Raw genomic sequence first — 70794 nt, 5'->3', positions numbered from 1 at the left:
AGCCTTTTTGTGTATATTTTCCCTCATCGAGTCTTTGTCCTTGACAGCCCGACCAATTCAGGTCTCATATTAGGTAAGAGGACCCGGATTGGATGTCTTGAAATTGGATCCAATTGGCGCTTCGAGTCAGGCTCACCCGTCATTAAATTGGTCCTTTCCCTTCCTGCTGACTCCCGTTATTGGAATCGAACGGAGCATTTCAGTATCTCCCGGTTGACTGTTACGGGGTGACTAAACCTGGCCTCCCAGTATTTGTACTGGAATTGGTCGTTGCTCCCAATATTCGAGGTAACTGAACATTAATAAAAGTCCCCTTTCTTTATATTTTCACGGTATACTCGTGTTACAACACGACAGCGTCCATAATCTTTCCTTCTTTAGGCAATTCAACAAATCCAAAAGGTTAAATTAGAGGATGGTAATCGACAATTTCTAATAAAAATTTTTATAAAGAGGGGTAATCCACTCTCTTTAAGAAAAGATCAGTATTAAAAAATAATATATTTTTATTTTAAAAGGTGGGTAGTTCACAACCTTCAAAACACAGTAATAGAAGTAGAAAATCTAATCACTTTTAAAATAAGACAAAAAATAGTATGTTAGCACTTTTATCAAAAATTTTTGAGACATGAATCTCAAAGAAAGAGAATCTTTGATACACTCTCTTGTCACTGAAAAGAACTAGAAAGTCACTCAAAAGATAATGTAATATTAATTAGAATGGTTGTTGCCAAAAACAAGAAAACTAGAAAGTCTTGAAATAAGACTAAGGACTAGAATGGCATTGATAAGAGTGAAGAAGGCTTTACTCTTGCCTCTATATATATGCTCAATTAAGAGCTACATAGTGACATCCTATAGGACCTCTAAAATATGTTGACTTTGCTAGCAACATGTCTTAACTTGTAATGCAAGTTATCAATGTATGCACCACATGGTTAGCTTGTTCCACAAGCTATTATATGGAGTTAACTTGTTCTACAAGCTATCAACATGTGGTTAACTTATTGGCCAAGTTTTTCACCTACAAACACATCTAAAGTCAAAACCATGTATATGAAGCTTTTAGAAAGCTTTATTAAAAGACTTTAAGAAATTTATCTATATTTATTTATTTCTACCTAATGATATAAGTGATTATTGAAGTAAATGTATATATCCATGACACATACCGCCTCAAGCTTCTCCGACATATTTGGATCCATCTAATCTTCTATGCTTTACAACTAAAGGAATTTAATTCCAAGCTGAAGCACTTTTTGGATCAACACCTATGACTACTACTACCAGTTGTAATTGATGACCAATAAGAATATGAAGTGGACAACATTATGGAGCATCACAAATTTTTTTGTGGTAGTGGTTATCGACAACTTCAGTACAAAGTTCTTTAGAAAGGTTATCATATTAACAATGCAATTTGGAAACCTGTACAAAACCTCATCCAATGACAAGAGATAATTTAAATTTATTCTAAAAAGAATTTAAGCCATTTATTTGAATGAGGCCCACTATAGATGTTCATGCAAAAGTCATAGATGGCCATCTATTGTCTTTTAGATACATTATTCATCAAATATTTCTTTTATAAATAGTAATTAATGGTCATAGCAGCTTTATGGTATTTCATATCATTATATTTTATTCTAATTCAATTATTTTAAGTTTATTATGGTTAAAAAAGTAGAATCCTTGAATAAATTGGATTTCACATAGTCTTGACTTATTTGAAAGTATAACTAAGAATATAATTAATCAAGTAAAAAATCATAAGTCTAGTATAAGAAAATCTATATTTGTAGATGTAAGTACTTTCTTGCATATTGTAAAAAAAATGTTACCTTATACTATTTATGCGAGATTTGTTTCTAATAGTAAAAAGACTTCAAATGGCATTTCTTGTCAATATCAAGATTTTTAAGATGTATTTGAAAAGAAAAATAGAGATACTCTTTTGGAACATCATTTCCATGATTTCTCAATTAACCTTTAAGAAGAAGCTCAATTGCTATTTTGATCAATCTATAATTTATTACTGAATAAATTTATTGAATTCAAAGAATATATTCATGAAAATCTTGTTAAGGACTTCATATGCTATTCCAAATCTTCAGTAATAGCTTCAATTTTATTTGTGAAGAGAAAAAATGGATCATTGTGGATGTATGTTGATTAATCAAAGAATCAATAAGATTACTACCAAGAAAAATACTTGCTACTTTTGATATGTGGATTTTTTTATCAATTGAATCAAATTAAGATCTATAGCAAAATAGATGTATAAGATGCATACAATTTGGTATGCATTAAAAAAAGAAATGAATAGAAGACTATATTTCAAACTACCTACAAATATTTTGAATATAATATCATGCTTTTTGGACCTATAAATGCACCAGCAGCTTTTCAACATTTAATAAATGTTGTTTTTTAAGAGTTTTCGGTTAATTTTATTATCTATTATTTAGATGATATCTAACTCTATTCTAAAAATATATAAGAATATAAATTTTATCTTTGTTATATATTACAAAAATTAAGATATGCAAGACTCTATGCCAAGATAAAAAAAAAAGTGTGTATTTTACACTATTCAAGTTGACTTCTTAGAATACATCATTTCAAGTGATAGACTTATGATGGATTTTAAGAAAATTTAAATTATTATACATTAGAAAATCTCAAAAATACTAAGAGATGTCTAATCTTTTTTGACATTTGCCAACTATTATTGAATCTTCATCAAAAACTTCTCTCAAATTGTGGCTCTATTTACATGTTTGACTTGTAAAGACAAACTTCAATAGAGTCAAAAAGTACAAGCAACATTTGTGGCTTTTAAAAAAATCTTTATTTTTGTATCAATCTTGTATTGTGTTGACTTTTTTAAGCTATTTTTTATGAAAAAAGATGCATCAAAATTTTCTTTATACGCCACATTTTTACAAATACAACAAATGACAAACTTCACCCAATAGCTTTTGATTCCAAATTTTTTTCAGCAACTGGTATCAAGTATGAAATCAGTAATGATATCAACGATAAGAACTCGATGAAAAATCAACTCAGACAAGTGAGCCTTTACTAAAAGAAAGTTAACAAAATATAAATAAATAAGTATGTATATTGAAAGGGAAATTAGAATGGCTATTGCCAAAAGACAAGAAAACTAGAGATCCTTGAAACTAGACTGGAAGCAAGAAAAGAGTTGACAAGAATAAAGAAGGCTTCACTCTTATCTCTATATATACTATCTAACTAGGGGCTAAGTAGCGACGTTCTATACGACCTCGAATATGCATTGACCTTGTAGGACACATGCCTTGACTTACAAGGCAAGTTTTTCTACGTGTGGACTACATAGTTAGCTTGATCTTCAAGCTAACAACATGTGTGGCACATGGCCAACTTGTTGACCACGTTTCTAATCCAAAAAGTCAATTAAAGATACCTATGAAGTCAAAGCAACATCTATGAAGCTTCTAGGAAGCTTCCATATTAAATACTATAGAATTAACTTACTTTTATCTACTTTTATTTACTTCTATCTATTTGTATAAGTAATTACTAGCTTACATGAGTATGTCCGTGACATTACCCCCCTGTTAGGGACGAGTTCTACGAAGAGCGGTCATCATATGTTGAGAAAATCTATGATGCGACGAATTATATTCGCCACATACTTTGATCTTTGTTCTCTTCGAAGATGATTGATAGGGCCTCTCAACCATCGATAGTGTCCCGTACCAGGCCGGAAAGACCACCCAGTTATTTGATCATTGTTGAGGCCTTCATAACTTCCTTCGAATAGAATATTTGGAACACCATCAGGAGTTGTTCCTACCTCTAGCAGAATCACCAAACATTGGGAGTCCCTTCTCAAATCATGATATCAAACGCATTGTATCTCGCCATCTATTCGAGGAAGAACATGTCGTTCTTGAAGATCTTCATCTTGATTGCGTCGTCTTGAAGGTTATGATAATCGTAATGTCTCGTCCGGTAGGTCAGAAAATGAAGGCTCTTGAGTCAAATCCACTCGTTGCTAGTTTTCCATCTCCTGAACGTCATAACTACAAAGAAGCTATGAACAAGAATTGAAAGTAGAATGCTATCTTGCCTAGATGTTGTTTCTCTTATAAAGAAGATTTTCATCTTGATTTTGATGGATGTCGTCGATGAAAAGCCTCCATTGCCTTTGCTGCATTGACAAGATTCTTTATTGGCTCCCATGTGCGTTCACTAATACCATATCCACACTAATAGACAAGATATTCTAATTTATTTTGGCGCCGTCTTGAATCTAAGACTTCTTCTACTTCAAACTCTTCATTATTGTCCACTTCTATAGGAGGAGGTGGAGCTTGTCGTCTTCTTGGTATGTCCACTATCTTGTATGGTTCAAGAAGAGACACGTGGAATACTGGATGGATTTTCATTGACTCCGATAGATGTAAACGATATGCAACTAGATTGATTTGTGCAGAAATAGAAAATGGTTTAAGCCTTCTATAGTCCAACTTGTAACAAGGACGAGTGGTCTTGATATTGCGACAAAGTAGCCATACCTTATCACCCAAGAAGAATGGTGGTTGTTCCTTTTGATAAACATCCGCATTGACCTTTTGTTGTTCTTGAGCCTCTTTTAACTATGCCTTTATCGTTGCATGTAGCTCTGATAAATGAATCGCCAAATCTTTCGTAGCAGGATTATCAACTTTTGAAAAGTCAAAAGTATCAAGTCGTGGATGATAACCATAATTAGTAAAGAAAGGTGTTTGTTTTGTAGAAGAATGTACCTTATTATTGTGAGCAAACTCTGCCAATGGCAAAAGAGTTGTCCAATCATCTTGTTGGTAGTTAATGATACATCTTAAATATTGCTCCAAAACTTGATTAACACCCTCTGTTTGTCTATCAGTTTGAGGATGGAATGCCAAAGATAGTTTTATATCCATTTTTAGAATCTTGAAAAGAGTCCACCAAAATCTTGATAAAAATTGAGTTCCCCTATCTGATATAATATCCTTGGGTAATCTATGATAGCGATAGATATTGTCAAGAAAGAGCTTAGCTATTTCTTCACCTGTGATAGATTTTGTACATGGTATAAAATGTGCCATCTTGATAAAATGATCTACTATCACGAATATAAAATCATAAGAACCTGAGATTGGAAGATCCGTGATGAAGTCCATAGAAATAGAAGACCATGGTTGTTCTGGAATGGATAATGGCTGAAGAAGTCCAAAAGGTCGATGACGAGGAGTTTTTGATCTTGAGCAAACATCACATGATTGTACAAAATCTTTGACTGCCTTCCATATTTGAGGCCACCAAAAATTCCTAGATATCAGGTCCAAAGTCTTATTATATCCAAAGTGTCTTGCTGCAAGGAAGTCAAGACGAGCTTGAAGAACACGTTGTCGTGTTGTAACACGATTATACAGTGAAAATAAAAAGAAAGGGGAATTTTATTAATATTCAGTTACCTCGAATATTGGGAGCATCGACCAACTCCAGTACAAATACTGAGTGGTCAGGTTCAGTCACTCCGTTACAGTCAGCCGGGGCATACTGAAATGCTCCATTCGATTCCAATAACGGGAGTCAGCAGGAAGAGAAGGACCAATTCACAAGACGGGTTCGAGGAGCCAATTGGATCCAATTTCGATAATCCAATCCGGGTCCTCTTATCCAATATGAGACCTGAATTGGCCGGTCAACCTAGTGCAGTCTAATTACGGGAAATCCAGGTCTTACTACGGGTCTTAGCCAATCTGATGCGAGGACCAATTTGACCCAATTACGGGAACATCCAGGTTACTACGGGCATCTTTCCCAATATAGGACCTGAATTGGTCGGGCGACTCAATGTTGTCCCGATTACGGGGTTCAATTTTGTTTCAGGCTGTCCTGTTCTCTGTGCCGTTTCAGGGAACGTTGTTTTCGGTAAATGGATTTCTTAAAGGTAAAAACGGAGGAGAAAGCTTGATGACGTGAGCCAATTTCGGATCTAAGCTTGAGGTGGGAGCCAATTCCGGATCTAAGACGGAAGATTGAAGAAATTCAGAGGATAAGGTTAGGTGGGATATAGTTTTGGGGGGTGGTTTTTTTTTGAGGGAAATCGGGGGGGGAAGGATTTTTCAAGCTTCTGCAAGGTTACCAGTTCGGTTTTTTTTTATTGGAGGTTTTTGAAGATCAAGGGAATTAGAGAGAGGAGCTTCATGCTTCGAGTCGGGGAAGGAAAGACATAGAATTTGGATTTTTCTTCTTCGTAGAGTTTTGGGGAAGACTAAGGCAATCGCTGCTGAAGTCAGTATTGTAATGGTGAATCGGGATTTTTAAATGAAGTGGGTTTGAATACTCTTGACTGTTTTGTGAAATCGAGTTACGTCTGTGATTGAAGGATTAAAAGGGTGTCTATAGGATTGAGTATGCGGAGTGAATGAAATTTATTGGGTTAATCTAACAAGACAGTCAGTGGATACAAGATCGTAAGTACAAAGCAGTATTGAAGGTTAACAGTTTGGGTTGTACGGGGTTCTCTGTAACGTCTAGAGACCTACCGGCTGGGGCAAAAAGGACTTCGACAAGCAGTCGAAGAGCACCCATATAGATTTACGGTACATTGTTGCAGTCGTTTATATTCCAGCAGTCAAAAACTGATAGACTGCTTGACTATCGACAAATCTCCATACTACCTTCTACAGCCAGACGCCCGGCGCATTCTCGAGCAGGAAAGCACGTAATACGACAACGTAAATGTGCTTCTCCTTCTGGAACATATAGGCGTCCTTCGAAATAAAGTAGGTTGTTCTTGAATTCAAATTTAGAGAGACTATGAGGTTTAGAAGAATTATTCTTAATATCATGAACAAGAGGGTCTGAAGACATACTTAACAGAACTTGCTTAAGAAAAGTTAAATCAATAGTCAATGTTGATTTTATTGCTCGAAGATGAAATTACTTCGGCTTCAAGAGAGCCGTTCTTTGTTGCTCAAAAGTTGCATCTCCTTCTTTTGGTGCAAGATAAGAACGTCTAGACAAGGCATCAGACAAACCTTGTTGTTTTTCTGGCCAATAAGTGATGACGAACTCGAATCTTGATAAAGACATGCTCCAACGAGCTTGATGACGATTTAATATGCGTGCTGATATAAAATATTTGAGGTTCTTGTGATACGTATACATGGTGACTGGACTGGAAGTGCCTTCTAGGTAATGATGCCATTCTTGAAAAGAATCCATAATTGCAAGAAGTTCTTTGTCGTGGATCTCATAATTGATTTTTGCTGCTGAGCATTTTCTTGAATGAAAGGCTACTGGATGAAGTTTGTCATCTGTTCCCATTTGTGATAAAACCACATCTAGAGCAAAGTCTGATGCATGTATTTCCATAAAGAATGCTTTGGAAAAATCAACACGATACAAGATTGATGCAGAAACAAACGCTGTCTTCAAAGATTCAAAAGTAACTTCCACTTCTTGATTCCATTAGAGTTTGTCTTACAAGTCAAACGTGTAAGTGGAGCTGCAACTCGAGATAAATCTTTGATAAAGATCCGATAGTAGTTAGCAAATCCCAAAAAACATTGGACATCTCTTACCGTTTTTGACATCTTCAAATCTATAATAGTTTGAACTTTCTTAGGATCCATCATAAGTCCATCATTTGAAATGATGTAACCTAAGAAATCGACTTGAGTAGTGTCGAATACACACTTTTCTATCTTGGCATAGAGTCCTGCATCTTTTAATTTTTGTAACACACAATGAACATAAAGTTCATGTTCTTCTAGATTCTTAGAATAGATCAAGAAGTCGTCTAGATAACAGACCACAAAATCATCCAAAAACTCTCAAAAAACATCATTCATTAGATGTTGAAAAGCTGTTGGTGCATTTGTAAGTCCAAAAGGCATGACGTTGTATTCAAAATGTCCATACCTAGTTCGAAATGTAGTCTTCCATTCATCTCCTTCTTTGATGTGTACTAGATTGTATGCTCCCCGAAGATCTATTTTTGTATAGATCTTAGCTTGATTCAGTTGATCAAGAATTCCAGATATTAAAGGTAGTGGATACCTATTCTTGATGGTAATCTTGTTGAATCTTCGATAATCAACACACATCTGCATGATCTATCTTTTTTCTTCACAAATAGAATTGGAGCTCTTGCCGGAGATTTAGAATGGCGTATGAAATTCTTGGCTAGATTTTCTTCAATATACTCCTTGAGTTCAGTCAACTCATTTTGTGATAAACTATAGATTGGTCCGAATGGCGGTTGTGCTCCTTCTTGAAGGTCAATTGAGCAATCATAGAAACGATGTTCCGGGAGTGTATCTGCATTCTTTTTTTCAAATACATCTTGAAATTCTTGATATTGGCTTGGAATGCCACTTAAAGTCTTTTCACCAGTAAGAACAGATGTGGCATTAATAATATATGGTGATATTTTTATAGCAACATGCAAGAAAGCTTTTGTACCTATAAATATGGATTTAATTGAACTGGACTTATGACTCTCTACTTGATTAATTACACTGTTAGTTATACTTTTAGAAAAAGTAAGAGTTCGGGAAATCCAATCTATTTGAAGGTTGTATTTTTCTAACCACGATAAACCTAAAATGACTGGATTAGAGGGAGATCTAATGATATTAAATACTACAAAACTATTATGACCATTGATTATTACTTCTATAGGAAGTGTTTTGTGAGTTATATCTCCAGAAGACAATGGACGACCATCTATGACTTCTACATGAACAGATTTAGTTTTCTTTACTAAAGATATGCCATGTCTTTTAGTAAATTCTTCATCTAAAAAATATCCTGAGGCTCGTGAATCTAACAAGGCAGATACTTTGTAATGTTTAGGTCCTAACATAATATTTAATGTAAAACAAGGAGAGGGCTCTGAGGAGAGAATAGGACCTTTACTAGATGTTGTGCAAGGTTCCAGCCGCACGGTCCCTATTGTAGCTGGACAAACTCGTTTTCCGATGTTGTATTATAAATGCTTACAATATGTAAAAATTAGTTAAAACATATTATATGTTAATAAATCTAAATGTGTGTTAAAGTGATTAATAGATTAAATTAAAAACAGTTGGTAAAAAAAAAAAACTTTATTTTGTTTTCCTTACTTAGTTTGATTATAGTATATAAAAGTTATAGAACCTTAATGTTAAGTATGAAGCCTTAAGAGGAGATAGGGGCCTAAAGATGAAGATTTAAACTAATAGGAGGTTAATTGGGAGGAATGAAACCAAGGCATGGTTGGATGAAGGTAGAAATAAGGATCTTCATCCCCATTGGTCGAAATCCATGCCCATTGGGCTTTTAGGAGGCTGCCCGCGACCTTGATAAGGGTTTCGGCGACTTCAAAGAGGCTATTAGGAAATCAGAGGCAAGGATTGTAAATTTTAGGGTTTTGGCTACAATTTTTGTGCAAATTTTATAGGGTTTGGAGTTAGGATGAATAAGTTATAGCCGTTTGAAGTTAAGGTATCAATTTGAGACCTACTATTACTCTTTTGAGTTTATGAGGAGTCTTACGGAAGCTTTTGGAGATCGAAAGGTGCGGCTGAAAGGGCAACTTCAAGACATACATCTTCTGCAAAGGAAATTTTGCATTTGGAGTTTATGTAAAGGAGTTATAGGGAGTTAAAGACAGCGCATTCAAATCAAAGGCAGTAAGTGAGCAGTTTTGTTCAAAGTAGTGTTAGGAGCCATAACTTGAGTTTTCAAAAGAAATTTTGGCTCAAACTTTGAGAGAATGTAAAAATTTGTGTTAAGAAGCTATCTATATAAGTTTCGTGGCATTTGGACTCATGGTTTGTGAGATATGAAGAAAATTGCGCGTGGGTATATAAAGATTAGGGTTTCAAGCGACTATTAGGGTTTTGAAGATATCTCAAGATCCGCCTCGAATTTGCTGTTGAAATTTGTTGTACAAATTAACAACAACATATCGGTACTTCATGTAAATTTTGATCTTGTTTGGACGGTTGGATCAAGAGTTATGAGGTGTTGAGGTTTGAGAGAATTTCCACACAAGGATATACAAGGTTTTAGAGTACTTCTATCATATTTTGGGTGTTGTTGGTTATTTAAGACTTAAGTATTTGGTGTCATTGTCCCAAAAGGAGAACTTATATATATAAAATTAGGATTTCCTTATTTTAAGCTTGATTGAGCAATTAAAGATAGCCAAAAGCCCAGTGCTTTCTTGAGACAAAACCTCTCTACCCCGACACCGACATATTGTCTTCTTTCACAGCCATACTCCTCATTTTGTGATTACGTCATTTCTTTGGACAATGTTGAGCAGTGTGCTTTGGTTCTCCACAATATAAACATAATCCTTCTTGACGACGATGAGTCTTTTCTTGCCCAGTAAGAGGTTTGAAACGTAGTGCATCAATTTGCATATCGTCTACTTCCGAATGTATGTATTGAAGAGGTATTGGTGTTGCCATTGAATTATAATAACGTTGAGGTCGGTTCTCAGATCGGAATTCAAAAAGTTGATTGTCGCACTTCACAGCAAAGTCATTTGCTTGACTCAATGTTTGAGGATCAGGTAAGTTGAGCATCAATTTTTTTACCTCATATTGTAATCCGTAGAGAAATTGGCTAATAAGTACACCATCATCCCACTTGATATCAGTTGCAAGTTGTCAAAATTGTAAAGCGTACAACATTAATGATCGATTGACTTATCATAAAATACGGATCTTATTGGATGCAACATGAATTGCATCATGTTCTCCATACATGGATCAAAACTTTGCTAGAAAAGCCTCTAGATTATCTAATATTGGATCTCTTCATTCAAAAAAAGATGAAAACCACAATAGTACTGAATCTGAAAGAAGCGTACCAATGAATCTAACTTGCGATCCTGGAGTTGGATAGCTTTGGGATTGAAGTTCAATCACAAGTTGCACTTGATTGATAAATCCTCGAAACTTGGATCTGGTGCCATCAAACTTCTCGGGTAGGGCAATTCTTGGTTCTCTAATACTGGAAGGGCGTTCCACCATAGGAGAAAAGACATGGTTTGGTACAGATATTGAAGTAGCTCCAACTATTTCTATATCTTCACTTCTTGTCAATCTTGTTGCTTCTTGTGGTGGTAAATTGAGTTGATGCATCGCAAGCATTAACTCCCTCAATTGCTCTTGTATTTGTGCCATTGAACTCTTCATTTCAACAAGTTCTGCCATGATAACACTTAGAAGAGAGAAAATATCTAATATCACTCAAGACAAACAAAAGAGAGGACTTGGAAACAAAAAAAATACTAAGAACAATATCAGTTTAGAAGAGGGTAATCCGCAACTTCTAATATGCTTATATCTTATCAAGAAAAAGAAGTAATCCATTCTTAATCAAGATTAGACAAAGCTCTGATATTGTAGGTGTACTCTTGTCAAATTGTCAAGGACAAGAACTCGATGAAAAATCAATTCAGACAAGTGAGCCTTTACTAAAAGAAAGTTAACAAAATATAAATAAATAAGTATGTATATTGAAAGAGAAATTAGAATGACTATTGCCAAAAGACAAGAAAACTAGAGATCCTTGAAACTAGATTGGAAGCAAGAAAGGAGTTGACAAGAGTGAAGAAGGCTTCACTCTTATCTCTATATATACTATCTAACTAGGGGCTACGTGGCGACGTTCTATAAGACCTCCAATATGTGTTGACTTTGTAGTACACATGCCTTGACTTACAAGGCAAGTTTTTCTACGTGTGGGCCACATAGTTAGCTTGATCTTCAAGCTAACAACATGTGTGGCACATGGCCAACTTGTTGACCACGTTTCTAATCCAAAAAGTCAATTAAAGACACCTATGAAGTCAAAGCAGCATCTATGAAGCTTCTAGGAAGCTTTTATATTAAATACTATAGAATTAACTTACTTTTACCTACTTTTACTTACTTCTATCTATTTTTATAAGTAATTACTAGCTTACATGAGTATTTCCATGATAAATGAAGAACTTCTTGCAATTGTGAATTTAATTCGAGAATGGTACCATTATCTAAAAAGCACTCTCAATGTGGTCATTGTATATATAAGTCACAAAAACCTTGAGTATTTTATATCAACATACGTTTTTAATCATTGCTAAGCCTATTAGAGTATGTTCTTATTAAGTTTTGAATTCAACATTACTTAAAGATTAGAAAAACAACAAGCTTTGTTAAATTCACTCTTTACATGATTTTATCTTATATCAAAGGAAGAAGATGCCCCTTTTGATCAATAATAAATAATATTTTTAAAGCTAGAGCATCTTCATTTTTTAACAATGAAATCAATACTAATTATTAATTAAAATTTTATTAAGTAAGTTTAATGAAGTATATTTATTGATCTTCTTATTTGTGATATTAAAGAAAATTCTTTAAGGTCTCATGATACTTTCAAGTTTGAATTCAAGAATAATCTATTATATTTCCAAGAATGCTTATATATTATAGAAGGTGAAGCTTAATTACATGTTCTTCAAGTTCGTCACAACTTTTTTGCAATAAGTTATTTTGAATACAATAAGTCTTTAGAACTAATATCTAAGGATTTTTGGTGGTGTCAAATGTAGAAGGTGGTCAAAGATTTTGTACAATCTTATGTTATTTTCTTAAAATCAAAAACTCCTTGTCATCAATCTTATCAATTTTTTTAGCCATTTTCTATTTTAGAGCAATAATGGTCTTCTATTTCTATAGATTTTATCATGGATCCTTCAATCTTAAATTCTTATGATTTTATATTTATGATAGTAGATTATTTCATTAAGATGGCACATTTTGTACCATATACAAAATCTATCATAAGTGAAGAAACAATTAAGCTTTTTCTTGATAATATCTATTGCTATCATAGATTAACTAAGGATATTATATCAAATAAAAAAACTCAATTTGTATCAAAATTTTGGAGAATGATGTCATGCTGTAATATGACTATATAATAAAATTATAATTAAAACTAAATTTTTAATTAATATCTAATTATCTTGATTCAATAATAATTCAAGGCATCTAAACATGGCTTTTATAAAAGCCTCTTAGGTTATTTTCTTATCTTAATAGTTAATAGGTTGAAGGTTGATTAGAACTATTATCTTCTAGGCTATAAAGACTCTTTTATTACCTTAAAAAGACCACAAATTGATAAAAATCAGATTAAAAGAGCTAAATAATTAATATGGTTGATACTAGGATTAAGTTGAAGGTAGGATTGGACTAAAAAATCCTTAGGATAGATTAGATTGAAACTCGAGGATCGACCATTTGTTAGAAAAGGTCAAAATCAGACCTTCGGCCACTAAAATGACCACCAAGGGCAAAATACGGTTTTATTCAAAGATTGGAGATTAGAATTTGAGAGCTAGGTTGGAGCTTGTTTTAGAAATATAAGGTCGATTTTAGTAGGAATTTTTTGGACTTTGTAATTATTATTGGAAGTTAAGATTTGTATTGGCAACTTGGAATTTATGTAATGAAATTAGGGCTAACACTCTTAACTAGTTCGTAAAATTGATGTAACATCTATAGTTCAAAGTTTGATAATTCTTCGTTAATTAGGTTTTATAAGTGTATATAAAATTTTATAATAATTCAATAGTGCAATTGAGAGATATCTGGGTTTTGGTACAAGAATATATCAAAAATTGGATGTTTGAAATTGGACAGGGTTTTTATGATATCTAGAGATCTATTTATTAGATCAAGATGAAATTTGGCGTAGTATTGGAAGACTTATAGATCAAGCTATACTTAAATTTTGAATTGAAGTTAATAGTTGGAGAAGGAAAAATCACTATTGGAACTTCTATATCACCTTTCAAGTTGGTGGCCAAGTGATATCAGTGCAGTTTTTGGAGGTTTTCTCACAATTTTTAAATTAAATTCGGCTGAAATTTCTTGAGTATATAGAAGACTTACATTTACAATTGCAAGCAAAATTTCACATCAAGTAGAGGATCAAATTAGAAGTTACAACTTATCAAAGCACATTGATTAGGTTTAGAATTTATAAAAAAAATCTAAATTACTTAAATATGAAAGTAACAAGGTAATTGGAGTTTATATATGATTGAGGCTACTAAAAAGAATGTTTTTTAGCACTTTTAAATTAAATTTTGGATTATATTCTTCTCATATGGATGAAATCTATTTCTTAGATACTTGTAAAACATAATTCCACCTTCTACAACTAGATGCTTGATGCATTCCTAAATAAGACGACATGTAATATAACAAAAAATTTTAAGATTCTATAGATAGATATAAAATTATCTTTAACTTCTCTACCTCAAATTGATAAGAAAATAAAGCATATAAATTGAATTTTGAAGTAATATTTGAAGTATATTATTAACTATCAACAAGATGATTGGATAATTACTTTGTCATTGGCAAAGTTTTCTTATAACAATATGGCACATTTTTCTATGCAACAAATACCTTTCTTTGTTAATTATAGTTATCATCCACAACTTCATGCTTTTGACTTTTTAAAAATTGATAATTATACAACAAAAGATTTGGCAAATAATTTATTTGAACTACATACAATAATAAAGGAATGACTAAAAGGGGCTCAAGAACAACAAAAAAATAATAAAAATACCTATCACAAGTAATAACTTCATTTCTACGTTAATAATAAAATATTATTACTTCATCATAATATTAAAATTATTTGTCTTTGTTATAAGTTAGATTACCATAGACTTTAATCATTTCTTTTTTATAAACAAGTCAATCCAATTGCTTATCAATTACATCTATCAAGTTCTATAAAAATCCATCATATATTTTACGTATTTTTTTTGGAGTCATATAAGACAATGAATATTCTAAAAAGAAGATAAATACCACTATCTCTTATAAAAATAGATAATAATTAAGAATTCAAAGTGGAAGAAGTCTTAGACTTAAGGTGACATTGACTTAGATTAGAATATCTTATTCATTAGTGGAGGTATGAAATTAGCAAATGCACATAAGAGCCAATAAAAAATCTTACAAATGCAGCATAAAAGGTCAAAAATTTTCATCAACAACATTCATCTAAATCAAGATAAAGAATAGCAAATAATTTCTATTAAAGAAATATAATTTAAAAAAGATTACATTCTGCTTTCTATCTTTGTTTGCAATTTTTGTAGAATTGTAGCATTAAGGAAATAAAGAACGAATACCTAGCAAATTCAACTTAAGAACTATCATTTGCTGACTTATTGGACAACATATTATAATTATCATAGCTTTTAAGATGACATAATAAGAATGAAGATCTTCAAGAGATACATGTTCTTCCTTGAATAGATGATAAAATACAAAGCATTTGGTATCACGACCTAGGAATAGAGTCTTGATATTTGGTGATTTTATTGGAAGTAGAAACAATTCTTGATGGTGTTATAAGTATTTTATTTGAAAGAAATTATGAAAGTCTCAACAATGAACAAATAAAAAGGTGGTCTTTTTGTCCTAAAATGGAACATTACCAATGACTGAAAGGACCTATGAACTATCTTTAAAGAAAAAAAAGATCAAAATACATGGCAAATATAATTTGCCACATCTTAGACTTCTTCAACATATGATCATTGCTCTTCATCAAACTTATTTTTAAAAAAGGAGATAATGTCATGAACATATATTTATTGTAATTGTTATCTAAATAATATGAATAAATAGAGGTAAATAAAAATAGATTAATTTTATAATAACTTCTAAGAAATCTTTTGAGAAGCTTCATATATGTTGCTTTGACTTTATATGTATTTGTAGTTGATTAATAGGTTAAAAACTTGGTCAACAAATTAACCATGTGTCAAGGACAAGAACTTGACAAAAATAAATAAACAAGTGAGATTTTTTTCAAAGAAAGATGAAAAAATAAAAAAAACACAATATGTATATTAAGAAAGAAACTGAAATGGCTATTGTCAAAAGACAAGAAAACTAGAGACCCTTGAAACTAGATTAGAAGCAAGAAAGGAGTTGACAAGAGTGAAGAAGGCTTCACACTTGTCTCTATATATACTATCTAACTAGGGGCTATGTGGAAATGTTCTATAGGACCTCTAATATGTATTGACTTTGTAGGACACATGCTTTGACTTACAAGGCAAGTTTTTCTACGTGTAGGCCACATAGTTAGCTTGGTCTTCAAACTAACAACATGTGTGGCACATGGCCAACTTATTGACCACGTTTCTAATCTAAAAAGTCAATTAAAGACACTTATAAAGTCAAAGCAGTGTCTATAAAGCTTCTAGGAAGCTTTCATATCAAATATTATAGAATTAATTTACTTTAATCTATTTTTACTTACTTCTACCTATTTATAAATATAATTATTGGCTTACATGTGTATGTCCATTACATTATCCTACCTTCTAGAGACAAGTTCTATGAGAAGCGGTCATTACATGTTGAAGAAATCTATGATGCGAGGAAATGAATTCACCACATATTTTACTCTTTTTTTTCTTCAAAGATGATTGATAGGGCCTCTCAACCATCAATAGTGTCTTATACAAGGACGAGAAGACCACCTAGTTATTTGATCGTTGTTGAGGCTTTCGTAACTTCCTTTGAATAAAACATTTGAAATACCGTCAGGAATTGTTCCTACCTCTAGTAAAATCACCAAACATTGGAAGTCCCTTTCAAGGTCGTGATACCAAACACATTGTCTCTCGCCATGTATTCAAGAAAGAACATGTCGTTCTTGAAGATCTTCATTTCAATTGCATCGTCTTGAAGGTTGTAACAATCTTAATGTCTTGTGTGATAGGTCAACAAACAAAGACTCTTAAGTCGAATCCGCTTTTTGTTAGTTTTCCATCTCCTCAACGTCACAACTATAAAGAAGCTACAAATAAGGATTGAAAGTAAAATGTTATCTTACCTAGATCTTGTTTCTTTTATAAGGAAGGATTTCATCTTGATTTTGATGGATGTCATCGATGAAAAGCCTCCATTGCCTTCACTACATTTGTAAGATTCTTTATTGGCTCCCATGTGCGTTCACTAGTATCATATTCACACCAATGGACAAGAAAGAGCTTATTTGTTTCTTCACCTGTGATGGATTTTGTACATGGTACAAAATGTGCCATCTTGATAAAACGATCTACTATCACGAATATAGAGTCAGAAGAACCTGAGATTAGAAGATCCGTGATGAAATCTATAGAAATAGAAGACCATGGTTGTTTTGGAATGGGTAATGGCTGAAGAAGTCCATAAGATTGATGACAAGGAATTTTTGATTTGAGCAAACATCACAAGATTGTATAAAAACTTTGACTACCTTCCACATTTGGGGCCACCAAAAATCCTTCGATATTAGTTCCAAAGTTTTATTATATCCAAAATGTCCTATTGTTGGAAAGTTATAACGAGCTTGAAGAACACATAATCGAGCTTCACCTTCTGGAACATATAAGTGTTCTTCAAAATATAATAGATTGTTCTTGAATTCAAACTTAGGAGTATCATGAGACTTTAAAGTATTTTCCTTAATATCATGAATAAGAGGATCAGAAGACATACTTGACTAAACTTGCTTAATGAAAGTTGAATCAACAGTTAGTATTGATTTCATTGCTTGAAAATGAAGATACTCTAGCTTCAAGAGAATTTTCCGTTGTTGATCGAAAGTAGCATCTTTTCCCTTTGGTGCAAGGTAAGATTGTCTAGAGAGTGCATCTGACAAACCAAATGCTACTTCCGCTTCTTAATTCCATTGAAGTTTGTCTTTACAAGTCAAACGTATAAGTAGAGCTACAACTTGAGAGAAGTCTTTGATGAAGATCCAATAGTAGTTGGCGAATCTCAAAAAGCATTTGACATCTCTTACCATTTTTGAGATCTTCCAATCCATAATAGTTTGAACTTTCTTAGGATCAATCATAAGTCCATCATTTGAAATGATATATCCTAAGAAGTCAACTTGAGTAGTGTGAAATACATACTTTTCTATCTTGGCATAAAGTCCCACATTTCTTAATTTTGGTAATACATGACAAAGATGAAGTCCATGTTCTTCTAAGTACTTAAAATAGATTAAGATGTCATCTAGGTAACAAACAACAAAATCATCTAAAAACTCCCGAAAGACATCATTCATCAGATGTTGGAATGCAGTTGGTGTATTTGTAAGTCCAAAAGGCATGACGTTGTATTTGAAATATCTACACTTTGTTCAAAATACAGACTTTTATTCATCTCTTTCTTTGATGTGTACTAGATTGTATGTTCCTTGTAGATCTATTTTTGTATAGATCTTAGCTTCATTTAACTGATCAAAGAATATAGTTAGCAAAAGTAGTGGGTACCAATTCTTGATGGTGATTTTATTGAGTCTTTGATAATCGACATACATTCGCAATGATCCATTTTTTTTCTTCACAAATAGAATTGGAGCTCTTGCTGGAGATTTGGAATGGCATATGAAGTTCTTCGCTAGATCCTTCTCAATATACTCCTTGAGTTCAACCAACTCAATTTGTAATAAATTATAAATTGGTCCAAATGACAGTTGTGCTCCTTCTTGAAGGTCAATTGAGCAGTCATAGGAATGATGTTCCGAAAGAGTATCCATATTTTTCTTCTCAAATACATCTTGAAAATCTTGATATTGGCTTGGAATGCTACTTGAAGTCTTTTCACTAGTAGAAATAGATGTGGCATAAATAACACAAGATAGTTCTTCTTTTACAGTATGCAAGAAAGCTCTTACACCTACAAATATAAGTTTAATTGTACTAAACTTATGACTTTCTACTTGATTAACTACGTTCTTAGTTATACTTTTAAAAAAGTTAAGACTACAAGAAGTCCAATCTATTTTAGGGTTATATTTTTTTAGCCATGATAAACCTAAAATAAATAGATTAGAGGGAGATCTAATGATATTAAATATTACAAAGCTACTATGACCATTAGTTGCTACTTTTATAGGAAGTGTTTCATGGATAACATCTCTTAAAGATAATGGACGACCATCTATGACTTCTACATGAACATGTTTAGTTTTCTTTATTAAAAGTATGCTATGTCTTTTAGCAAATTCTTCATGTAAGAAACATGTAGAGGCTCCTGAATCTAGCAAGGCAGAGGCTTTGTGATATTTAGATCCTAGAATAACATTTATTGTAAAACATAGAGAGGGTTCTGAAGAGAGAATAGGACCTTCATTGGGTGTTGTACAAGGTTCTAGCCGCGCGGTCCCTATTGTAGCTGGACAAATTCGTTTTTTGACATGCTATCTTCTTTGATTGCCGTACTCCTCATTTTATGGTTGTGTCACTTTTTTGAGTAATGTTGAGCAGTGTACTTAGGTTCTCCAAAATATAAGCACAATCCTTCATGATGACGACGACTCTTTTCTTACTGAATAAGAGGTTTGAAACGTACCGTATCAATTTACATATCCTCTACTTTTGAATGTATGTGTTGAAGAGATATTGGTGTTGCCATTGAATTATAGTAATGTTGAGGTCTACTTGTACGGTTCTCGGATCAAAATTCAAAAAGATAATTTTCACACTTCACAGCAAAGTCAATTATTTGACTCAATGTTTGAGGATCATGTAAATTGAACATTAATTTTTTTATCTCATTGTAATCCATAGACAAATTGGATATCCAACAAGTGCAGTATTATCCCACTTGATATCAGTTACAAGTTAACAAAACTATGAAGTGTACAACATTACTAATCGATTGCCTTGTTGCAAATTTCAGATCATTTTGGTTGTAACATGAATTGCATCATGTTTTCTATACATGGATCAAAATTCTACAAAAAAAGCCTCTAGATTATCCAATATTAGATCTTATCATTGAAGAAAGGTGAAAGCTATGATAATGCTGAATCTGAAAGAAGCGTACTAATGAATCTAACTTGCGATCTTGGAGTTGGATAACTTTGGGGTTGAAGTTCAATCATTATTTGTACTTGATTGATAAATCCTCTAAACTTTGATTTGGTGCCATCAAACTTCTTGTGTAGGACAATTCTAAGTTCTCTTATACTAGAAGGACATTCTACCATAAGAGAAGGGACATGATTTGGTGAAGATGTTGAAGCAGCTCCAATAATTTTTATATCTTCACTTCCTACTAATCTTGTTGATCTTTGTCATGGTAAATTGAGTTGATACATTGCAAGCATTAACTCTCTCAATTGCTCTTGCATTTGTACCATTGTACTCTTCATTTTAGAAAGTTTTGCCTTGATAATACTTAGAAAAAAAAGATGTCTAATTTCACTTAAGACAAATAGAAGAGAGGACTTGAAAACAAATAAAATTCTAAATAAAAGATGAGTTTAGAAGAGAGTAATCTCCAACTTCTAATACGCTTATATATTATCAAGAAAAAGGGATAATCCACTCTTAATCAAGATTCAACAAAGCTCTGATATTATACGTGTACTCTTCTCATTCTGTCAACGACAAGAATTTTATAAATAAAAATAAACAAGTGACACTTTTCTCAAAGAAAGATGACAAAATAGAAAAAATACAATATGTATATTAAGAAAGAAACTGGAATGGCTATTGCCAAAAGATAAGAAAACTAGAGACCCTTGAAACTATATAAGAAGCAAAAAAGGAGTTGACAAGAGTGAAGAAGGCTTCACTCTTGTCTCTATATATACTATCTAACTAGGGACTATGTGACGATGTTCTATAGGACCTCTAATATGTGTTGACTTTGTAACACACATGCCTTGACTTACAAGGCAAGTTTTTTTACATATGGGCTACATAGTTAGCTTGGTCTTCAAGCTAACAACATGTGTGGCACATGGCCAACTTATTGACTATGTTTCTAATCCAAAAAGTCAATTAAAGACACCTATAAAGTCAAAACAGTATCTATAAAGCTTCTACGAAGCTTCTATAGAAAATATTATAGAATTAACTTACTTTTATCTACTTTAACTTACTTCTATCTGTTTATAAATATAATTATTTACTTAGATGCATATGTTCGTAACACCATGTCCTATACATGTTGGCAGCTTATGGAACAAGCTAATTATGTCGTGTCTATATAGAAAACTTGCCTTGTAAGTTAAGATATGTATTGTGTAAAGTCAATATGTTTTGGAGGTCCTATAGAACATCTCCATGTAGCTTCAAGGTAAATAGTATATATAGAGGCAAGAGTGAAGCCTTTTTTATTCTTATCAATTTTTTTCTTGTTTTTAGACTAACTTCAAGAAGTCTCTAATTTTCTTGTCTTTTGGCAATAGCCATTCTAATTTCTTTTTAATATACATACTTCCTTATTTCTATTTTGTTATACTTTTTTAAAAAAATCTTACTTGTATATTTATTTTCTTTGAGTTTTTATCCTTGATAAGATGTCTATTTTTTAGGAAGTCCATTCTTTGTAGTATTATGAGATCCAACCTTTTGGATGTCATATCATAAATGTCAAGTGCAATATGAATATTTTCACACTTACTTGAATAATCAACTTCTATGTCAAAAATGCCACAAATCCTTCATTACAAAGGACATCAATGTAACACTTGTAAATGAGGCCTCTTTAATAAGTAATGTACTTTTGAATATGATTTCAATACAATCTCATAATTGATCTTTTTTAAGTATTAATATCTAATTTTTTTAGATAATTTTTTACTAAAAGCTAATATTTACTTTTAATTAATGATGCTTATAAGGCTATTTTGATTAATTTACTTTATTTTATCTTTTCTATGGTCCTACAAAGTAATTAGATGTCAAATGCATATAAAAAAGTAATATTAATACTATTTTTTTATTGTCTTTTTATTTTTTATCAATATTTTTCTATTATATTTTAAAATTAAAATATTTTACAATATAATATATATTTTTTTCTTTCAATCAATAGTCATGTTACAATAAAATATTAAAGTATATAAATATCCATCATATATTGTATGTGTCTCTTTATAAAATATACAAGTCAACGGATATATCAAAAAGATAACAAATGCTACATCTTATTACAAAAGTCAACAATAATAAAGAATTTGAGATAGAAGAAGTCTTGGATTTAAGGCAATGCTAAAAAGGTTGAAATATCTTATACATTATTTTAGATATGATATTAATAAATGCACATAAGAACTATCGAAGGATCTTAAAAATATGCCAAAAAAAATTGATACTTTTCAATGACAAGAAACTTAGAGAATTAAAAGATTAATATACTCTTATATCACTCAAAAAGCTTGGATAATCATTCAAATATAGTATAATATTGAATTAAAATAGCTATTTCTAAAGACAAGACTAAAAAATCTTGATACAAAATTAAGTACTAAAAAGGTATTAACAAGAGTGAAGAAGATTTTACCTTTACTTCTACATATACTATCTAACTAGGAACTATATAGCGACGTTCAATAATATATTATTACATGGCAAATTTATAAGACATGTGTCTTAACTTACAAGATAAGTTTCTTACATGTATGCCACATTGTTAGCTTGTACCATAAGCTATCTATACATGCAATACATGGCTAACTTGTTGGCTAAGTTTCTAACTAATCAATCAACTATAAACAAGTATAAAGTCAAAATAACAACTAAGATAATATCAAATTTATCTACATTTAACTTCTACTTAATACTTCTTATCTAGACAAATATATATATTTGTGATATTATCTCTCCTTTTAGAGATGAATTTTACAAGGAATAATCATTATATGTTAAAAAAATTCAAGATGCGACAAATAGTATTTGCCACTTACTTTGAACTTTATTCCTTTTGAAGGTAGTTGATATGTCCTCTCAACAATTCATAGTATCACATAATAGGGCTAAAAGACTACCTTGTTATTTGATCATTATTGTGGCTTTTGTAACTCTCTTCAAATAAAACATTTGAAATATCATCAAGAATTGTTCCTGCCTCCAATAAAATCACCAAACATTAGAAGTCTCTTCTAAAGTCATGATATCAAATTCATTATATCTTGCCATCTATTTAAAAAAGAACATGTTTTCTAGAAGTTCTTCATCTCTATTACATCAATTTGAAGTTTGCAACAATTACAATGTCTATTCTAATAAGTCAACAAAGAATAGCTCTTGAGTTGAATCTGTTGGTTATTGATTCTCCATCTTCTTAGCACTATAAATATATAAAAATTACAAATAAGAATATAAAGTAAAATGTAATCTTTATTAAATCTTATTTTTTTATAGCAAAGATTTTTTATTCTTCATCTTAATTTTGATAGATGTCATCAATGAAGAGTATCAACCTTCTTTGCTCTATTTATATGATTCTTGGCAAGCTCTCATATATGTTCATTAATATCATATCTATAATAATGAACAAGATATTTCAACCTATTTTGGTGCTACCTTAAGTTCAAGAATTCTTTAACCTCACACTCTTAATTATTGTCCACTTCTACATGATGATGTGGTATTTATCTTCTTTTTGAAATGTTTACTATCTTATAGGATTTAAAAAAAAGATATATAAAATATAAAACATAATTGATAAGTAATAGGATTGATTATATTTATATATAAAAAATGATCTAAGCCTACAATAATTTAACATGTCACAAAGATGATTAGTCTTGATATTACAATAAATTAATCATACCTTGTCACTAATATGGAATTGAGGTTGTTCATTATAATATGCATCAGTGTTGATTTTTGTCATTCTTGAGCTTCTTTTAAATGTGTCTTCATTATTATATGTAGCTTACATAAACAATTTATCAAATCTTGTGTTATAAGATTATTATCTTTTGAAAAGTCAGAAATATTAAATTATGGATGATAATTAAAATTAGAAAATAAAGATATTTTTATGTAAAAAAATATATTATGTTATTATAAAAAAACTCTCTCAATGATAAAAAGAATTAACCAATCATCTTATTAATAGTTGATGGCACACCTCAAATATTGCTCCAAAACTTAGTTTACATACTCCATTTGTCCATTGATTTAAGGATGAAAAGTTAAGGTAGATTTATATCTATCTTTAAAATCTTAAAAAGAATTCTCTAAAATCCTAATACACATTGAATGTCTCTATCAAATATAATATCTTTGTACAATTCATGATAGTAATAGATATTGTAAAAAAAAACTTTGTTATTTTTTTTACATTTGATAGATTTTTTACATAATAAAATATGTGTCATCTTGGTAAAATAATCTACTATCATAAGAACCGAAGACTAAAAGATTCATGATAAAATCCATAAAAACAAAGAACCATGGTTGTTTTGGATTAGGTAATCACTAAAAAAGTCCATAAGGTTAATGATGAAGAGTTTTTGATCTTAAACAAATGTCATATAATTGTACAAAGGCTTTGATTACCCTCTATATTTAAAACCACTAAAAATTTGTAAATATTAACTCTAAAGTCTTCTTATATCCAAAATGTCTGACTACCAAAAAATCATGAGAAGCTTAAAGAACATATAATCATGTTTCACTATCTTAAATATATAATCATCCCTTGAAATAGAATAAATTATTCTTAAAATAAAACTTATAAGTATCATGAGATTTAGAAGAATTATTTTTAATGTCATGAACAAGAAAATCAGAGGACATACTTTATTGAATTTGCTTGAAAAAAGTTGAATCAATAGTCAATGTTGATTTTATTATTCAAAGTTAAAAATGCTCCAACTTCAAGAGAATCATTTTTTATTGATCAAAAGTTATATTTCTTTTTTTAGATAGAAGATAAAAATATCTATAAAGGATATTTGACAAATCTTATTATTTTCCAAATCAATAAGTAATTTTGAAATTAAATCTTCATAAAGACATATTCCAATTAATTTGGAAACAATTTAAAATAAATTTTGATATGAAATATTTGAAGTTCTTGTGATTCATATATACAATGACTAGACTTAAAGTGCCTTCTAGATAATGATATTATTCTTAAAATGAATCCTTAGTTACAAAAAGTTCTTTCTTCTAGATTTTATAGTTGATCTTAGCTATTGAAAATTTCTTGGAGTAAAAAGCTATTGGATGGAATTTATCATCTACTTCTATATGTAACAACACCAAATTCATAACAAAATCTAATGCATCTATTTCTATAAAGAATGCCTTGAAAAATTCAAAAAAATACAAGATTGGTGTAATTTTTTTTTTTTAATCTTAGTAGAAATCCATCTTTATTTTTTACAAATAAGATAAGAGCTCTTTCTAGAGATTTAAAAGTTCTTAGCCAAGTTCTTGTCAATTTATTCCTTGAGTACAACCAACTTGTTATGTGATAAGCTTTAAATTGGTTCAAATAATAGTTGAGCTCTTTATTGAAGATTTATTGAATAGTCATAGGAATGATGTTTTAGAAGAATAACAATATTTTTTTTCTAAAAAAATATTTTAATAATATATTTTTTTATAAAATATCTTAATAAAAAAATTTATTAAAAAAAATATCTTAAAATATTTTTTCTATTGAAAATAAGTGTAGCATATATAGAAAAAATTGACTCTTCTTTTGTAGCATATATGAAAGTTCTTGGTCTTATCAATAAAGATTTGGTTATATTATAATTATGGATTTTTACTTGACTAGCAAAATCTTAGACTAAATTACAAAAAAAATCAAGGTTACAAGAAATCTAGTCTATTTGAAGGTTATATTTTTTTAACCATGATAATCTTAAAATAACTAGATTGAAAGAAGATCTAATGATATTAAATGTTATTAAGCTATTATAAACTTTATGTCAAAGACATGAATTTCAAACAACTAAAAGATCAATACACTCTTGCGTCATTCAAAAAGGCTAAGAAATCACTCAAAGATGGTATAATATTAAATTAAAATAGCTATTGTCAAAGATAAGAAACTTAAAAAGTCTTGAAACAAGACTAAAGAGTAGAAAGGCATTGATAAGAACAAAGAAGGCTTCACTCTTGCCTCCAAATATACTATCTAATTAAAAGCTACATAGCAATGTTCAATAAGACATGTAATACATATTTAAATTGTGAGACATATGTCTTAACTTACAAGGCAAGTTTGTTATATGTATGCTACATGATTAGCTTATTCCTAAAGCTATGAATATGTGCAATATGTGGCTAACTTGTTGAATAAGTTTCTAACCTACGAATATAAATAAAGTCAAAGTTAAATCTATGAAACTTTTAGGAAGCTTTTTCATAAGATATTATTGAACTAATTTACTTTTATTTACTTCTACTTAATCTTATAAATAATTATTGAAATAATTATGTATGTCAGTGATACTTTATTTGTTACCTCTAAAAAATTTATTTCATGGATAGTGTCTCAAAAGAAAAACAAATGACCATCTATGACTTCTATATGTAAAAATTTGATTTTCTTGATTAAGAATATTTCTTATTTTTTGACAAAATATTTATTTATAAAATAAACTAAGGCTCTTAAATCAAATAAAATAAAGATTTTATAATTCTTTGATATTAAATAAACTTTTATTATAAAATAAGGTAAGGAATATTGACATATATATATATATATATATATATATATATATATATATAAACTTTATTAGGTGTTGCATAAGATTCCAACTCTATAGTTCCTATTATAGCTGAAAAAACTTATTTTTTGACACAATGTCATCTTTGGCAACCACATTTTTCATTTTGTGGTTATGTTGCTTCTTTGGATAATACTAAGCAATGTATTTGGATTTTCTATAATATAGGCATAAACCTCCTTTACAATGTCGATTCTTTTCTTATTCAATAAGAGATTTAAAACATATTTTGTTAATTTGCATAGGCTTTGGTTTAGATGAATAAGCTTCCAAAAACTTAAAAGCTATCGTCATGACTTGACTTGTATCTCTCCAATCAAATCATTCTTTTTAACAATCTTAAATTGAGCTTTACTTGTTTTAGAAATCCTTAAAACTTTCTTCTTGTTCAATCAAACTTCTTCAACATACTTCTCCATGCTTCTTTTATACTTATAGTAATAAGGCTTTTTGAATTTGATTATAAACTTAATCTACTTGATTTTCTTAATTATATAATTTTTGGCATAGTCTTAAAATTTTATTATTGATTACTTTCATAGAAGTAAAAATAGTATCTTTATAATTTACATTAAAAATACATAAAATTTCTACCTTAAGAATATTGATGAGAACATGAAGATTTGCAATAATTATAAATATATTTTCACTGCCATCAAAAATAGTATCTATAATTTTTTCTTCTATAGATAACTCAAAAAAATTCATAAGTCAAATTAGAGGAAGCTAATCTATAATTTCTAATATCAAATAAAAATTTCTACAAAGAAAGATAATCTTCTCTCTTTAAAGAAAAAAAATTTGTAATAGAAAAATAAATATTTATTCAAATGTGGATAATTTACAACCTTCAAAATATAACAATAGAAGTGGCATAATCTACTCATTTCTAAAAACAAAACAAAAACAATGAGTTAGTGCTCTTATTAAACTATCAAGGACATGAATCTCAAAGAAAAGAAAAGAAAAGAAAAAGAAAAAGAAAAAAAAAAAAAAAAAAAAAAAAAAAAAAAAACTCAATATATTCTTATATCACTTAGAAAGAATATGCATTTATTCAAAACTAATATTGTAATGAAATTGGAATAGCTATTGCTTAGAAACAATAAGACTGAAAAGACTTAATATAAGATCAAGGACTAAAAAGATATTGATAAGAGTAAAGAAAGCTTTATTCTTACTTCCATATATACTATCTAACTAGGAGCTATGTGGCAATATTCTATATGACCTTCAACATGTGTTTTAACTATAAAGAAAGTTTTTTATATGAGTGCCATCTTGCTAGCTTATACCACAAGTTATTCACATGTGCAATACATAACAAACTTATTGGCAAAGTCTATAACCTATCAATATCACAAAAATATATATGTAAACCAATAATTATCTATATAATTAGATAAAAGTAAATAAAAATAGATTAATTTTCTAATATCTTCTATAGAAGCTTCTTAGAAGCTTTATAGATATTTCTTTGATTTTATAGGTATCTATAATTGATTTTTTAGATTAAAAACATGGTCAACAAGTTGGCCATGTACCACACATATTGATAGCTTGGAAAATAAGCTAATTATGTGGCCCACATATAGAAAACTTTCCTTATAAGCTAAAGCATGTATCTTGCAAAGTCAACACTTATTAGAGGTCCTATAGAACATTGCCATATAGCTCCTAGTTAGATAGTATATATAAAAGCAATAGTGAAACCCTCTTCACTCTTGTCAACTCTTTTCTTGCTTCTAGTCTAGTTTTAAGAATCTCTAGTTTTTTTATCTTTTGGCAATAGCATTCCAATTTTTTTTTAATATACATACTACTTTATTACTATTTTGTCACTTTTCTTTTAACACAAACTTTTCAGGTTTATGCATCTTCTTCTAGTTCTTGTCTTTGAAAATCAATCAATTATTAATATTCTAGCTTTTGTTTAAGAATCTCTAAATTCTTTATAATTAAAAATATCTATTTTAATTTTAATTTATCTTACATCTATTATATATGAATATATATATATATATATATATATATATATATTTTGAGTGATATAATTTTACTTTATTTTATTTTTTACTTTTTATTCATGTCTTTGGAATTTAATAATTATAATATAAGAAAAAAATTCAAAATAATTAAAAAAAATAATGGTTTTACTTTTATATATACAACTTTTTAGAAAGAGTATATAGAAACTTCATAAGATTTTCAAAGTTTGTAGAACATATATCTAAGTTGTAAAATATTTCTATAATAACTTCTTAGATTTTAGAATTATTACAAAAAGATTTTATAATACATAGTATATATAATAGTATTTTTAAATTTAATTTTTATTTATAAAAATTAATTGTTATATTAACAAAGAAGATATTATCATAGATATACTATATAAGAGATTACAAGAGAAGTTAAATTGAGGACTTTTAATAAGAAAGCTAATAATAACTTGATTAAACTAAATAAGTACAAAATTAATACCAAGAAAGGTGAACTAGAGTTCCAAAAGATATATTATCAAGATTGAGGATCCCATCAACCTCAATTCCAATATATACTAGATATTAGAAAGCTTCTCAAGAAGTTTCTATATTGCTTAAAGATGAAGCGACTTTAGGAAGCTCCTCAAGAAATTTCTATATTACTTGAAGATGAAGCAATCTTAAGAAGCTTCCCAAACAACTTCCTTAATCCTTTTAGAACTTTTTAGAATTTACTAAAATATTCTAAGAACCTTCTAAGAATATTTTGATAATATTTTGGAATCTTTTAGAATCTAAAAGAATATTCTAAAGCTATTTCTAAAATCTTCTTGTTAGATGTCTATAATAAATATAACCATCTTTATTTATTTTTATTTACATTTAATTTTTAAAATAATATAAATATATATAATACAAAATTTAAATATAATTAGTACTAATTTATATTTTGACTTTATAATGTTAATCAAAAGCTTAAAAATATAATGTTGATTATGAACATGATGCTTATTTTTTTATTACTTGAATACAAAATTTAAATATAATTAAATAAACTTAGAATTAAATTAACTTTAAATTATAAAACTGATGGTTTGTTTATTATATATATTTTAAAATTATAATAATATATTATCATTGCAAATATTAATAAATTTTAATGATTATGTTTTAAGTGCATTTTAAAAGGATACAAAATTTTTCATAAAATAATGTTTAGTTTCAATAATTTCTTTCAAAAATAATTAAATTGCTTATTAAGATATTGCAATTTATTGAAAATTTATTAGATTTAATAGAATACTTCACTAACAGTTTTAATTATTATTTTAAAACGACTTTTTCTTCAACTAAACACAGTTTTGAAAAATAAAGTGTCATAACTTTTGATATTGTATCAAAAAATTTGTAGACAAACCTAAAATATTAATCGATAGTCTTTTTCAAGAAATTTGCACACCCTCTTGTTAAACATGACAACCCATTAAGTAATCCATCTGGAGTTACTTAGATCAGTGGAAAATGTGATTCAATTTGTAAAGTATAAATTATAAAAATAGAATATATTTGAAGACAATCATGAAATTCGGGATACCAAACTGTGTCAAACAAAATTGAGTTTTCCTTTAGAAAACAATTCTCAGAACTTTACAGCATGTATGGACTACTGTGTGATACAGACCCAATATTGTTGAGAATACTTGTTTGGAGGCAAATCTAACTGCAGGCATTCAAAAGTAGGCTCAAGTTGCACAAGACTAAATGGAACATTCTCAAACGACCATGCGCACACAGGAACGAAGACTTCCCTGAAAAAGTTAGGTTTTTAAACAATTAATGATACTATCCAAGTCATGCACTGGAATAGAACAGAATGAAAATCAAATTTCAAATTGAGTAAGTCGTGGATGCCAGGAAGTTCCTCGAGTTATCCCAGCCATACTAAAATTATACTACATTAATTGAATGTGAACATTTATTTGGGATGCCATTGGCAGAACTGAATCTGATTCACAAGCTATTCAATGGGACAAAAAAGCCCCACTTCCCCATGGAATTCATTAACTGTGGGCCGGTGCGGCTAATCCATTGATCGAAAACAGAACCACCGAGAAGAGGAATGTGGGTGACAAAATCCATGGTGGACAAGAGCTCGATGAAAAGCAGAACGGCGTCACCGAGGCAGCAGCACCACATCGCCGAGACGTTCAGATCTAGACACAGATTGACCAAACTCGGACTGTAACTTGCAACCTTGAAAAAAGGTTAACATATCCGTCCAGTCACTTACGATGCTAGATTCGTCTGAATTACGATCGATTAGTCTGCATTTGGTTTTGGCTGTCAATGCAGGTTGAAACTGGACCCGTCCTGAGCTCGGCACCCACACCGTAGGATGGGGCCCAGATCCCAACTTAGAACCCGGATCTGGTGTCTCGCCCAGATCCGTCGCCCGATATTGATATCTCCCGAGTGAAACCCAAGCCATGCCATTTCATCGCCAAGAGGACCATTTAAGATGCGTGTTGTGGCAAGTTCCTGAATATTTTACCAAATTGTCCCGTCGTTCAGATTCGCATTGAGCCTTTAATAGAGGGGATTCGTTGCACATCTTCCACCACGTTGACTCTTTACAGCTGGTATTTAGCGCGATTGATGAACTCAAGCCTGACCGCCACTGCGTAGTCAGGCGGTGTGACGAGGAGCTAGGCGTTTACTTGGGTGCGCAGATGCAGAGAATGAGTAATCACCTATTCTAGTCCGTCCGCTTGGTACCAGTAATTGGAGAAGGGCGGGGAACAGAGGCTGGGCTCTAGGGGTGGTTCAATTGTGATGTGATGAACAGCCCGACTTCAGTTACTCTTCTTGTGTGTGTCGTGTGGTGAACCAGACGAGCTCTCCTTACCAGCAAGTCCTCGGCCTGGGACGTTGAGACTTGGCTTGGCGAAGGTGGTTGCCGCCTCCAGGTGAGTGAGACATGGTTCTAGATCTGGCTTCATGTTTTTGAATCGCATTTCTTTGTTCTGAGATAGAAATCGCATTCGATCGCGAAATAGTACGTAATGTGGGAAGCAGCTGATAGTAGTTGCTACGTAAGATCCGAAACCTCCTGAGTTGAGACGGGAAACGGGCATGATGTTCGCGGGTTATGGAGTCAGTAACATGCCTGTTTCTGAAACATTGGCTCCTAGCGAAGAAGAGGTGTTGGCCAGAGTACTAGCTACTACGCTCCCCTAGAACTAGGAAAAGGCTTGGATGAAGGTTTATTACTTGAGTCGATATTGTTCTAGGTCCAAACTTCTCTGGAACTGGCATTTGATAGCCGCGTTCTGCACCTCTTGATTGGTTATGATTTGGAATCAATGCACCTCCATCTCAGTTCGAGAATGGGAGACAGAGAAATGCACTCCTTCTCATACTAAAACCGTTAGTATCTGATTTGGAATTTCGCAGGGATTCTAAAGTAGTTTCTGGAAATGATCATTGCGGCAGCTGACATTCGGGAAGTTTGAACTCAAATTTGGGCATTGAGCTATACCCTGGAAATTCGGATCCAGGCCCTCATCTATGTTTGACAAGTGATCGAAGTGCGAAGATTTGCAGCCATGGCTTCGCCAAGGTCTGCTGCAACAGGAGGACTAGGATTTCGAAACGCTGGACAATCACGCGGCGCCCAAATGGGTGGTCGATCCAATCCGGATAGCCATAGTTCAAACAGCGGGCCCTCACTCCACCATGCGAGGAGAACATCCAGCGGGAGATTCAACAATCTTTCGCGTGACATGAGTGAGATGGGAGGCGTTACAGACAGTGAATTGGGATCTGACTACCTGTACACTGTCCAGATCCCCGCCACACCGGATCATCCTATGGCGGGGGATCGTGTTATTCCCGGAAAGGCTCAGCAGCAGTTTGTGTCTAGCACGATTTTCACCGGTGGTTTTTCGAATCAGACGCGGGGACACACCATGGAAAAGATGATGGAAGATCAGGGGAACCATCCGCAGCTAGGGGCCGTACGCGGTCCGACTTGCTCAGTCATCAACTGTGACGGCAAGGCAATGCGCGACGAGCGGGGGGAAGACATGACTCCTTGTGATTGCCACTTCAAGATCTGTCGGGACTGTTACATTGATGCCCTGAACGGATCTGGCAAGTGTCCCGGTTGCAAGGACGACTACACCGTGTCTGACGAGCCGTTCTCTCAGAACACATCTGAGAATGACATGCGTGCGTTACCACCACCCAGTGACGACAGTTCTAGATTGGAACGTCGTCTCTCACTTCTCAAGACAAAGCCCGGCATGATGAGCAATGGCTCATCTGCAGATTTCGACCATGCTCGCTGGCTCTATCAGACAAAAGGAACTTACGGTTACGGCAATGCCGTGTGGCCAGGTGAGGATGGCTACGATGGTGGCGGCGGTCAAGGACCACCGAATCTGGGCACCTTGCCAGAATTTAATGACAAAGTGCGGCGCCCGCTCACTCGGAAAGTCAGCATTTCAACAGGCATTCTCAGTCCCTACAGGTTTGTGCTCTGCTTCATTGTCTGCGTGCACCGTAGCACAGACATTGTTTCCGATCAGATCGTTGTAACATGATCATTCAGATTCAAGGAATGAAGCTGTGGGGGAGCTTGGATCTCTAACGCAATATGTCTATGCAGATTGATCGTCGCAATTCGCATGGTCGTCCTGGCTCTGTTCCTCATGTGGCGTGTGCAGCATCCAAATCCTGATGCCCTGTGGCTATGGGGAATGTCTGTGGTATGCGAGATTTGGTTCGCTTTCTCCTGGATTCTAGATCAGTTGCCGAAACTGTGCCCAATCAATCGATTAACAGATTTATCGGTTTTGAAGGAGAAATTTGATATGCCGTCGCCTGATAACCCCAGCGGTAGGTCTGACCTACCCGGCGTGGACATCTTCGTCTCCACAGCTGACCCCGAAAAGGAACCTCCTCTTACAACCGCAAACACGATTCTGTCGATTTTGGCATCCGAGTATCCTTTAGAGAAGCTCGCGTGTTATCTTTCCGACGATGGTGGTGCGCTCTTGTCGTTTGAAGCTCTAGCTGAGGCTGCAAGTTTTGCACGCGTATGGATTCCTTTCTGTCGGAAGCACAAGATCGAGCCTCGAAATCCGGAAACCTATTTTCTCTTGAAAGGAGACCCTACAAAGAACAAAGTCCGTTCCGATTTCGTTAAGGATCGCCGCAAGGTCAAGCGAGAGTACGACGAGTTCAAGGTCCGTGTGAATGGATTGCCTGACTCCATCCGTCGTCGTTCCGATGCGTACAATGCTCACGAAGAAATCCGTGCCAAGCGTCACCAGATGGAGTCTGGAGGTGATCCTTCAGAGCCCCTCAACATTCCCAAGGCTACTTGGATGGCCGATGGTACACACTGGCCTGGAACTTGGACGCACTCCGGGAAGGAACATGGACGAGGTGATCACGCTGGCATCATCCAGGTGATGCTTGCCCCTCCTACAGCTGAGCCCCTGATGGGCAGCAGTGACGAGGAAAATATTATCGATACCACGGACGTCGACATTCGTTTACCTATGCTCGTGTACATGTCTCGTGAGAAGCGTCCGGGTTATGATCACAATAAGAAGGCAGGAGCCATGAACGCACTCGTCCGCACAAGTGCCGTCATGTCCAACGGTCCCTTTATTCTCAATCTGGATTGTGACCACTACATTTTCAATTCTCTCGCCATTCGAGAAGCTATGTGTTTCTTCATGGACAAGGGCGGGGATCGTCTCGCTTACGTTCAATTTCCCCAACGTTTCGAAGGTGTTGACCCCAACGATCGATATGCCAATCACAACACTGTGTTTTTTGACGTCAACATGAGAGCCCTGGATGGTTTGCAGGGACCAGTGTACGTCGGAACCGGATGTGTATTCAGGAGAATCGCGCTCTATGGTTTCGATCCCCCAAGGATCAGAGACCACGGGTGCTGCTTTCAAATCTGTTGCTTCTGCTGCGCGCCGAAGAAGCCGAAGATGAAGAAGACGAAGACCAAGCAACGAGAGTCCGAGGTCGCAGGGCTTACTGATCACACTACGAGCGATGATGACGACGAGATTGAGGCCTCTATGCTACCCAAGCGTTATGGTAGTTCAGCCGTGTTCGCCGCCTCGATTCCGGTTGCAGAGTTTCAAGGGCGACCTCTGGCAGACAAGGGCGTACACAATGGTCGTCCTGCGGGGGCGCTTACAATCCCCCGTGAGCCACTGGATGCTTCCACAGTCGCTGAGGCTATCAACGTGGTGTCGTGCTTTTATGAGGATAAAACCGAATGGGGAGGGCGTGTGGGATGGATTTATGGGTCCGTGACAGAGGATGTAGTTACTGGTTTCCGTATGCACAATCGTGGTTGGCGTTCCATTTACTGTGTCACCAAGCGCGATGCTTTTCGAGGAACTGCTCCAATCAATCTTACAGATCGTCTTCATCAAGTAAGTAGCATGCCCACGTCGGAATTATATGCTGTAGAAAGATAACGACTGTGTGACAGCAAGCTGTTCTATATCTTCTTGCCGAATTTTGAAGCCAGATCTAACGCGTTTGAATTTTTCAGGTGCTTCGGTGGGCTACCGGATCCGTTGAAATTTTCTTCTCCCGGAACAATGCCCTTCTTGCTAGCTCCCGCCTCAAGTTCTTGCAGCGTATTGCATACCTTAATGTCGGCATTTATCCGTTTACCTCCATCTTCCTTCTGGTTTACTGCTTCCTTCCCGCTCTCTCTCTCTACACTGGCCAATTCATTGTGCAGAACTTGAATCTCGCTTTCTTGATCTACCTACTTACCATCACCATCAGTCTGTGCTCGCTCGCTGTGCTCGAAGTGAAATGGTCTGGAATCAGTCTGGAGGAGTGGTGGAGAAATGAGCAGTTCTGGGTTATTGGAGGTACCAGTGCGCATTTGGCTGCCGTCTTTCAGGGTATTCTCAAGGTCATGGCTGGAGTCGAGATTTCTTTCACTCTCACATCGAAATCAGCTGGAGATGATGAAGACGATATTTATGCCGATCTGTACATCGTGAAGTGGACTTCTCTCTTCATTCCCCCAATCACCATTGGCATAACCAACATTGTTGCCATCGCCGTCGGAGTCTCCCGCACCATCTATTCTACCAACCCTGAATGGAGCAAGCTCTTGGGAGGAGTCTTCTTTTCCCTCTGGGTGCTCATGCATTTGTACCCCTTCTTCAAGGGTCTTATGGGTAAGGGTGGGAAGACGCCGACCATCATCTACGTCTGGGCGGGTCTGCTGTCTGTCATTATCTCTCTCCTTTGGGTGTACATCTCTCCCCAAGATGGTGGAGCGGCAGTGGGCGGTGGTGGCTTCACGTTTCCATAGACTTTTGGTTAGGGGCGCTATCATTTCTACCCTGCCAGTATCTAACGGACCAAATCCTGTTTCTACGATTCGTGATGCATTTCACTGCTGCCATTCTCCAGCATTTTCTTACTCGTCGGCGTTTATCACCATGGAGTATTAATCTATTAACACTGACGTTATCGTTTACGTACCTCCGGTAATCAGAAAGGAATATGCAATTGCTGAACTTGTACATTAGCCTTGACATCCTTATTTACTCATTCGATATGAGTCTACTGGAGCAAGTGGAGCTGTGAGGGAGGTGGAAGGAACTTTGGCGGCAGTCTTCACATATATGACATGAACAATTCTCAACGCTGATGATGTGTCCGACGCATTACAATAACATCGTTGTTGTGCAGTTGCTTATTAGTAAGTATCTTAGGTATAATTATTTCAGAGGATAGTGATGCTCGTCTTCCTGCAATTAAGTGAGAATTTTAGACGGACGCTAGTGATGGTGGCAAGGGCACCCGAAGCAATTTTTGTAAGCTCTTGCTTATAAGTACTCTACCCAATTGGCCATTAATGCAATTTTTTTAGCAGCTCCTGGATTAGCCCTTTGAAATCGGATTGGAAAACACTTCTTTCTGTTGGCCTACCACTCCAAAGTCTCAACTGTGTGTGTCCTACTTTTGAAATTGTTTACAGGTTACCACTTCCATTTCTATAAACTGCAAACCAGGCCTATTTGGGTACTCTTTGCTAGATATTGTAATGAAACTAACTCATCGACACACTAAATCGCCGTGCCAGTTGTGGACACTTCCCACTGCCAAGTCTCCGAACTCCACAGCATTATTCACTTACATCATCTCAGCAACCCATTTCTTCACACTGGACAGATCCATCGACCGGGAACCTGTTGAAAAACTAGTTAAGTCAACCCTTACATGTATCAAACACCGAGAGGCAAGAAGCAATTGTACTTTATTCTCTGATAAATTCGCTGAAACTGGCTAGATTGAATGACATCCACCGCGACATGTCGAAGCGCAACAGTGGCCCTGGTCGTGAGAGGCACGCCCGCCAAGTTCGAGGCGCATTGGGAACTCATCGTGGGCCAGGGGAACCACCGGGAACTCGAAAGGTAGCTCTGATTGTGGATCCGGAAACCGCGGATGCAGAGGAAGCTGTGTCTCGCGGGAATGTGAGCGGCACTCGACAAACCTAAAAAAGTTGCAGACCGTTGCAACATCGTATGTGGGTAGTTTTGTTATCCAGTCCAAGCCCCACATGCTGGTGTCCCGCAGAGTTCTCAATCGAGCGATTTTCCTGCGGTGTGTTGTGCTCTGGACCAGGATTTGTGGGTACCTTCTAGTATTGCTGCGATTTGCGTCAGCAGATTTCGCAGTGTTACTGCTCGCGTCTTCGGAGATTGTGCGTCGGTACTTTGTTCAGGGAGACGTTCGTGGTTTCGGGGTGTTGTAAGGGAAGGGAAGTCAAGATGAACGACATTGAGGTTTCGAAGCAGGTCCAGCAGATGGTGCAGTTCATCCGCCAGGAAGCAGAGGAGAAGGCCAACGAGATCTCTGTATCTGCTGAAGAGGTGAAGTTCTTTACAATGTCCCTTGTGGTTTCAGGCGATTCTGTTGAGGGGTTTCTCTATTGTGAAGAATCTGAATGTCGAGTTAAAAATCTTATAGGTTTTGTCTGTAAACGATATCTGTAACTTGATATTGTCAATCTGTTTGGAGTTGAACTAGTGCAGCGCATAGGTCTACCAGAATCGCGTGCACATGGCAGTTCGCAACTAGAGGAAAGTGCACTTTCTTATTTCATTGTCTTAATGAAATCATGGGTCAGCATCGATTCAATGGTGAAAAATGAGTGATTTCGCACTTGAAGTTGTATTTCTATTAGTTGTCACTTTGACTCTGTTTCTCAGTTTGTTTCGATAGTCAAAGTCGACAAGGTGTGAAGGTGAGCAGTAGAGGATTTGAATGTGACAGTTTTATTTCTGATGTCAAATGATCGGCTTAGAGTATCTTCATCTCTGTTTTCTCGCTTCTTCTTCAGCAGTAGGGAACATGGATTTGAATTGACCGTTTTATTCGATCTCCTGCTTGATCGTGTCTTGAATTCAGATGCTTAAATTATATTTGATCTCCTCCCTCTAGGTATTAAAACCTATTAGAATCGAGAACAAGATTATTCCTTACATCTTTGTAGAAAGTTGCAATGACCTTAGATTGTGAGTCGACTGCTAGGGCAACCGGAATGCCAGCTGTTGTAGGGCAAGCAAATTCTATTAGAGCTAATCCTTGTTTACCGACGATTTATTTTTTATTTTTTATTTTTTTTGTAGGAGTTCAACATTGAGAAGCTACAGATCGTGGAAACTGAAAAGAAGAAAATTCGACAGGAGTTCGAGCGGAAGGAGAAGCAAGTGGAAGTCCGCCGTAAAATGTAATACTCTTGTACCGCAATTGCAAGTTTGTTCAGAATTTGGTCGATTTTTGAATATATCAGAGTTACCACAGGATCTCCGAAGTGTCCAGGCAATTGGAAGTTTCTCTTTGAAATTTTAATATTACTATTTCCGTCCCTTGAAGAACTGACTCATTCATCAAGAAGGTTATTCGCTGCTCATGAAATGCTACGAAACTTAGTTCGAAGAAGTAGCTCCTCATTTAGGGCTTAATTATAACATAGTGGTTTCTGAGTATACATCTGACTTATGGTTTTCAATTTTTGGGGCAGTGAGTACTCGACGCAATTGAATGCTTCTCGGCTAAAGTTGCTTCAAGCTCAGGATGACTTGGTTCGCAAGATGAAAGAAGCGGCCGAGAAGCAGCTGCAGAAGGTTGGGTCCAGTGACAATGAGGAATACCCCAAACTTCTGGAAGCGCTCATTATCCAGGTATGTAATCTCCTCGGCTTGGCGGTTCGGTGGAGTTCAACTCAATAAACTTATAAGAACAGTCCATAGTGTTTCTGTTCTATATGATGGCCGTTGTGCGCAATTTTTCTGGAGTATTCCTGTGCTAAAAGATGTCATGAGTGAGTGTCCAGGGATTGTTGAGGCTGAAGGAGCAGTCAACACAGCTACGATGCCGTGAGCAAGACCTCGAGATAGTGCAGTCAGTGATTGAATCAGCGAAACAGGCGTATGCAGAGAAACTAAATGTTGATGTGCCAGAGGTGTTTGTGGACGACGAGCATTTTCTTCCCGGGCCACCAGGATCATCGAACCATGGTTCATCTTGGTATTTATTCTCTCTTTCAAGTGCACTTATTGTTATGCTGTCTTTGAACTCTAAGTTTAACTTTCCCTGGAAGTGTCGGAGGACGATATTTCAGAGTTAAAAATTCGAGTAGTGGAAGTATATTATGCAATGGAGTGTTTTTGATCAGAGCTTGTACTGTGATAACCCTGGCGTCTCTCACCTGTAATCAATTGAAACACTCTAAATACCATCTTCAACATAATTACGATGGTTCTTTCCCTTGCTGAGCCAGGAGATGGAAACGAATGAAGTTTTGTTGTTGAAAGTATTTGTTTAGACAAAATTAGGAGGTCATTAGTTTACCGTTGACATGGTTTTCTATGTTCCGTGACTACAGTACAGGAGGAGTGGTGTTGGCTACCAAGGATGGGCGCATTGTATTGGAGAACACTCTAGATGCACGCTTGGAAGTTGTATTCAAGCAGCAGCTGCCTGAGGTAGGCCCACTTTTACGCTATGATTTTCAACTTTTTTTCTGCAACTCTAACCAAGATCAATTGACATATTAGTGACTGGGTACTGATATTAGGTTTTGAGCTTCATACAGTGTTTGTCACAATTTTAAAAAATTTCACTTCGTATTACTCATTACTGAAATGAGGATGAGTAGGTTGAATTTATGTATCATCTCAATCCAAGGCTGGAAGTCTGAAGCGCATGTACCAATGATGCCATGTGTATCTTCATGTTCAGATCCGAAAGCGACTCTTCCCTTCAGGCGGACAAGCTGGTGCTTAGGCATGTCTGTTTTTCTATAAATGCTCGAGTTTGTTCTCTCCAGCTAGCCGGTGGTTGGCTTTCGCCATTCCTGCAGCAGAATAATCTTGTAATCTTATATATTTTATATCATTTCTGCCCCGTCAATGTGTTTGTAACCTCAATGTATGTATGTAAAGTTTTTTAGATAACTCTAAAATGCCATGTGTATACGTAATATACACCTTGTTACACTACAATCTACACCGTTATCCTTTGGTGTATATTACGTTTCATCATTTGTGGAAATCTAATTGAATACTCTACAGATTGTCATATTTTCTGGTGCAAACTAATGACTGATTTTTTTTAATTTTCAAATTATTATAATGCACGTACGAATTCAATCTTTTTATTCTATATTTGTTGTTCCCTATGATTTTACAAGCAATAAATTCATATTTTTTTGAGTATCAGTTCAGGTAGTTGAGAATCAAGATCAGCATTGAAACGAAAGAAAGGAGAAAGTGTGTATGTGTGTGTGCTTTTTTATTCTTCTTTTTTCTTCGTCGAAAATCTACCGAGAAAAAAAGTTCAGTTTAAACAATCCATGGAATAACTGTCAATAAATTATTGAAGAGTTAGTCTTTATCCTCTTTGTATAACTTGTACTAGGTTCATTAGAATACAGAAATGTCATTTATCAATCCTCCAGAAGAACAAATCAAACAAACAAAATCAATTATATCGTAAGTGAGTAACAACTTTTCATGAAATAAAATGAAACGTGTAAATATGAACACACACACACACACACACATATATATATATATATATATATATATATGTATATATCTATATCTATATTCCCCCATCCATCCATCCATCCATCTATCCATCATGAGAGTATTATGTAATGTATTATTACTGGTGGGCAAAGCGCATAAAGAAAGAACGGAGAAGTATTCACTAATTATCACATTTGGCACGATTTTTATTAAATGAAGACATTGGAATAATGTCTCAATTATGACACAACAAATGTGAAAACTCTGCCCTCCTCTTTGCCCTCCTCAAACCAACATGGCTACTAAATTCTCCGACTCTAGCTGAAAGAGAGATTGTGCTCATACCACTTAGTATGTGATCATTGACACAATTATTGTCCACGACTCGAATTCCTCTCCATGATTACATGCGTGAAGTTTCAACTTTACTTGTAAAAGCTAGAAGCATAGATAAGTGTCCACCTGCTGCAGTCTAGAAAAAACTTCGAACTCCCTACTCACTCATTGCTTGCGAATACCACCCAGAGCCGGGTACATACGCACGCTGTAAGAAGACCCATGGCGCGCGGAGCTTGGCAATCGATGGGATCACCGCTACAACAGAACCGATCGCAAGGAGATGGCAGCGTCTACTTCCACGCAGCGTGAACGTCCCGTGGGTTCACCCCAAGCTGATACCCCAGTGATGCAGTTAGGAACGGCATCACACCACGCGTGAGATTTTGCACTCACAATGCCCGGCCTCGCGAAGAGTCGGAAGAGGGGGACTATATTAGTGACTGTATGAGCAGGGAGCTGACTGCGAGGCAGCGACGATTCTTGGACTCCCCCACGCCGCCGCGGTGACATGGTGAAGAGTGGCGGTGCGGCCGCGACTCAGCATGCATGGGTGGATGGGTTCACCACTCTGGCAGCTTCGCTGTCCAGCCCTGCACAGGTCCCATGCGCGCGGGGCCAGAACCACCCATGCGCGCGTGGGTCCTATAACCACTGCTCAGTGATGCACAAAAGCACCGAAAGAAACACGAAGCCTTCGTTGTCAGTGATAAACTGGAACTGGGTGACCTAGATAGTCACAAATTGTGAGAAATTTGCACCCTGAGGTGTGCGTTCCCTAGATTCCGTCCAGTGTACAACTCGATCGCGATCTCTTGGTGTTCCGATCTAGACTTTTGCTGCTGTTTTTTGTCCCCGGACTAGGATTTGGTGGCCGAAGTTCTGGGAGAAGGCGTCGACATTGCTTGACGAACCCTCCGTGCGCACCATTGCGACTTTGGGGTACGGTTTGGAGCTTAGTTTGGGGATTCAGTAGGGTTGAGCAAGATGAATGACATGGAGGTCTCGAAGCAGGTCTTTAAGACCCTTGGATCTGAATTGGATCGTGGCTTGTGCCCTTGTTGAATTTAACCAAAGCCTATTTATTGGAATTCTTGTGCTGCATGCTCATTATCTCTGTCTTTTGCCACTTCGCCATACTTGTTGCATCCTCCTGCATTGTTCGTGAAATTCACCCTTTTACTTCATGTCCGTGAAATTCACTTTCTGGCTCTACCAGGCTGTGTGTTTGATCTGACAAATGCTGGATGAAAATCTTCGATCTCCTCTCTCCTCTCTACATTACATGATCTTGTTAGCACAACGGTTTTAAGCATGTCGATGGGGTCAATCGCAGGAATTCAACATTGAGAAGCTACAGATTGTGGAAGCTGAAAAGAAAAAGATTCGACAGGAGTTCGAGCGCAAGGAGAAGCAAGTGGAAGTTCGCCGTAAAATGTAATCGTCTACTACTGCAGTTTGCGATATGACCGACTTCTGGGTGCATCAGAGTAATTGCGCATGACCTAAAATGAGGAGGCAGTTATATTCCAGGATAGTTGGACTTGCTAGTGCTGTGAATGCGGAGACTCAGAAACTATTGACATCTATCATCATAGTTACGAAATTTTAGGAAATCATGTGTAGTAGTTTGCTGTCATGAATGACTTCTTGTTAGTAACAATATTTTTAAGCAAGAACCAACCATTAACCAGATGCTCAGTCAAGCTCAGTAGTAGCAATTAATGATTCCTCATTTATCTTTGCCTTTCAATTTTTTCGTAGTGAGTACTCTAGCCAATTGAATGCTTCCCGGCTGAAGTTGCTGCAAGCTCAAGATGACTTGGTTCGCAAGATGAAAGAAGCGGCTGAGAAGCAGCTGCAGAAGGTTGGGTCGAACGGCAATGAGGACTATCCCTAACTCCTGGAAGCGCTCATCATCCAGGTATTCAGATCTTGGGGCTCGAAGATTCAGCTAGTTTCGGCACAAAGACAGCCAATAGTATTTCTTTTTAAGATGTCTTTTATGTGCATTCTATGAGTGGTATTTAGGATGCAGCCTTTTCAGCGTGATATATGCTGAAGAAGGTGGTACGTTGTTGTTCAGGGATTGTTGAGGCTGAAGGAGCAGTCAACCCAGCTACGATGCCGTGAGCAAGATCTCGAAATAGTGCAGTCGGTGATTGAATCAGGGAAGCAGGCGTACGCAGAGAAACTGAATGTTGCTGTGCCGGAGGTGTTTGTGGACGACGAGCATTTTCTTCCAGGGCCACCAGGATCGTCGAACCATGGTTCATCATGGTATTTACACCCTTTCTTTCGTCCTACTTTCAGCTTCGTGGTGTGGTACAAATTCAAGCTGCAATTACTTGGCTTAGTACTTGGGAGTGCGGTATTTTTTCAACTATCTATACACCAGAACATTGTTTCAGAAACGTATGCTTCAGAAGGTAACTGTAGTCATGGGTATTAGAGGCTTTCAGGAGGTTGCATGTCGGCGCAATGTGAATGGTTGTGGTTCAAAATTTTGGAGGTGATATGTCACTACATTTGCAAAGCAGGAATCATGCAGTTGTCGTGTATGATTTTTTGTGCACAACATTTCTTTTTCAGGGATGAGCTTTGTATTTGAGGACAGGTTATGGATGGTTTAGTTCTACTTCCTGTTTAGGTTGCTCGAATCGAGCTCTTTTTTGTTGGAAATTTATTGTTCCCATTTGCTTCTCTCTGTATGGCTTATATTCTTTGTTATCTACAGATGGCAATGCATTCTCCTTGTATTTTAGGCAACGTAATGTGAGGTGTGCTATCTCATGGCTGGTTTCTAATAAGATTCTGTGACTACAGCACTGGGGGAGTGGTATTGGCTACAAAGGACGGGCGCATTGTTTTGGAGAACACTTTAGACGCCCGCTTGGAAGTTGTGTTCAAGCAACAATTGCCTGAGGTAAAAGTCTGAACGGCTCTGGAGGGGTCGATATGCTTCTGGAACGCTTGCTTGCTTTTTACATGCGTTGATGTGTAGCGACCATGTGTTGTGCTACTTGGCAATTGGGAGCAATGGTCAGCCGTATGCATGCCACAATATTTAACAAGTCTGAATAGTTTTGCTACCGACTACACAAAAAATAGGTGCCTGTAACCTAGTACTATGCGAATAAATCAACGCATCACTTATTCTTAGTGTAAGTTGGTATGAAGTAGCTTTTAAAAATATAATGAACCCTCTAACCAATATCAACAGGCATATGTTTACTTTTGTTGTAGATCTTTTTCTTCTTGTCAGTAGTTTTGCATTATTGAGCAGAACGTATTGACTTGAATTTTTTTGATATCATTTAAACTACCTGTATTTCAAGTTGGAATCTGTTTTCGAGATTTACTCATTGATTTGTTCATCGATTTATTCATTATCCACTTAATTTGTTTTGATGTGGGGTTTGAGAAATTGTATCTTAATTATCGAGTGCCATATCGGTTGCTGTTATGCTCAGATCCGGGAGCGGCTTTTCCCGTCAGGTGGTCAAGCAGGTGCTTAGGATTTAGACGACCCATTAAACATTTTCCTCCGCTTTTACCAAGACGCTGCAAATGTTCCAGTTGAGTGTCTCCATGTGACCATTTCATAGAGACCTTGGTATTTGAAATAATAGAATGGTGAGTGAAATCGATACTGGTTTCTTGAGCATCAACCTGTGTCGCAGTTTCTTATCACCTGTGATTTTCTGAAAATAGGCAAACATTTAACTGGGGTATCTGAGGCACTAGCCCTCCCTTGTTGGGGTTGAATCGTGTACTTGGGATGATCGATACTGGACATGTCTTTGTTCAAATTGTTTTAAAAACATGGTGTGTGGGCTGTTTGCACTGTATTTACGCTTCAAAATACCTGCTTGTACGAGTCAATCGTGTTTTTAAGTCTATTTTAGTGGTTCAGACGTCGCATCTGTTTGGGAGTTCTGTAGATGGATAGCTTCTTTCTCTGGTTTTAAAACTTATTTTGCGCAGAAAAGAGAATTGCAACCCACGCACTGACACAAAAACACACACACACACATATCTATATATATATATATATGTATATATGCGAGAGAGATACACACAGAGAGATTTGGGACTTCTTTGAGTTCTGCACTAGTTTTGGAACACCTGCTAGAAAATCAAACAATTCGAGAAATACATCACCTACAAAGAGCTTATTTATGTGCTACACACCACATGATTGTTTGGTGTTAAACATTAAACAGAGAAAATACTGTCACCTGGTGTACAGTGTGTAGGCCCTTCTTTCTTCCTTTTTTTTTTATTTCCTTTTTTTCCACTTTAAGCTGACATGGTACAATGCTTGATTGTGAGGTTTCTCAAGGACACCATGGAATGTTTCAGAACATTACTGAGTCAGTTATATAGAACTCACCCACCTTTGAAGATAGTATGGGTAACTTACGATATACAAATCGAAAAATGGAAGAACGTCTGTAATTTGTAAGAGAAAGACCAATACTGGTGCTTTCTGCGGTATTACAAGATAGTTTTTAGTTAAGAAATAGAGTCCAAAATAACTCTTTACACGTAAAAATTGCCTCCTGATTGCAGTTATGGTCAATCCCTGTGTCACTTCCACAATTTCATGTGTGTTAACTTTTTGAGTTGTATTTCTGCATTTTTGAATATATGAGGAATATAACAAACATGAGGTTTAAAACATTTTAATCTACATTTCAATCTGTTTCAAGTGTTAGTTATATAGATTTCACATCCAATTAACTTTCCTATGATAAACAGCAACTCAGGTTTGTTACTTAAATGATATATAAACATTTTGAATCAGCACACTTAAGTTACTCAAGAATGTATACTCAGTCTTATTCAAGTTGTTTAGTTAATTGTTTACAGGTTTAAGAAAAACATGTGATACATGTATAGCAAGCAACGATATTTTAGACTGAAACAAATGTATTTCGGTAAAGCATCTTACCTTCTTTGTCTGCTTTCCCTAAAGACGATTCTTTCAAAAAACAATTGGGTGAACTGTCATAACCAGAGAGCCCTGTCGTGGACGGGCATCGTGAAGCTTGCTTGAGAAGAGCTTTTAGCAACGCCGTACTTCGGTGGTGTAGTGAACAGAGCCTTGTGCCAGGTGGTCTCCATCACAATAGGAGGACGATGGTCTTAACCTTACGTGAACCACCCAAAAAACTCACTGTGATGAGATGGTAGGGTACACGAAGAGAATGATTCAGTCTATAAAAAAAATCTAAAAATAAAAAATGTAAAGAGTAAAACCATTTGTGTTGTCAAAGTCACACATGAGATATTAAAAGCAATTTCATCGCCACCTCGGGCTGACAACTATTTGTTTAGTTGATCGACCTGATTCTCCACAGTATCCTCAGGTATTCTTTAAATAGATAAATGCATAACTTTTTGTAAAGAAGTAGAAGGAGAGAGAAAGAGAAGGTGATTTAGTTAGCTTTAATTGTTCTGCTGCATTCGCTGTGCGTGGATACATAATAGGAGATTTCTAGGATTGATTTTCTAGACTGCGACGCTTGTCACACATGCAGAAACTAGTAGGTGGCAAAGTTTTCCAACAGTAGTATGGTTGTACTTTTGTATTTGTGGCCTTCTGCTGGGTCAACAATTTCTCCTTTCTTATAAATTTTTCTCCCGAAATTGCAAAAGCTGAATGAAGAAACTTGGACCCTCGGCAATCCATCAAAAAGAACAGAACACACAACAACCTCTCATGACATGTTGACTACGCACTTGAGACTGTAATATTGGCTTACTAGATGGTTATAAACTTGGCAGTTTCAACGCCACTTGACTTTATCTAGAAGACAATTGATTTTAAACGACAACTAGGAAATCTCGCTTCAAGAATATCCCCAATTCTTGCTTCTGCTCGATGAGCACTCAGAGTGGTGATTTAGTCCTTGCCATTTTAACAGTTATTCCTGAATTTTGATGGGTGTTAAGCATTGGATCTTAGCATCAACTAGGTTTCATCTTGCATGATAAAGATGCTGTCAATCCGAATTATGGAGCCACTGGGACACGAAAAGCAAGATCTACTAGGAGGCTGGAACTTTGAGACAGCTCCTTCGATTTCCGTGTCAAAGTGGCGCACGTTGAGTGCAAGAGATGGTGATAGTTGGACGAAGGACCTACCCGAATGAGCGGGTGTTAGTCTTGCGCATCAATCCTTGACCTCAGTTGCATCGCATGCACTGTTAGGGAGGGAACTTTACCCTGATTGTGACGTACTATCGAACCGAGCGCACCTCGAACTGTAGCACAACAATGATGGACGAGCTACGTCTAGAAGTTGGTGCAAATTGATGAGAGGTGACTTAACACCAGCTTAGCGATGGTGAGACTAGTTGAAGAACGAGTTACAGGAGTTGGGTTGTGATTGAGTTCAGATTGACGAGAAATCGTCTTTGAGGAAACAATGAGGTTCAGAAAGACCGTGTCGGTGGTGGCTGTGGTTGCCACACTCTTGGTCCTGCCTTACCTCTTCATGTCCTTCACGAACCCGGTGGACCAGCTTCTTTGCAGAGCTTTTCCTTCTGTCAAATTTCCCAACAATTCAGATGCATCTAAATCGGTGCCGGAGCAGGCAAGATTACTAGCCCTTTTAATCCGCCATGTTCAGCTTGCTGATTTGACTTGTGCGCAGATAGTATTGATCATGTTCTTGTCCCCACACACCTCACGATGTTTGACATGCTTTTTTGCTGCATGTACCAGAGAATTTCGTCAGCTGAGACAACCATTAACAATCTGACAGCGGTACTCAACTCCACTCTCTCGAAATCTCACCCTGACAAAGCCCTGTCAAATGTTCTGAATAAGTCGACCGTTCCCGAATCGGCAAGTTCCTCTTTCGATGGCTTGGAAGCTATGCTATCGAGCGTTGCAACTGCAGACAAGACAGTGATTGTAACCACATTGAATCAGGCGTGGGCTGCGAAAGACGCCATGATCGACACCTTTTTGGAGAGTTTCCACAAGGGGGAGAACACCCAGTTCCTCCTGAACCACTTGGTGATCGTTGCCCTTGACCATCGATCCCTGGAGCGGTGCCGAGAGTTACACCACCACTGCTTCATGCTGCGTACAGAGGGGGTGGACTTTACCAGCAGGAAGCGTTACATGACGGAAGATTTTCTCAAGATGATGTGGCGCCGCATGAGTTTGCTGCGCACCATCTTGGAGATGGGCTACAACTTCGTCTTCACTGTAAGTCACTGCTGCACGTCCATCTGTACATTTGTATTCCGGATGGTTTGGTAACTATGCAAACATCGTGGTCATGACCAGATTCTAATTACCCCAAGAGTCTCATCATTTGGGCTGCTCAGATACTGTTTATCTAGTTCGTAGCAGCCATATGCAACACTATGATGAAGATGAGAGCCTTGAATTCTAAACAAAGTTCTTTTTTTCACGTAACCTGAAAGTTTAGATTGAATCTGTGATTAGCTCAAAGATTTTTTTTACTCTTCATTCAGGATGCAGACATATTATGGTTTAGGAATCCATTCGACCATTTTGCGAACAACACAGATTTTCAAATCTCCTCTGACAAGTACAGGGGCAATCCGTATTCGTTTTACAATAGGCCCAACTGTGGGTACCAGTACACCCGATCCAACAACCGTACCATTGCGATGTACAGGCATTGGTGCCAAGGAGGAGAGGAGAATCCATCCATTGATGAACAGTCGGTCCTCAAAGTGATGCTCAAACGTAATGAAATTGCTACATACAACGTTAAGATTCGGTTCTTAGAAACGGAAAGGTTCTCAGGTTTTTGTGAGGTACTTTCAATTAACTCATTTTTATTCATCTTGATTAAACAGTGCTAAATTATCTCTTTGGAAAACATAGCATTCCCGAGCGCCCAATTGCAGTACCTTTTGAATGGTACTAGGATTCACTTCGATTGGCTTGATCAGTTTTCAGATTGACGAACTTGAGGTAAATTGGCTCGGCAGATTTGAGTAGGTATACTGATTAGCTAGGTGCAGCATTTGAAGTTACTCTGTTGTACAGACCCATTAAAACTCCTTCATCTCGTCATTGCCGAGTGATATAAATTCAGCATCAGATGGTTATAATACTAGATAAAATACCTTTTGTAACAGATAAGCAAGAACATGTCAAAAGTTGTCACTATGCATGCAAATTGCTGCGTGGGCATGGACAACAAAATTGAGGACCTGCGCCAGGCGTTAATGGATTGGGAGGGCAGACGCCCTCTTGCTTCCATAAACACACCAGGGACTAAGATATGGAATGTTCCAGCTGCTTGCCGGTATTCCATGAGATCACCTCCAAGACGGAAGAGGAATAGTCCACCCTGGAGAGAAACGAAAGGTCAAGGATCGAATAATCAACTCGCGGGAAAAAGGTGAAAAATCTCAGAAGGGTAAATCTTCAGCCATCTTGTAATTTTATTATCTGATGTTGGGTGAGGTTGTTAGCAACTAAGATTATTGTAAAACGTTGGAGATAACCACTACCAATCGTCGATTAGAAACGTCAGCAAACCAAAGGAGACAGAATGTGCAAAGCTGTTTATTCTTTGTTTGTTCGACGTTGTGGGTGCTCTCAATTGACCGCCACTTTTGTACATAGTGATTATCATATTTGTTGAGGTTAAGGTTCATCAGTTAGTTACCCTAATGCTCCAAATCTTGACCCTGTCCCTTTACTGTGAAGATTGTTGCTTTACTTCTATCTCCGATCAGGCAGTGTTCGCAGCCTCTTTGGTAGTTTTTATCGAAAGTGCGGACATGATTATTTGAAGGCACAAGCCCTTCGGTAGGGCAGCCATACGATAGCCTCTGTTATTAAATGTGTGCAATCCCTAATTCCCATCAGGACCTGTCTGTGTACTTAGGTATGGAAATGTAACGGGTCATTCAACTCTCTCCAAACATCTGCACATGTACTTTCAGTTCGTAATTATGCAGAGTCAGCAGCTGTGGCATATTTCAATCATCTTACCACACAGGGGACTATACATGTTCTCCATGCTGGGTACTTGAAACTGACAAAAAAAAATCTAAAACCTCTGTCTCGGTTCTGCAGCGAATGCAAGAACTAGGATTTTAATGGCACTTTTATGCAATCCAGTGACTGATAGTGCAAAGTTTCGTAATCATTCGATTTCAAACTTCAAAGTTTTAGGTCATTACAGGAACAGGATCTAATGTGAACCGACCAAGTCGTCCAGTTCTAAACAATTTAAGAAGTTGCTTGGAGACCCTTATCCAACCGTCGTCTCCGACCTCAGAAGGAACTTTGAAGATTCTGCGAATCGTAATCATTTGTTCGTCGACCAAACTCTCCATGTCATCTTTATCCTCCAGATTTCCATCAAACTTCAAGCAAGTTTGTGCGATGACATTTCGCACATTTGCACCAATCTCAGATGTATCACATTCAGCCTGGCAAATGAATCATAGCCCAGAAAAAAACTGCGTTAGATGAGCAGAATCAGGTCGAACTAGGTTACAAAAATTATTATTGTCGCAAACCTCTTACCACTGGAGTAACTTCCACCTCATACAAAATGATACAAAAATTATCTTTTTCATCTGCGGGGTGTATTGTACTCCAGATTTGCGTATATATATATATATATATATATATATATATACACACACACATACACACACACACATCAGAATGATTGCAGGAGGCAAATACCTGAGACAATTCAGGTGTCCATCGCAAGTGACTAGAGCGAGCATTCAAGACCGACAGTAGGTATCGGGCCACCCGCTCCTCCCCTACCACTGAGTCTTTCACAGCTCCTGATACGACGACAATAAAAGAAATTCGTGCTAAGTAACCTTTATTTCCAAAAGCATACTGCTATTGAAATAATTCACCGTGAGATGCAACTTGTAGACTCCTATATTGCTGGGTTATAACTCCACATTTGACAAAAGAATCACAAGAAAAGTTACCTGTTAGGGCAAGTTTTAATCCCGTATCAATGTTATCAATATTTGGAACAAGAACACCAGGAGTGTCCAAGACATAGACGCTTGGCTTTTCTCCGATCTGTGAAAAACCACATAAAACCCTGAGCATCATGAGGTTACTCTTTAATCGTATGTGCACACACGATGTCACCAAAGAGTAGAACTCGGCGGGTACCTTAAACCCAGAAATATGCTGGGTAACACCTGGTAGAGGTCCAACTTTGGCTTTCTTCAAGTGCTCCTGCTCTAAATGAAAATAGTAGTGAGTACTAAACCACAAATGAAATAAGTAAGAACGTATGTATAACATAAAGATGAATGATCCAAGCTGGAAAGATAGAGGGTGTGAAGGGAAAGCGAAAACACCAACAGGAACTTTCAGAACATGCTGGCTATGGTACCTGATTTGGCTATCGCATGCGCATGCCGAAATAAGGTGTTTATGAGAGCAGATTTTCCCACATTTGGAATGCCCACAATCATCAAAAGCAAAGTTGGCTCCTTTGCTAACTTCTCCCTCAGTAAGTCCCACGCGACTTCCAGCATCTGTTCAAAAACAAAAACACGACCTATATGCATAAAGTTCATACGACGTTTACACTAATTACTGCTATACTGATGAAGCCATAGCTCAAAATATCTGAACAACTTTGGAAACCTAAGAGAGTTTGATGCATCTTCGGCCAAGTTATCCCAAAAAATCCTTTATGTACCTTCCTAACCGATTTCGTCTGATGAGCGTTTACAAACACGAGGCGCTGGTTGAGTTTTTGAAAGTGTGATTCCCACTTCTGCAATCCAGTTCACACACCGCATTGACACTCACAATAAGTTGCAATTTACACATACTTCTTTCATTTGCAACATAATTAGTAACTCAACCAACTAAGTAAAAAACCAGAAGTGATCAAATACTATGGCATGCGAGTAACCGCGTGAAGACTAAGCTCTACACAGATGAACTGCAACACAGAAGGAGAACATCAAACGAAGAAAACTACCAGCACTTACAAGTGTCATATTGGGGTTAGCAAGATCCATTTTGTTACAAACAATCAAACGTTTCTTGCGCTCCAAAAGGTCTTGGAATTCTGAATTGGCCGATGATAACGGTATCTGAAATCCCACGTAAGCAAAAATAATCAGCTAAGCTCAGAAAACATGTTTTCACACCACTTACCACCAGACAGAAATTTTACCATAAAGTTGCACGTAACCTACGAATCATGAAGCAAGGTGGTAACACTGAAATCATCCAACTACACGGAAGGGATCTGACGAAGGAAATTAGCTATAGACCGCAAAATTTCCTCGGAACCGCCATTAATACAACCTGGGTACTACAAGAATCATGCCTTTGTCCATGAGCTCAACGCCAGTGCTTTTCTACAGTCCTTGACAAGCACTGCCACCTCCGTCAGAGGAATTTGAGTCCCATTGAGTCGCCACGGCATTATTCTCCTTGACAGTAGCATGAAGGGGTTTCAAGAAGTATGCTTGGTGAAATAAGAAAGGAATGATGACAAACCCGAGCATCGCGAACCTCGACCACCAGGTCTACCACTTTAATCCTCTCGCGAATGGCCTTAGTGGCCGAGGCCATGTGCCCCGGATACCAATTAATGGCGGCAACATCCCCGGCCTTGCTCGCCAGCCCAAACAATCCTTTCTTCGACATGGCTCAAAATTCTACATCATACTCTCTCCACAAACCTACTCATTTACAACACAATCATCGGCTCGTCCTGCACAAGGACCCCCACTTCTCACCAGTGAAGCATACGCAAGAGCGCGTGATTTGCACCAAACAAACAGAACCCATATTCCTGGAAACATGAAGTTATCCTACAAAAATTAAAATACATGCACTACACTTCTAAAATTGCATTCCAACTCAACATAATCAGAGAATCAGGAGCGCAACCATCGACTGCTCAACTGGGTCGACACATCCACCGACTCGAGAGTGGAAAAACCCGTGACACACAAGCCCTGAATGTCATTACATTTGTGCTCTTCAGCAAGATCCTCACCACCTGCAGAAAGTTTGTAGTAGAATACTGGGTCAACAACAAAAGGAGAACACTCGAATCGTCTCATTCGACACGATTGTACTGCGGATGTGAAGATTTTCAAGCCGATGGACGACTGAAAGCAATCAACCCAATTCCTTAAACCCAGAACCATGACTGAACCCTAAAATCAAAGAGAGTAGGGTTAGCGTTTTATCACGGTGTGAACGGGGTTCCTACTTTCAAGGTCCCAAAATCTACCGTTTCTCGACCATTTACTAGTTGCAGGAAAGTTAAAGTAAAAGGTTTTACTTTGCCACTAAACCAACTTTAAAGAGAGGGAAGTTAAATTATCAACATTTATTACAATCATGTAACAATGATGTCTAGAAAAATGTGTTTATTATTCTGCATATGTGATATATGTGGTTTGAATTTTTGAGGTAATTCTATTGTGGATGAAGATGTACAAGATTATGGATAATATATTCTATAGATGTTGTATCATAGGATTTGTATTGAATAATTCAACTCATCATAAGGATAGAGAAACAAAGATTTTTATCTTTGTTATTATTTTTGTAAAATTTGAGAAATATTTTACTTCCAAAACATTATATCAAACTCAAAATAAATAAATTATTTTTTTAAAAAACCATTCAAATTATTGTAAGAAAATGTTAATTTTTTTGTTTTAGTCACATCTTTGCTTACATAAATCTAACAAGAGAATGTGAGGTATCCTTGGTAATTGGCCTATTTTACAAATTTGATAGAATTTTTACTTATTCCATTTCAATAAATTATAAGGAAATTGTGATATTTTAAAAACTTTGGCTTTTAAGAGCCTTGCTACAATTTTATCATCATTGTCTCAGACCTTCAAATAAGGTGTTTTTTATGTCCTTCAAAATTTAAAGAATACAAATTACTTTATCATGCACCTCTTATTATCAAGGTTTTACAAAAATGAGTAATTGTAAAAATTAAAAATTATAATATCTTATGATTGAATTTGTGGTCAATTGTATAAAACATACTATTATGTCATACTACTATATATATATATATATATATAGAGAGAGAGAGAGAGAGAGAGGAGAATGGTAAAGCGATCCATTCTATTTTTAGCATCATTGCACCCTTGGAGCCTCCATTCTTGTTCCTAGCTATTCCATGTTCCCAATTGGAGCTTCCATTCTTGTTCCTAGCTATTCCATGTTCCCAATTGGAGCCTCCATTCTTGTTCCTAGCTATTCCATGTTCCCAATTGGAGCCTCCATTCTTGTTCCTAGCTATTCCATGTTCCCAATTGGAGCCTCCATTCTTGTTCCTAGCTATTCCATGTTCCCAATTGGTATTAACATGAGTGCCAATAATATATATATACATAAATTTTTTGATGATTATAATAGATTAACATGTTTTAAAAGTGTATTCTAAGTGTGTATTTCAATTATACACCTTAGATATTATAATAATATTGTTGTTGTTTAATCATTCTTACAACTTTGGTTGTTATTTAACCTGGTAGTGTTTTAATTGCAAGCAACTAAATTTGTAGGTCTTCTGTATTTGTCACACTAAGAACTAGTTATTACTTTGGTATTTTATTTTGCTATCTAATAAGCAGACTGTGAGTTTTAATAAAGTGCCCCTATCACCATGTGATGTCTCTTTTTTGTAAGGACCTTTGTAAGTATTTCTAAATAAAAAAAGTAACAAAACAAATAAATTCTTTCATACTTTACCTGTCTTTAATACCAAATTGTATGTCTATGCTCCATCTCTCATGTATTTGTACTTCACTTGCCACAAAATAAATTTGGTTGAGACAGATACTAAAAATAATCATGATATTGTTGATGATCCGCTATGTTTCCCTCAAACTAAGAATCAGTCATAATACGGACAAAATAAAACACCGTAATAATCAGTGGCACTCTGGACAAGAATGTATTCATAATAAATGCTACAAAATAATCCATAATAAATGCTAGAATACTTCAAGAGAAACATGATCTATCTATTGAAGATCAGAGAGTGTACAAACTATAGGCAGCATCTTGTCAAAGACGAACAACTTTCAATCAATGATTTGGGGGTAAACATCACCATAACGATTATGTTATTCTCAATGACACTGTTGTTGTTTAATATAAGATCAAAATTGGCAACGTCCTGTGCATGCCTTGCAGCAAAGTAGGCTGTACCATCAACATGCAGTCTCTAACTCTACATTTTCATAGCCTGCACGGCGTTGTAACCACCTGCCTCAAGTTGCGCTGCTAGTGACATATCACCTGTCTTCACGATCCGTCCAGCCTCCTGCAACCGCATAGAATTCGAATAAAGAAATGGACATACAAATTCGAAGGTGTAATAGTGTTGGATCTAGAGCTGAAAGCATGAAAGTAAACCTATTATGAAAGCAACTACAGGTGAGCTGGATTTATACACAACTTTGTTTGAGGCCACGAGGTCAACTGATGCTATAAAATCATTCAAAGACGTTGCCTTACCATGATATGCACATAGGTGGGCATGATGTAATCCAACAGGCGCTGATAATGAGTGATCATAAGAATGGCATTGTTATCTTTCTTCAAACCAACAACCGCATTTGCGACATCTCGTAGGGCGTCAATGTCCAGGCCAGAGTCGATCTCGTCCAAAATAGCCATGTCCGCTTCGAGCACCTGCTTATCACGATCTCTATTCAGTGATCTAGCCCTTGAAATTACCACGTGTCATCATGCATATGTTGCTTGATAGGAGGTCATTAATTACTTCGTTATGGATATCTATCACTAATTGAGCACAACATCCAAATGTATCTCATTACTGGTTTTTAGCTCAAGTGTAATGAGGATAATAGGTCAAATTGGTAAACCAGTCGTAATCCAATTACTGGGTTTAATCCAAAAAAGCAACCACTTCATATCTGTGCTCAAGAACTAGGACGTCTGAAACAACTTCAACATCATATACTGCATTTCTAATTAAATAAAACGCCGTTTTCCAACTACTTACCGATAGTTGCAAGATTTCGTTTCGCTTCTTTTCACCTCCACTGAAGCCCTCGTTGACATTACGGTCCAAAAATCTTGGGTCCATGTTCAAAGCTGTAAGCTTTTCAGCAACGAATCCATAAAACTGTAAAAGGGAAAAAAAAACAGTTACTAGATCACCATAAAACTGCACCCAATAAAGTTCATGGAAAATCTGATCGACGTACATTACCATGAACTAGACTTACTCTTTCCAAAGGTTTCATGTATGGAACAAAACCAGTAACTGTCTGAACAACTTCAACTTCCATCAAAAGTTTTTAATTAAAAATACAAAATAAAAAATTAAATTAAATTAACTTAAATTTAAATTAAAAAGTAAGAAAGAAAGACGAAAACGAATAAACAAGACGACAAAAACAACACACACATGCATACAAGCAGGTCTTGTCAAATTACCTCAAGTGGACCAAGCTCCTCAAGCCCTCGTGCATTTCGCCTGGCATTGCAAGCCATGCGAAGAAAATCCATGTTGCTCACTCCAGGAATTTCAACTGGAGACTGGAAACTTAGAAAAAGACCACAATGACTTCTTTCTTCAGGTTCTTTATCAAAGAGGTTCTCCCCCTTAAAAATGGCAGTTCCTCCTGTCACTTCATAGTCTGGATGACCAACAAGTACCTGCGTAACCACCATGAAATTCAAAGATGAGCTGCCATGCTCTAGACGAAACCCCGTGAAATTACTTGCGACGGCAAGGTAGAAATGTTTCGATACAACAACTAAAAAAACATTAGGGCAACACAGCCTCAATGACATCTGGGGACTAGAAGAGATATAGAACATGAAAACTAATGTTATTCCAGTCCCAGAATGGCAACCTTAGATAGTGTGCTCTTCCCTGACCCGTTCTTCCCCATTATCGCATGCACCTGCATCACCAATGATCGGGACCAGTCAGGTACCTGCTCTCTCATTCTAACCAGGGAATCTAGTCTATAAGCGACTTCAGTGCAATTTCCAACACAAATAGAAGAACTAGAACGATAAAATTCCTAGTGCCGTTCTTCGCAATATAGCTTATAAATTCGGAGCAATTCGTTCGGTTGGCTCCATGCAGATTATTCGCTTCAACACCACGCATGGACATATTCGAGAACCACTTCCCTGCAATTTACAGAGACTCTGTCCATGCCATTTGTAATAAAAACTAGGGTCTAAATTGATACTCCACTACGAAGAAATCAAACTCACCTCCCCCTCCCGAATAACAAGATCCACACCATTCAGGATTTCTTGCCGAGTGTCGGCCACTACAGCCCTTAAACCCTGGACCTCAAGAATCACGCGCGCCTCACCCTTCGCTGCTGGCTCCTCTTCAAGCTGCGCGGACATTGCATTCGTTGACACAGTCACAGAGCTAGAGCTTCCTTCTCTCCATCTCCTCCGGCTTTGGGTCTTCAAGCTACCCACCTCTTCCCCGCACACCAGCACTCCTTTCTCCCGCAGTTGCACCCTTCCAGCAACAACGGGCACTCGCGCTCTTCCAACATCGCCAGCCCGTGCTGCCCCATTGCGTATGCTTGTGGGTAATCCTCCCACTCCAGCAGCGAAACGCTGGCAGAACGAAGAGCGGGACACCATAGCTCTCCCTCCTCACTACACTTCCACAGGAATCAAAGCTACGGGACACAGATTAACAACTGCTCTCGCAAACCCACAATACTGCAACAAGTTCGGCAATCTGGAGGCACCACTGGATTGGGGCCGAGGTTCGTAAGGATTACGTGCGCAGGCGCTGGAGCGCTGGCAATGCCGTAGCTTACGAGGGAGACGATAGAATTCGAGATGATATGCATCCCCACAATCCATCCATCTATATGGTAAGAGCTCAGTTTGGATGAATGCAAACTGATAGTCACCGTGAGCTTAGCTTGAGGAAAGCATGACATCGATTTGTATGCTTCCCAATGTCGCAATGCACTTTCAGAAATTCGTCTCCATTTGGTCTTGGTCGTGCCGTCAGTTTGAATACAGGGGAGGAAAGAACGACATAGAAACGTCATTGGTATTGTTGTGATATCATGCTGATGAAGTGAACTTTGTCGTTACACTGAACTCTTCCAATAGTTTGTGTTAGCAGAAACATTTACCAAGGAAACTGATACTCGAGGTGCTGCGGATTCGTTCAACGACGAAAGGAAGTAGTCGTAGACACTAGGAAGAAAACAGGGAGAGAGGGAGGGACCTAGAAGGTAGTTGGGAAGTCCATGGTAAGGTGAAGAAGCTTGCCTGCTGACATATCTAATTTTTTCTCACAAATTCAGAGTTCTCATGACATGCACACAATCGTATGCAGCCTGCTGCTAATAGTATGCCATCTCTCACATTCTATCCCTGGCTGTGTCCTGATAAGGCAAGCCAAATCGGTTGATTTGGGCAATTCAGGGTTACCGTAACTACGGCGTTACATGCATTTAAACCATTCGGATGATGTGTACAAATGGTAGCTGATGTGTACAACTGTAATTGAAGTTGATTTGTATATGGGAGACAGTAAAGAAGCATGGAAATCCATTTTGTGGCACCTCTGCTTGTTTTTAGAGATGCGACTTGGAAGCTTTCGTACAAAAGTGAACCATTTTCAATATTGTGGGTCATACACTACATCAATTTGATATCTGCCCAGGTTTTGGAACCTCACCAGGTCAATCAATAAGCATCGTTCTCAGGAATCTATTACAGACCATGATCCGACGAGCGAGGAAATGGAGGCAAGTCTCACAACACTCGAGTAGGACAATGAACACCCAGGAATTGTTTTCCTGATATAAGTCGTTAAGTCTCCTTCATTTCAGCTAGCTCATCTTCTCCAATGCCAAGAGCCGTAGGCAACTTCACTGACGAGGGTCCCTGAAATTTGAACCTGCGGAAGGCAACAAGAAGGTATTGAGATTTTTCTCGGAGTGCTAAGCCAATTCTCGATCTAAGCCTATCATCCTGGAGCAGAGATTCCACGAAATCCGTGTGCAGTTCCACTTCCATCATATTTCTCCAGAAAAGCTGCAACGTATCTAGAGCAACATGCTTATATTATTTTGGCCGCCGTTCTCTACTTGGAGTTTAACAGACACATACCCAGCTGCCGTGTGAACAAATCAAACTTACTCCGAGTAACCAATTGATGTGAAAAAAATTCTTTTGTTTGCCGCCAAAAGTTTAAAATTTTATGCAGTTTTTGTCTTCAAAAAAGGAAATTACCGGCAATTATAGCTGATAGGTGTATCTTCTGTGTTGAATTCTGCAACCACCCCTCCCTGTGACTTTACCAAGGGGGCATACCCTGCAGCAGGCTGCACGCAATCAATGAGAAGAATTCAACCAAATTTAGTTGCATGTGATGCTCACGCTCATATAATAGATTACTGTTGCAACTTTTGATATCTAACTATAACCTAGTGATACTGAAACCCCCTCATAATCTGAACTTCTTCCACTGAAAAGATCACCACTAAGACTTGTGAAGATCCTCTTTAATTTCAGCAATCAATAATAAAGGCTAGCATGGGTTACATACAGAACAATGTGCCTCTGTCGGGCAAGTGATTTTAAATAAGTGCCAGCCTGTTTTAGACTACCAGAAGTGGTTGAAAGAAGGGTTAAATAAACTCCAATTTATTCATGTAGCGAGTGCGTGATCACCAACAAACTAGCAATTACTAAAGTTCCAAAACGTACTATCAATTAGATGGGTTTAGTACTCACGTAGACCACAGCCGAAGTCCCAACTACCAAGAGCAAGTCGCATCCTTGCAGCGCATCATCGGTACGCCTCAAAACATCCCGCTCTAGACACTCTCCAAACCAAATAACACGAGGCCGCAGTAAGCCATTGCACTTATTACAACGAGGCAATTGCATTGATGGGATATTGGCTTCATGAACAGTGTCTGGTGCTCCCTGAAAAAGCCCAATAGAGTTTAAACACACGCATCATCAGATTCGATAGAATTCAAGTATTTCTAAATTCTTTCGTGTGATCCTTGCGCAAGGTCTATACTAATTCACCCTATGTCGTTCCAAATTTATCAGATGTCCTGGAAGAAACTTGAAAACCTGAAACCACAAGCTTACATAACTACCTTTTTAGCGCGCACGTATCCCTATATGTTTCGGATCCCCTTAATTTTATTTGAAAAACTACATCCTTTGGCGCTGAGTGCAAGCCAGATCCATCAACCTCATGCTGATTGTAGCCAGGCCAGTGGTCGTGACTACAGCAGTACGAATAACGGAACCCAACTCAAATCCAACTGCTTCAGTCTACAAAAGAGAAAACACTCTATTCACATTAAAAGTAGATACTCATGTTCAATCAAACTAAATCGTAAGTACCTTGCCATCGAGAGCTGGACATATGGGCATGTTCCTATTCGCTTCCACTGCCTTGCAATGACAACAGCGAGTCTCCCACAAGGAGCCGTGAAGCTCAACCACATCGGTGCTACCAGCTTTGGCATGGAGCCCATCAATGTTCTGCACCACATTAATACAATAAGAGGAAAGCAGACAAACAATCAGAAGCGCTACATGCCCAGTTGTAACTTAAAGCAAGAAGCAAATGATACGTTGTAGGGTTGGAGCATTACAACAGCTACATACAGAACGATGCTCTTAAAGCGCCAATGTGAAAATGAAACCATACTGACACTGAAAAACCCAATCGCGGCAACCAAATAGGCAGGTTGACAAATCTTTATGAAACACACCAAAAGAGTTCATCTTGAGGTAAAACGAAGCACCTGAGTGAGGAGAATGAAGTCTTTCCCTAGGCGTCTGCATCTCCTCTGCAATGCAGCTACAGCGTAGTGGCCTGCATTAGGTGAAGCTCCAGCAACGATAGTTCTGCAAGCAACCAATTTAAATTCGAACATTCTTCTCAGAAGAATACATTTGTCATATAAAATAAATGCAACAGTGAGGCGAATGTTCATAAACAACCAGCAAATCAGCATTAATTCTAGTTGAACTTTAACTAGAGCTCACCAAATGTCGAAAGCAATGTTAATAGGAAGAAGACTCGAGCAATGATGGGATAAGAATGGCCAATATTGAGGCATACCTACGATAATGATAAAACTCCCATACTAGGGAGGGATTTGCTGCGAAAGCACCCGGGGTAGCAAGTTCCTTTCAAAATACAAAAGTCGAATCAATAAGCTGGAAGCTGCTTCGGAACACTTAGGCAGGATCCACGAACACATGATTCCGCCTAAGTTGCGAGGTAACCAAGTGAATCTGAAGCACTAAAAATAAATAAATAAATAAAAATCATGAAGGAGAAAGAAAATGCACTTACTGTAGCATCGAAGTCGCGCCACAGGCCACCTTCTCCACGGAAAGTTGGAATGCCTGATTCCGCTGATATTCCTGCTCCTGTCAACACAACAACTTTCTGCATCGTCTCCATAAACACACATTAGAGATCAAGACAAGGCAACACATGGAACACTAAATGACATGAAACAACATAAGGGTTTTCGGAATTGCCTTTGAGACGAGTTTCATTAAATCCTAATCTCCTAAGGTGATCCAAAAAAAAGTGAGAAATTCACATCATTAATCCACTTCAACACCAAGGAAGAAAAAAACTGCTTCGCAATACAAAGACAATGACCTTGGCATGTTGAAAGACCGAACTGAACTCCTCTACTGAGTCACTCATGAGTCTTGTCTGTTGTGATCGGACCCTGCACCTCGACACAGGTTTCAATTCATCAGCTCATCTGAACCCCAATTACAATCGGCACCGTTGCTTTACCGACACATTCAAGCCGGTCGAGTAAGTGTCCCAATTGAGCACCACATCAAAACAATAATACAAACGCCCATGATTAGGGTTACAGATTGACACACTTCAACAACAGATCCCCACTCACAAACATTGGGCTCACCCAAAATTACAAAGCCCACGCCGATCGACTTCACCATGGCTTTACCAAACCATATACACAACAGCTAAAATACACAAGATTGAGAACAAGCATACAGCATTTGATCTACCAGTTCATCTCCCGAGCTTAGCCAATTCTCATCCATAAAGGAGAATAAGCCAGAATAGTATGTGCAAGGAAAACCCCACATAGTTAGTTACTGAGACCCCAGATACCTCACCTGTGAAGGTTGTGAATGTGCCAAATGTTACGAAGCTTAAACGCCGAGGCTGCGACACCAGCACGAGGCATAGATACGCAACAAAACAGGCTTGCACCTTCAAATCACGATCAAAGAACCCCACTGCTCCAAAATCACCCCCACGCAAACTATAAGTATAAATACACTCACATATATAAATATATATATATATATATATATATATATGTGTGTGTGTGTGTGTATAATCTTTCCCAAATATATATATATATATATATATATATATGTAAATCTTTCCCGACTAATGCCGACACAGAGCTCATGACCAGTGATGGGACCACAGAAATTTCCAAACGGAAACAAACAAACGTGGGACATGCAAAAGGGCCTGAAATAAGATCTTGAGAAGAATATGAGCTAAAGATGAAGATGTGCTCCCACCGACACTGCAAGCATCCACTTCCACAACCCAACTGCAATTTCATGCTGACGCCACAAAATGTAATCTCAAAGCTGTATTGACCGATTTTTTGTTCCATTGCATATTGTATGGAGATGGCACTAAGATCATCTCGCTGCTGAACTAATTCGGATGCTAGCTCGAAATGGACTAAACCCCACAAAAAATAAAAAAATAAAAAAATAGTAAATTAGTATATTTGCATAATCACTAATGCCCAAGTAATAATTTCTTTCATGACTTTTATATATTGTACTGGTTATGTTTATGAAATTTCTTAATTTAATGGACTTTTTAATCTAAATATTGGTTTCCATTTAACACCTACATTACATTTTTATACAAATTAAAACCTCAAAGTATGCATTATTAACTAATTATTTGAGGCTTCTTATTCTTCGCTTAGTATTTTTTTTTTAGTAAATTCAGATATAATCAGCATATAATCAGCATATCAATGCTAAATTTTGAAATAGATGTTACAAAAACTGTGTGTGTGTGTATATATATATATATATATATATATTATTGTTAATGTCACCACAATTTGTCATTCAATCAAAATATATTTTTAGATTTTTTTTAATTCCAAGAGATATATATATATATATATATATATATTTGAGAGGTTTTAAACAAAGGTAGCATGTAATAAATAAAAAGTGATAGTGGCAATAACAAAACTTTGGTGACAATAGCAATATTATATATAATCTATACATCTATATAAGCAATAAATATTATCAATTAATAATATTTAATTATTATCAAAGTTTTTATATTTTTTCAATTAATATATATATATATATATATATATATGTATATATATATATATATATATATTCCATGTATAAAAAAATAATATATTACTTTATATTATAATGTCAAGGATAAGAACTTGATAAAAACAAATAAACAAGTGAGACTTTTCTCAAAGAAAGATGACAAAATAGAAATAACTAAATATGTATATTAAGAAAGAAACTGGAATGGTTATTGCCAAAAGACAAGAAAACTAGAGACCCTTGAAACTAGACTAGAATCAAGAAAAGAATTGACAAGAGTGAAGAAGGCTTCACTCTTGCCTCTATATATACTATCTATCCAGGAGCTACATAGCAACATTCTATAGGACCTCCAAAAATGTGTTGACTTTGCACAACACATATCTTAACTTGCAAGGCAAGTTTTTTATATAGGCACCACATAGTTAGCTTTTTCCACAAGCTACCAACATGTGTGGGACGTGGTTAACTTGTTGACCAAGTTTCTAACCTACCAATCAAGTATAAATACATGTAAAGTCAAAGCAATGTCTATCGAGCTTCAAGGAAGCTTCTCTAGAAGATATTATGAAATTAATCTACTTTTACCTACTTCTACCTATTCATATCATGTAAGTAATAATTACAATAAATATATGTTTATAACTGTCAAAGACAAAAACTTGATAAAGACAAATAAACAAGGAAGACCTCTCTCAAAGAAAGATGACAAAATAGAAATAACTTGATATGTATATTAAGAAAGAAACTGGAATGGCTATTGCCAAAAGCCAAGAAAATTGGAGACCCTTGAAACTAGACTGGAAGCAAGAAAAGAGTTGATAAGAATGAAGAAGCCTTCACTCTTGTTTCTATATATACTATCTAACTAGGGTCTTCAAGCTAACAACATGTGTAGCACATGGCCAACTTATTGACCACGTTTCTAATCCAAAAAGTCAATTAAAGACACCTATAAAGTCAAAGCAGCATCTATAAAGCTTCTAGGAAGCTTCCATAATAAATATTATAGAATTAACTTATTTTTACCTACTTTTACTTACTTCTACTTATTTTTACATGTAATTACTAGCTTACATGCATATGTCCATGACATTACCTCCCCCTTCTAGGGATGAGTTCCACGAAGAGCGGTCATCATATATTGAGAAAATCTATGATGCAACGAATTGTATTCGTCACATACTCTGATCTTTGTTTTCTTCGAAGATGATTGATAGGGCCTCTCAACCATTGGTAGTGTCCCATACGAGGGCGGGAAGACCATCTAGTTATTTGATTGTTGTTGAGGCCTTCATAACTTCCTTCGAATAAAACATTTGGAACACCGTCAAGAGTTCTTTCTACCTCTAGTATAATCACCAAATATTGGGAGTTCCTTTTAAGGTCGTGATACCAAACGCATTATGTCTCACCATCTATTCGAGGAAGAACATGTTGTTCTTGAAGATCTTCATCTCGATTACATTGTCTTGAAGGTTGTGACAATCATAATGTCTTATCCGGCAAGTCAGCAAATAGAGGCTCTTGAGTCGAATCCACTGGTAGTTGGTTCTCTATCTCCTCAGCGTCACAACTACAAAGAATCTACATACAAGAATTGGAAGTAGAATGTTATCTTGTTTAGATCTTGTTTCTTTTATAAGGAAGGTTTTCATCTTGATTTTGATGGATGTCGTCGATGAAAAGACTCCTCCGCCTTTGCTGCACTTGCAAAATTCTTTACTTTCTCCCATGTGTGTTCACTAATATCATATCCATGCCAATAGATAAGATATTCCAATTTATTTTGACACCGCCTTGAATCTAAGACTTCTTCTACTTCAAATTCTTTATTATTGTCCATTTCTATAGGAAGAGATGGAACTTATCTTCTTCTTGGTATATCCAATGTCTTGTATGGTTTAAGAAGAGACATATAGAATACTAGATGGATTTTCATTGACTCTGGTAGGTATAAACGATATGCAACTAGATTGATTTGTGTAGAAATAGAGAATGGTCTAAGCTTTCGATAGTCCAACTTGTTACAAAGATGAGTGGTCTTGATATTGCGATGAAGTAACCATACCTTACCACCCATGAATAATGGTGGTTGTTCCTTTCGATAGACATCTGCATTGACCTTTTGTTGTTCTTGAGCTTCTTTTAACTACGCCTTCATCGTTGCATGTAGCTATGACAAATGAATTGCCAAATCTTTCGCAACAAGATTATCAACTTTTGAAAAGTCAAAAGTATTAAGTCGTGGATGATAACTATAATTGGTAAAGAAAGGTGTTTGTTTTGTAGAAGAATGTACCATGTTATTGTAAGCAAACTCTATCAATGGCAAAAGAGTTGTCCAATCAACTTCTTGGTAGTTGATGGTACATCTTAAATACTATTCTAAAACTTGATTAATACACTTTATTTGTCCATTAGTTTGAGGATGGCATGCCAAAGATAGTTTTATATCCACTTTTAGAATCTTGAAAAGAGTCTGCTAAAATCTTGATATAAATTGAGTTTTCCTATCTGATATAATATCCTTAGATAATCCATGATAGCGATAGATATTGTCAAGAAAGAACTTAGTTGTTTCTTCACGTGTGATAGATTTTGTACATGGTAAAAAATGTGCCATTTTGATAAAACTATCTACTATCACAAATATAGAATCATAAAAATGTGAGATTGAAAGATCCATGATGAAATCCATAGAAATAGAAGACCATGGTTGTTCTGAAATGGATAATGGCTGAAGAAGTTTGTAAGGTCAATGACAAGGAGTTTTTGATCTTGAACAAATATCACAAGATTATACAAAAACTTTGACTGCCTTCTACATTTGGGGGCACCAAAAATCCCTCAATATTAGTTCCAAAGTTTTATTGTTTCCAAAATGTCTTGATGCTGAAAAGTCATGACGAGCTTGAAGAATACGTAATCGAGCTTCACCTTCTAAAACATATAGGCGTCCCTTGAAATATAGTAGATTGTTCTTGAATTCAAACTTGGAAGTATCATGAGACTATAAAGGGTTTCTCTTAATATCACAAATAAGAGGATCAGAAGACATATTTGACTGAACTTGCTCAATGAAAGTTGAATCAACAGTTAGTATTGATTTCATTGCTTGAAGACGAAGATACTATGGCTTCAAGAAAATTGTCCATTGTTGATCGAAAGTAACATCTTCTTCCTTTGGTATAAGATAAGATCATCTAAAGAGTGCATCTGAAAAACCTTGTTGTTTTCCTAGTCGATAAGTGATCTTGAATTCGAATCATGACAAAGACATACTCCAACAGGCTTGGCGATGATTCAAAATATGTGCTAACATAAAATATTTAAGATTCTTGTGACCCATATACACGGTGACTAGTCTAGAAGCACTTTCTAGATAATCGTGCCATTCTTGAAATGAATCCACAATTGTAGGAAGTTCTTTGTCGTAGATCTTGTAGTTGATGTCGAATGCTGAAAAATTTTTGGAATGAAAAGCTATTGGATGAAGTTTATCATCTATTCCCACTTGTGATAATACGACACCCAAAGCAAAGTTTGATACTTCTGTTTCTATAAAAAAATAGCTTAGAAAATCGACGTGATATAAGATTGGTGCAAAAACAAAGGCTATCTTCAAAGCTTCAAATGCTACTTCTACTTCTTGATTCCATTGAAGTTTGTCTTTACAAGTTAAACGTGTAAGTGGAGCTGCAACTTGAAAAAAGTCTTTGATGAAGATCCGATAGTAGTTGGTAAATTCCAAAAAGCATTGGACATCTCTTATTGTTTTCGGGATCTTTCAATCCATAATAGCTTGAACTTTCTTAGGATCCATCATAAATCCATCATTTGAAATGATGTATCCTAAGAAGTCAACTTAAGTAGTGTAAAATACACACTTTTCTATCTTGGCATAGAGTCTCGTATCTCTTAGTTTTTGTAATACATGACAAACATGAAATTCATGTTCTTTTATGTTCTTAGAATAGATTAAGATGTCATTTAGGTAACAAACAACAAAATCATCTAAAAACTTCCAAAAGAAATTATTTATTAGATATTGGAATGTTGTTGCTGCATTTGTAAGTCCAAAAGGCATGACATTGTATTCAAAATGTCCATACCTTGTTTGAAATGCAGTCTTCCATTCATCTCCTTCTTTGATGCGTACCAAATTTTATGCTCCTCGTAGATCTACTTTTGTATAGATCTTAGCTTGATTCAACTAATCAAGGAGTCCAGATATCAAAGATAGCGGGTACCTGTTTTTGATAATGATTTTATTGAGTCCTCTATAATCGACACACATCAGCAATGATCCATCTTTTTTCTTCACAAATAAAATTAGAGCTCCTGTTGGAGATTTGGAATGGTGTATGAAGTTCTTGGCTAAATTCTCTACAATATACTCCTTGAATTCAGCCAAGTCATTTTGAGATAAATTGTAGATTGGTCCAAATGGCAGTTGTGCTCTTTCTTGAAGGTCAATTGAGCAGTCATAGCAACAATGTTCCGGAAGAGTATTCGCATCCTTCTTCTCAAATACATCTTGAAAATCTTGATATTGGCTTAAAATGCCACTTGAAGTCTTTCCACCAATAGAATAGATGTGGCATAAATGACACAAGGTGATCTTTTTTTTGCAACATGCAAGGAAGCTCTTGCATCTACAAATACAAGTTTAATTGTACTAAACTTATGACTTTTCACTTGATTAATTACGCTGTTAGTTATACTTTTAGAAAAATCAAGACTATGAGAAGTCCAATCTATTTTAGGATTATATTTTTTTAGCCATGATAAACCTAAAATGACTAGATTAAAAAGAGATCTAATGATATTAAATATTACAAAGCTATTATGATCATTAGTTGCTACTTCTATAGGAAGTGTTTAATGAGTAACATCTCTTGAAGACAACAGACGACCATCTATGACTTCTATATGAACAAGTTTAGTTTTCTTCACTAAAAATATGCTATGTCTTTTAACAAATTCTTCATGTAAGGAACATGTTGAGGCTCCTGAATCTAGCAAGGTAGAGGCTTTGTGATGTTTAGGTCCTAGAATAATATTTATTGTAAAACATGGAGAGGGTTCTGAGGAGAGGATAGGACCTTCACTAGGTATTGTACAAGGTTCCAACCGCACGGTCCCTATTATAGCTGGACAAATTTGTTATCCGATATGCTATCTTCTTTGATAGCCATACTCTTAATTTTATGGTTGTGTCATTTTTTTGAGTAATGTTGAGCAGTGTACTTAGGTTCTCCAGAATATAAGCACAATCTTTCATGACGATGATGACTCTTTTCTTACTGAAGAAGAGGTTTGAAATGTACCACATCAATTTGCATATCTTCTACTTCTGAATGTATGTGTTGAAGAGATGTTGGTGTTGCCATTCAATTATAGTAATGTTGAGGTCCACTTGTACGTATGTCATATCAAAATTTAAAAAGACAACTGTCGCACTTTGCAGCAAAGTCAATTGCTTGACTCAATGTTTGAGGATCATGTAAGTTGAGCATTAGTTTTTTTACCTCATATTGTAATCTGTAGAGAAATTGGCTAATAAGTGCAGCATCATCCCACTTGATATCACTGGTAAGTTGTCGAAATTGTGAAGCATACAATGTTACTGATCGATTGCCTTGTCACAAAATATGGATCTTATTAGTTGCAACACGAATTGCATCATGTTCTCCATACATGGATCAAAACTTCACCAAAAAAGCTTCTAGATTATCCAATATTGGATCTTGTTAGTAAAAAAAAAGATGAAAACCATGATAATACTGAACTTGAAAGAAACATACCAATGAATCTAACTTACGATCCTAGAGTTAGATAGTTTTGGAGTTGAAGTCCAACTTGTTGACCACGTTTCTAATCCAAAAAGTCAATTAAAGACACCTATAAAGTCAAAGCAGCATCTATGAAGCTTCTAGGAAGCTACCATAATAAATATTATAGAATTAACTTATTTTTACTTATTTTTACTTACTTCTACCTATTTATACATGTAATTATTGGCTTACATGTGTATGTCCATGATAGTGATATATAATTAAAATCTTATTAATAAATTATATTTTTATCTTTTTTTAAATTAATATATCTAATATCAAAATAAATTTAATCATCATTCCTAGATCAAAATGATCATAACTATAAAAATCATAATAATCATATCAAATATTGGTACTTAAATATTTAAAACAAAAAAAATTATTATAATAAATAATTGACTTATATAATGTAAGGCTTTTAACAAAGTATCTTGAATCAAAACCTATTTGCTAAAAGCTTAATACTATCTAATTACTTTTATTTTGTAAAAAGAACTAAATATATTTTTTAGAAATTTTATATATATATATATATATATATATATATATATATATATATATATATATATATATATATAAAGTAATTTTAAGACATTAATTTTTATTTTGTAAAAAGAATTAAATATATTTTTTAGAAATTATATATATAAATTAATTTTAAGACATTAATTTTTATTTTAAAAATATTACATTAGAACCATGAAATATAATGATAATTTATAATATCAATTGTAATATAATTTATTATTATAAAAATGAGTAAAATAAATAATCTTCATTTAACTCATAAATTTAATAACTTTTGATTTTAAAAAAATCTAAAAAACTAAAATAAAAAATATATTATTGTTATTTTTATTTATTGTGATGTTTAGCATTGAAATTAAAAAAAATTAATAATTTTTTTTAATTATAATTTTTAGGAATAAAATTTATAAGCTAAATAAAAGTACTTAAAAATCTAGATATATATATATATATATATATATATATATATATATCTTAAAATAAGTATAAATAATATAAAGATAAAAACTAAAAATTGGAATCAATTTTTAAGTTCATTGTTTCCATGATTTACTTAAAAATTACTAAATTAAAAAAAAAACTTCAAGTCTTTTCATTTATAGTATCAAAATTAAAAGTATATGTTTAATTTCTAGACTTGTGACAAATACAATATTATATTTATAGATAAAAATATCATATATAAAAAATATACTATATTAAAATATATATATAAATATCAAGTATGCTGCTAGTTGTTGTGTACCATAGTTGGAGTTGTTGTGATATATAGAGAAGGTGGTACAATGTTCAAAAATCCAATATTGATTGTACACTAACTGATTGTAAGCATTAGATTTAAAAAACCCCATGTAGGAGTCACTTTGGCTTTGTAAAAGACAAAGTAATAATTAATTCCATTTAAAGTGATACCACCAACTTTGCCTTTATTGGTCCCAAGTCTTATTTTAAGCAAATTTTTGACTTCAAAGATTAATA

General features: G+C 35.7%; 7 protein-coding genes and 1 pseudogene across 14 annotated transcripts; 4 read left to right on the top strand and 4 right to left on the bottom strand.

Annotated features, from left to right (window-relative positions):
• The first annotated feature begins 31146 nt into the window (after positions 1-31146).
• Positions 31147-36556, top strand: LOC112294395 (cellulose synthase-like protein D3). The gene is made up of 4 exons (XM_024544729.3): positions 31147-31558; positions 32046-33123; positions 33262-35062; positions 35185-36556. Exons 2-4 carry the CDS (start codon positions 32198-32200, stop codon positions 35965-35967), a joined length of 3510 nt encoding a protein of 1169 aa, XP_024400497.1. The 5' UTR covers positions 31147-31558; positions 32046-32197; the 3' UTR covers positions 35968-36556.
• Positions 36557-37200: 644 nt separating this feature from the next.
• On the top strand, positions 37201-40082 carry LOC112294396 (V-type proton ATPase subunit E). The gene is made up of 6 exons (XM_024544730.3): positions 37201-37537; positions 38297-38397; positions 38692-38851; positions 39004-39197; positions 39556-39655; positions 39912-40082. The coding sequence occupies exons 1-6, from the start codon at positions 37436-37438 to the stop codon at positions 39954-39956; spliced, it is 702 nt and encodes a 233-aa protein (XP_024400498.1). The 5' UTR covers positions 37201-37435; the 3' UTR covers positions 39957-40082.
• Positions 40083-41913: 1831 nt separating this feature from the next.
• LOC112294039 (V-type proton ATPase subunit E3-like) lies at positions 41914-44889 on the top strand. Its single transcript, XM_090243908.1, has 6 exons — positions 41914-42052; positions 42375-42475; positions 42803-42962; positions 43125-43318; positions 43865-43964; positions 44512-44889. Exons 1-3 carry the CDS (start codon positions 42026-42028, stop codon positions 42936-42938), a joined length of 264 nt encoding a protein of 87 aa, XP_090100034.1. The 5' UTR covers positions 41914-42025; the 3' UTR covers positions 42939-42962; positions 43125-43318; positions 43865-43964; positions 44512-44889.
• A 2094-nt stretch (positions 44890-46983) lies between these two features.
• On the top strand, positions 46984-50032 carry LOC112294034 (uncharacterized protein At4g15970). The gene is made up of 4 exons (XM_024544126.3): positions 46984-47642; positions 47774-48265; positions 48538-48846; positions 49174-50032. Exons 1-4 carry the CDS (start codon positions 47475-47477, stop codon positions 49441-49443), a joined length of 1239 nt encoding a protein of 412 aa, XP_024399894.1. The 5' UTR covers positions 46984-47474; the 3' UTR covers positions 49444-50032.
• A 139-nt stretch (positions 50033-50171) lies between these two features.
• On the bottom strand, positions 50172-53211 carry LOC112294037 (short integuments 2, mitochondrial). 6 transcript variants are annotated; one of them, XM_024544132.2, is made up of 9 exons: positions 53058-53197; positions 52553-52769; positions 52036-52140; positions 51738-51815; positions 51426-51570; positions 51200-51270; positions 51007-51103; positions 50744-50850; positions 50172-50481 (listed from the first exon to the last, which is right to left on the bottom strand). In XM_024544132.2, the coding sequence occupies exons 2-9, from the start codon at positions 52700-52702 to the stop codon at positions 50218-50220; spliced, it is 1017 nt and encodes a 338-aa protein (XP_024399900.1). In that variant the 5' UTR covers positions 52703-52769; positions 53058-53197; the 3' UTR covers positions 50172-50217. The 6 variants fall into 6 exon arrangements, with proteins under 6 accessions (XP_024399900.1, XP_024399901.1, XP_024399898.1 ...); XM_024544133.3 differs by having other exon boundaries at positions 53061-53195; XM_024544130.3 differs by having other exon boundaries at positions 53031-53166.
• Positions 53212-55102: 1891 nt separating this feature from the next.
• On the bottom strand, positions 55103-57754 carry LOC112294036 (putative ATP-dependent transporter ycf16). The gene is made up of 6 exons (XM_024544127.3): positions 57302-57754; positions 56929-56979; positions 56507-56728; positions 56070-56192; positions 55559-55735; positions 55103-55364 (listed from the first exon to the last, which is right to left on the bottom strand). Exons 1-6 carry the CDS (start codon positions 57689-57691, stop codon positions 55272-55274), a joined length of 1056 nt encoding a protein of 351 aa, XP_024399895.1. The 5' UTR covers positions 57692-57754; the 3' UTR covers positions 55103-55271.
• Positions 57755-58558: 804 nt separating this feature from the next.
• Positions 58559-62666, bottom strand: LOC112294038 (NAD-dependent protein deacylase). Of its 3 annotated transcripts, XM_024544135.3 has the most exons (10): positions 62642-62666; positions 62222-62344; positions 61725-61797; positions 61407-61502; positions 61170-61237; positions 60850-60952; positions 60443-60583; positions 59813-60007; positions 59309-59400; positions 58559-58973 (listed from the first exon to the last, which is right to left on the bottom strand). In XM_024544135.3, exons 2-10 carry the CDS (start codon positions 62290-62292, stop codon positions 58886-58888), a joined length of 927 nt encoding a protein of 308 aa, XP_024399903.1. In that variant the 5' UTR covers positions 62293-62344; positions 62642-62666; the 3' UTR covers positions 58559-58885. The 3 variants fall into 3 exon arrangements, with proteins under 3 accessions (XP_024399903.1, XP_024399904.1, XP_090100033.1); XM_024544136.3 differs by lacking the exons at positions 62222-62344; positions 62642-62666 and adding an exon at positions 62002-62220; XM_090243907.1 differs by lacking the exons at positions 62222-62344; positions 62642-62666 and adding an exon at positions 62111-62212.
• On the bottom strand, positions 60053-60163 carry LOC112294915 (U6 spliceosomal RNA; annotated as a pseudogene).
• Positions 62667-70794: the final 8128 nt, after the last annotated feature.

Source organism: Physcomitrium patens, chromosome 17 (genome assembly GCF_059467195.1).
Source record: "Physcomitrium patens ecotype Gransden chromosome 17, ASM5946719v1, whole genome shotgun sequence".
Taxonomy (NCBI): Eukaryota; Viridiplantae; Streptophyta; class Bryopsida; order Funariales; family Funariaceae; genus Physcomitrium; species Physcomitrium patens.
Note: the sequence above shows the minus strand (reverse complement) of the source record. Positions and strands in the feature narration are given on the sequence as shown.

Bases quoted from the DNA above. Each gene is read 5' to 3' on its own strand.
- LOC112294395 (XM_024544729.3), top strand. From the start codon at position 32,198: ATGGCTTCGCCAAGGTCTGCTGCAACAGGAGGACTAGGATTTCGAAAC. The intron at 33,124-33,261 runs GTTTGTGCTCTG...ATGTCTATGCAG, and splicing joins GGCATTCTCAGTCCCTACAG to ATTGATCGTCGCAATTCGCA. The intron at 35,063-35,184 runs GTAAGTAGCATG...TGAATTTTTCAG, and splicing joins TTACAGATCGTCTTCATCAA to GTGCTTCGGTGGGCTACCGG.
- LOC112294396 (XM_024544730.3), top strand. From the start codon at position 37,436: ATGAACGACATTGAGGTTTCGAAGCAGGTCCAGCAGATGGTGCAGTTC. The intron at 38,398-38,691 runs GTAATACTCTTG...TTTTTGGGGCAG, and splicing joins GTGGAAGTCCGCCGTAAAAT to TGAGTACTCGACGCAATTGA. The intron at 39,198-39,555 runs GTATTTATTCTC...CCGTGACTACAG, and splicing joins TCGAACCATGGTTCATCTTG to TACAGGAGGAGTGGTGTTGG.
- LOC112294039 (XM_090243908.1), top strand. From the start codon at position 42,026: ATGAATGACATGGAGGTCTCGAAGCAG. The intron at 42,053-42,374 runs GTCTTTAAGACC...GGTCAATCGCAG, and splicing joins ACATGGAGGTCTCGAAGCAG to GAATTCAACATTGAGAAGCT. The intron at 42,476-42,802 runs GTAATCGTCTAC...ATTTTTTCGTAG, and splicing joins GTGGAAGTTCGCCGTAAAAT to TGAGTACTCTAGCCAATTGA.
- LOC112294034 (XM_024544126.3), top strand. From the start codon at position 47,475: ATGAGGTTCAGAAAGACCGTGTCGGTGGTGGCTGTGGTTGCCACACTC. The intron at 47,643-47,773 runs GCAAGATTACTA...TGCATGTACCAG, and splicing joins CTAAATCGGTGCCGGAGCAG to AGAATTTCGTCAGCTGAGAC. The intron at 48,847-49,173 runs GTACTTTCAATT...CTTTTGTAACAG, and splicing joins GGTTCTCAGGTTTTTGTGAG to ATAAGCAAGAACATGTCAAA.
- LOC112294037 (XM_024544128.3), bottom strand. From the start codon at position 52,702: ATGTCGAAGAAAGGATTGTTTGGGCTGGCGAGCAAGGCCGGGGATGTT. The intron at 51,271-51,425 runs GTACCATAGCCA...ATTTTCATTTAG, and splicing joins GCATGCGATAGCCAAATCAG to AGCAGGAGCACTTGAAGAAA. The intron at 51,104-51,199 runs GTACCCGCCGAG...GGTTTTTCACAG, and splicing joins AGCATATTTCTGGGTTTAAG to ATCGGAGAAAAGCCAAGCGT.
- LOC112294036 (XM_024544127.3), bottom strand. From the start codon at position 57,691: ATGGTGTCCCGCTCTTCGTTCTGCCAGCGTTTCGCTGCTGGAGTGGGA. The intron at 56,980-57,301 runs GTGAGTTTGATT...TTGGTGATGCAG, and splicing joins TTGTTATTCGGGAGGGGGAG to GTGCATGCGATAATGGGGAA. The intron at 56,729-56,928 runs GTTGCCATTCTG...GTGGTTACGCAG, and splicing joins GGAAGAGCACACTATCTAAG to GTACTTGTTGGTCATCCAGA.
- LOC112294038 (XM_024544135.3), bottom strand. From the start codon at position 62,292: ATGCCTCGTGCTGGTGTCGCAGCCTCGGCGTTTAAGCTTCGTAACATT. The intron at 61,798-62,221 runs GTGAGGTATCTG...GTCGAGGTGCAG, and splicing joins CACATTCACAACCTTCACAG to GGTCCGATCACAACAGACAA. The intron at 59,401-59,812 runs GTGAGTACTAAA...GATTGCGTGCAG, and splicing joins GGACTTCGGCTGTGGTCTAC to CCTGCTGCAGGGTATGCCCC.